At 38.8% G+C, this 68,158-nt stretch overlaps 3 protein-coding genes across 3 annotated transcripts; 1 reads left to right on the top strand and 2 right to left on the bottom strand.

Annotated features, from left to right (window-relative positions):
* Window positions 1–13,530: 13,530 nt before the first annotated feature.
* Window positions 13,531–15,789, top strand: LOC121754616. The gene is made up of 2 exons (XM_042149944.1): window positions 13,531–14,812; window positions 15,164–15,789. Exons 1-2 carry the CDS (start codon window positions 13,531–13,533, stop codon window positions 15,787–15,789), a joined length of 1,908 nt encoding a protein of 635 aa, XP_042005878.1.
* An 8,810-nt stretch (window positions 15,790–24,599) lies between these two features.
* On the bottom strand, window positions 24,600–29,373 carry LOC121755576 (carbamoyl-phosphate synthase large chain, chloroplastic-like). Its single transcript, XM_042150894.1, has 4 exons — window positions 29,255–29,373; window positions 27,793–29,146; window positions 26,998–27,690; window positions 24,600–26,308 (listed from the first exon to the last, which is right to left on the bottom strand). The coding sequence occupies exons 2-4, from the start codon at window positions 29,119–29,121 to the stop codon at window positions 24,770–24,772; spliced, it is 3,561 nt and encodes a 1,186-aa protein (XP_042006828.1). The 5' UTR covers window positions 29,122–29,146; window positions 29,255–29,373; the 3' UTR covers window positions 24,600–24,769.
* A 14,894-nt stretch (window positions 29,374–44,267) lies between these two features.
* On the bottom strand, window positions 44,268–46,724 carry LOC121753745. Its single transcript, XM_042148993.1, has 2 exons — window positions 46,468–46,724; window positions 44,268–46,028 (listed from the first exon to the last, which is right to left on the bottom strand). Exon 2 carries the CDS (start codon window positions 45,976–45,978, stop codon window positions 44,641–44,643), a length of 1,338 nt encoding a protein of 445 aa, XP_042004927.1. The 5' UTR covers window positions 45,979–46,028; window positions 46,468–46,724; the 3' UTR covers window positions 44,268–44,640.
* Between the last annotated feature and the right edge of the window lie 21,434 nt (window positions 46,725–68,158).

The following is a 68,158-nucleotide window of genomic DNA, read 5'->3' as shown; positions in this document are numbered from 1 at the left end:
ACTTTTCACTTACGGTCAAGTGGAATGTCGCAGAGACTGGAGAGCATTCCCATTATATGATGTCAATCTCAAAAAACCTCATCTGAAACATGGCCATAATATTAGTTAAACAAACACACAAGTTATATCCCCAGATATTTCCTTTATCTTGTAGATGCAGACAGTTAAATAGTTGAGAAATACTACCATATAAGCGGCAAGAAAAGCCACTCTGACTTTTAGTGACATTCACTATCTTTCCAGATATGCTATGCTCCAATTAATGCCAAGTAACATGACAAAATTAGTCCCAAACTTTAGCTTGAACAAGCCATTTAGCCAAAAATAATGAAGTTTTAATCATTAATCCCTTAAAGTATTGGAAGGGGAGGACTGGTGACTGGAAGAACATCAACCCGAATCAGAAAAGTTTACCAAATTATGCAATATATGCAGAAAATGGATGAAATTGAAGGCAAACAGATAAATCCCCAACCAAATACTCTTTTAATTCCAAATCTGGCTCAAAGTTCACAACTTTTCAGCTACACCTTCACAAACACCTAAGGCCACCCGCAACGCGTTACGCGGGTGGTTCGAAGCCCGTTCCTTAGTGACGAGACGCGCGGGACGCGTTGCAGCATCTCGTCGCGTCCCCAGCCCGCCAGACACCCGTCTCTCCGAGACATCTCGCCACGCGCACGACGTGGCGCGCTCCGGCGCCATGCGTGACTCCCACTCGCCGCCCCGCGAGTGGGTTTCGTCACGCTGACGCAATAAATCATTTAAAAAAAACGAATTTAATAAAAAAACAATTCGAAAAACGGTAATATTACCGTTTTTCGACCGTTTTCCTATTTTTTTAAAAATTTTTGTTTTTATTTTTTTACTCTATAAATAATCATATTTCATCCTCATTTCACACACAAGCACATATCTATTCTTCTCAAATCATCTCTCTTTCAACTCCAATTTTCATCTCAAATCAATTCTTTTATTCTTCCCCCAAAGTTAATCGATCTAATGGATCCATATGAGCAAATGCATCGAATAATGGAAGAATCACTTGAAGAAGATCGACGCCGGGAGGCGGAGGAAGCCGTGCCGCTCCAAAGAGCTCCCGGACTTACATCCATCGTTACCGGGAGGAAGCCGCCGCAAGGTTAGTCCGCGACTACTTCAGCGATAACCCGGTTTGGGGAGATACCTACTTTCGTCGACGTTTCCGCATGCGAAAACCGCTATTTCTCCACATCGCAAATACATTGGCAGCCCGGGAAGAGTTTTTCCAAGAAAGATTCGACGCCGTTGGCCGTCCCAACCACACGACGCTGCAGAAATGTACTGCAGCAATCCGTCAACTTGCGACTAGACAAACGGCGGATGTGTTCGACGAATACCTCCACATTGGAGAAAGCCCTGGGAGAATATGCTTGATCCAATTCTGCAAAGGCGTCCGGGCAGCCTTCACCGATGAATTTTTCCGGAGGCCAAGCACAACAGATTGTCAGTTTCTGCTCCACCTTCACGAAGAAGTGCACGGATTCCTCGGGATGCTTGGCAGCGTCGATTGCATGCACTGACAATGGAAGAATTGCCCTAAGGCGTGGAGGGTGCCGTACACTAGCGGCCACAAAGGCACTCACCCCATCGTTATACTCGAGGCCGTTGCCGACTACCGGCTATGGATCTGGCATGCGTACTTCGGGGTCCCCGGATCGAACAACGACATAAACGTGATCCACCAATCCGACCTCTTCGCCGAAGTTTTGGATGGTAAAGCGCCGGCCATCAACTTCATCGCTAACAACCGGCGGTATAAAATGGGGGTACTATCTTGCCGACGACATCTACTCGAAGTGGCCAACCTTCGTGAAGACGTGCAACAGGCATGTGAACGCAAAGCATGCTCTTTTTGCGCAGAAGCAGGAGGCTGCTCGCAAGGATGTGGAGAGGGTGCTCGGGGTTCTCCAAGCGCGCTTCAACATAATCAAAGCCCTGGCTCGTACGTGGTTCATGGAGAGTATGGTCGACATCATGTATACGTGCATAATCTTGCACAACATGATTGTCCAAGACGAAGGACCTGAGGCGGGAAATTGGTTCCACCCTGAAGCCCCGGAAGCTCTACCGCAAGTAGTCCGCCTCGTAGTGGAGTGCATCCGTCTATACAAGAACGGTTGTCTATTCGGCAAGGACACGTGACTCTACCGCCCACACCCAACTCCAAGATGATCTAATGGAGCACATTTGGGCAAAATTGGCGGAGGAAATTATTAAATTATGTATTTTTAATTTTTTTTAGGATTTTACGAATTTTATGTTGTAATTTTATTTTATTTAATGAAGTGTGTTTTTATTAATTGAATTTGTTGGAAATAAAAATAAAAAATGAAATTGAATGAATAGTAATTTAAGAGACGGTTAAGGGATGGATAAGAGATGGAGGGTTGCAGGTTTTGTCCCATAGTTAAGAGGTGAAGTAAAAAAGTACAGTGGGACCCATGAATAGTAATTTAAGAGACGGTTAAGGGACAGATAAGAGACAACGTTGCAGATGGCCAAACACTCGTTAGCTCAATTTGGAGGGAACCACAGAAAAGTGGTTCACGGTCAACACAGAAATCGAATAACCAAAAACTAATTAAGAAAAGCATAAAAAAAAGAAAATAAAGGAAAGCAAGGACGATGGTATTTTAACCTTTTGAATCAAATAATCAAACCCTCGCGAGCGAGCTATAGAGAGAATGGGTGAAGCTATAGAGAGAATGGGTGAGGGTCTCGTATTTACAGAGACAATTGACTCAGTGAAAGTCAATTGGCTCGCAGGTTTTATGCGAACGTAGAAAAAATCTAATCTTGAAATTGAACCCAACAACTAAGAGCATCCACACTAGCACTAGGACTTCCCCACGGACTAGTACTAGGACTTCCCAAAAACATCTTCTGTCACGTCATAAGGACTTCTCACACCACTGCCATATCACTAGGACTTCCATTGCACAATAGTGGACTAGCACTAGGACAAGCACTAGGACATCCCAACAACACAATTTCACATTTTATATACGAAATTTAAATACGGAATTAAAATTTCGACACAAATACGGAGAAAATGCGAACATTTTATATAAATATAAAAAATATACATAATTTAAAAAAATACATAGTGAAATAAAAAAATTACATAGTTCAAAGAGAAAATAAAAAAACCATCCCCAAGCTTCGACACACGCGGCCCCCCTCTCACTCCTCGTCGTCCCCTAAGCCAGTCGCGGCGGGGTCGGAGTCCCCAGATGCTCCCCCACCGCTGATGGGTGGGAGCCCAACATCACGCCTCATCAAGTCGATGACCCCCTGCAGCATCTCCTTGTGTATGGGGTCATCGGTCGCTCTCCACTCGTTGATGGTTTCTATCATGTTCGTATGATGTTGGATATGGGCAATACGGGAGAAGTCGGGGGTCGGCTGGAATGTTGTAGGGGCTGCCGATTGGACTTCCTAGGACCCGCTGCTGGCGCCTCCCCTAGACGCCCGCATCGCCGTCTTTTGCCCAATCGGGCGGCAACAACGGCGGTTAAACGAGGGAGGACTCGGGATATCTTCGGCATCGTCGGGGAGGTCGGTGGAGCCGGCGCCGCTGGAGTTGATCTTCTGCCGCTTTGGCCAGCCAGCGGCGACACCCGCCTGAAACTTTGCCAACTCCATCAGCACCACATAGGAGTCCCAGTGGTTAAACGAGTCGTGCTTGCCGCGCTTGGGGAACTCCGCCATCGCCATCCGCTTCGCATCCTCCATGGTCTGGCCGCTTGTAAGTAAAAAGAAACAGATTGAGACATGAAGAAGAAAGTGAAAGGCATAACAAGCTCAAAATAGCAAGGTTGATTTTTGTCACTTGTTCATTGACATCATTGTGTTGAAGATAAGAACAATACAAGCTTATATAGCTAGACTAGGAAGGATCTAGAACTACTTCCTAATCTTTGTACTACACATTAAGTTCTTGCTATTAGAAACTAATCACAACAGAATTGCTAATCTTTCTTCTTCATGACTCCTTGTAATGCCACGTCTCTCCATGACCTTTTGTGGCCCTTCAAAGTACTTGCTTCTTTATCAACAACCTCATCAGAGTTGGCACGTGTGGACAGCTTGCATTGAAACAAATCTCGTGCTCCACACTTAGCAACACAGTCATCTTTGACTTCTGCATTGCACGCAGCTTTAACTTCAAACTTGCTGTCACAAGACTCTCTACACGCCCCCACAATCCTAGTGAGGCTAGTGACACCACACCGAGTCTGTCTCTTAGTTTCACATAGGATTGGCGACTCAAGGGTTTAGTAAATATGTCAGCTATTTGATCCATCGTGGGCACATGCCTCAATTCTATCTCCTTTGCAAGAACCTTGTCTCTAACAAAGTGAATATCTAACTCAATGTGTTTAGTTCTAGCATGTAGAACTGGATTCGATGCTAAGGCCATAACACTCATGTTGTCTACCCAAATAACTGGACTTGATCCTTTTGGAATTTTTAGTTCTCCAAGCAAAGAGTTGAGCCATGTTAACTTCTGAAGCAGCTTGAGCCAGACTCCTATATTCTGCTTCAGTGCTTGATCTAGCCACAACACTTTGTTTTTTCACACACCAAGAAATGAGATTACTTCCAAAGTATGTACAAAACCCACTTGTCAACCTTCTATCATCAATGTCAGCAGCCCAGTCAGCGTCAGAAAATGCAGAGATGACACCATTTGATCTATGAATTTGAATTCCATAGTCTAAAGTTCCAAATAGATACCTTAATTTTCTCTTCACTGCCATCCAGTGTGTATCAAGTGGTGCAGCCATGTATATACACATGGTGCAGCCATGTATTGACTGACCTTGTTTACAGCAAAATTTATGTCTGGCATGGTGATAGCAGCATATTGAAGTGCCCCGACAATGCTTCTATACAGCTTTGAGTCCGAGATAGGTTCACCAACATGTTTGCTCAGTTCACAGCTAGACACCATAGGAGTTGGACTTCCTTTAGCTCCTGTCATATTTGTTTTCTTTAAGAGATCCTTGATATAGGCAGACTGATATAGATGTAATCCATTCTGAGCAGTCTTGATAATTTCAACTCCGAGAAATAAGCTCATCTCCCCAAGATCTTTTAAAGAAAAATGAGAATCCAGCTGAGATATGACCGTCTTGATGGATGATGGAGAGTTACATGTGATCAACATATCATCTACATAGATGAGTAAATAGATTACTTCATCACCTCTTTGTCTGAAAAACATTGAAGCATCAGCCTTGGACTGAGAATACCCAAGAGACATCAAAACAGAGTGGACAATGAAGAACCAAGCCCTTGAAGCTTGTTTGAGGCCATAGATTGCCTTATTGAGTTTGCACACCAAATGTGGACCACTTTGTTCAAAACCAACAGGTTGTTTCATATATATATCACCATCCAATTTACCATTCAAGAATGCATTGTTAACATCTGGTGAGGTCGAGATCGACGGATTGGAATTGGATCAAGTTATATGGAAGATAACCAATCCGGTCGGATCAGTTAGCAAATTGTCGTTGCCACTTAATCAAATCAATCCTCAAACCGACTCACGCAAGAAAATATTTATAACTCCCAATTTTGCACAACTTTAACAGTAAAACGGCAAGTTCGGGGTCGATCCCACAGAGAAGTTGGTGTGTCGAGTGTGTGAGTAGTGAACAGAGGGGGTTGGCTGCTGCCACGCTTTAACTTGGGAGTTTTTAACTACTGTTTTTAATCTAGGCAGAATTAAACTAGCTAGCTTGATCAATGGAACTTTAACTACTGGGTCAAGTGAATTGCAGGAAACAGCGGAAATGTAAATGCGATGATGTAAACGAAAAATAACTTCGATTAAACTAAAAACTGAGTACAACGTGAAATTAAACTAAGCTAACACTTCGGAAACTAAGAAAGCGGTAAAAACTGAGAAGAATCTCAGCGGGAAACTTAAGATAACGCTAACAGAAATGAGTATTCTACAGCACTCCCTTCGGTCGCCCTTTTAACTAAGCTATCTAAACTAAACTAGAGAACTGATCTAAACTAAGCTAGGGAGCAGAACTACACTAAGCTAAGCAAAACTAGACGGAAAGTAAAGTGTCGGATTCTCTCTTTGTGATGGCACACCCTCTATTTATAAGCTCGATTCAGCCTCCAACTGGATAACGATCTTGACAGGGAATATTCGCTAATGCTAAGAATGAGCAACTCATTGATTGATACGTGCCCTTTCTTCTAGAATGACGACACTTTTGAGTAACAGATTCCTGACTCAGCTCCGTCCTTGCATCTCATAAGCTAGCACGTGTCCCCTTCTAGAACGTCGTCCTTGATAACAGAATGGTGCGCCATATCCAGCTCATTTCCTCACGCGTTCTTCTTCTAGAAGCCAGCGGTCCCCGCCTAACTGCTTGATCACTTCCCCTTGATCAACTCCCCCGATTCTTGGCCTTTTATCGCCTTTTGTACTTGCTTGATCAGTTCGGCCTTGCTGCCTTGGTCAAGTGACATTTCTGCACATTTAACACTTGTTTTGCACGATAAACCGATCAAGTAGCATACATTTTACCCTTAAACCGATGCATGAAATAAGCCTTATCAAACTGCTCACACTTAAAACATACTTGTCCTCAAGTATAAAGAAAAAGAAAAGAAAAAGATAAGGCAAATTTCAGGCATGGTTTACTTATTTCACAAGTAAAAGAAAAAACAAAAAGAGAAACAAGACCTTAAGATAAAAACATGTATTCACATGCATGCATTAGACCGGATAATTTTCTGACAATCATACCCGAGGTCGAGGTCACTCCATTTGCCAGTAGCTTGTGTTTTTTCTCTTTCGCTTTTGCTTGATCAAGGTGTCAACTTGTCATGATTGCTCAATTTAAAAACCACTGTTGGATTCACTCAATCAATCATTTCTCACCAGAGATGTTAGGACTGTTCACTCGGTGTTGCCATAAATTTAATACTTTGAATCGGACTGCACAAGATAGTTCCTTAAGGTTTTTGTTTTGGGTTGTAACGAGGCTCAAGGGTAGTAACGTATTAGGGTAGGGTCCTAGGGGTTCTAAGTTCAAAAATAAAATTTAAAAAGAAAAATCACATGAGCCAAAAACCAAATATTTGACTAAACTCGCTGGACCAGATTTGGGATATTTATTCTTCCTCTTCTTGATGCTCTTTCTCGGTCAAATTTCGACCTTTAGCCTTTTAACTTTCGGCTTAATTTTTTTTTACTTTTGATTTTCTGGGTCAGGTTACAGCTATTTCCTGCCCCTTTCTTTTTCTCAAACCTTTTCTTCATTCCTAATTTTTTTATATGATCAACCCGACTACCCTTTATTTTGAACATTCTATCGTCATCCCCTTTTGTTATATTTCATTTCTTCATTTCAGGCATGGTTTACTTATTTCACAAGTAAAAGAAAAACGAAAAGAGAAACAAGACCTTAAGATAAAAACACGTATTCACATGCATGCATTAGACCGGATAATTTTCTGACAATCATACCCGAGGTTGAGGTCACTACATTTGCCAGTAGCTTGTGTTTCTTCTCTTTCGCTTTTGCTTGATCAAGGTGTCAACTTGTCATGATTGCTCAATTTAAAAACCACTGTTGGATTCACTCAATCAATCATTTCTCACCAGAGATGTTAGGACTGTTCACTCGGTGTTGCCATAAATTTAATACTTTGAATCGGACTGCACAAGATAGTTCCTTAAGGTTTTTGTTTTGGGTTGTAACGGGGCTCAAGGGTAGTAACGTATTAGGGTAGGGTCCTAGGGGTTCTAAGTTCAAAAACTAAAATTTAAAAAGAAAAATCACACGAGTCAAAAACCAAATATTTGACTAAACTCGCTGGACCAGATTTGGGATATTTATTCTTCCTCTTCTTGATGCTCTTTCTCGGTCAAATTTCGACCTTTAGCCTTTTAACTTTCGGCTTAATTTTTTTTTACTTTTGATTTTCTGGGTCAGGTTACAGCTATTTTCTGCCCCTTTCTTTTTCTCAAACCTTTTCTTCATTCCTAATTTTTTTTATATGATCAACCCGACTACCCTTTATTTTGAACATTCTATCGTCATCCCCTTTTGTTATATTTCATTTCTTTAACCCTTTTTCTCACGTGATGTAAAACGTAAAATTTGGTTTTAAGGCTTCAAAGAATGGGTAAAAGTGTATGGGCTCAACGTGGTTAACTAAGGGGTGCCTTGATTAGTGAGGCGGGTTTGTGGAACGAAGGAAAAAACGGCTCAAGTGGTTAAGTCCTAATGCCTTTAGTCCTTACTACTTGTGCAATTTTCATCTCAATATTAAAAGTCAGCCTCTCGTTAAAATATCTTTTGTAAAAATAGTAGAAAGTGTTCTACTTTTAGCTTATAACTCACATATAGAGAGGCTTCATAGTTGGTTTAGAAATTGAGCATTTCCATCATACTTGCGTCGTTCAAATTGATCAAGTTTTTGCATGCGAGCATACTGAATCCTTTTTCTAACTCTTCCAAAAGGTAATCAAGTCTTCCATTTATCCAATTTCATGCATATTGCCTATTTATCTTGAATAGAAATGAGAGTAGAGAGATAAAAACTAATTAATACAAGTGGTGCAATTGAAAATAAATCGAAACGAGCCGTATATATACAGTTTTTAAAAAAATAAAAAATTACTCTTATCCGTCGGGCGCCCACAATAGCGGACGAGACGACGGACACCGCGACGGACGAGGGGTCGTCCATCTGGCTCGTCCGTGAGTGGGACGCCGGTCTCAATAGTGGACAAGCGCGACGGACGAGCGGCTTGCCGGTTGCTCGTCCGCCGGCTCGTCCACTATCGTGGATGCTCTAAATGCTACATCTGGTAATATCTAATTTTCTAAATTTATTAAAACAAATTTATTTATGTATGGTTTGCCACTATTTATTATTGATAATTGCCTAAATTCATACTCCCTCCGTCTCACTCAAAATTTCCACATTCTTGAGTAGCACGGGATTTTAGGGGAAAATGTAAGTAGAGAAGAAAAAGTGTTTGAATATTTTAATGAGGGGGAGATGAGAGAAAGATTCATTTCTAAATATAGAAAGAGGACATCTTGTGTGGGACAAATTAATAAGGAAAGGTTGACATTTTGAATGGCACGGAGGGAGTATAAAATAAACTGGAATAAATAATCTTCTTTGATATAATATAATTTAAGTCAATTTAACATACTACATACATTAATTAGACATTGTTGTGTGATGCACTTTTTATTAGTACTGAATAAACTTACAAGTATACAAAGTATATATAGTATAGCTAAAGGTCAGTACCAGATATTGAACACAGGGAAAACGATCACAGACTGTCTACCTTCTATTCCCTTTGTCCCATTGAAGATGACCCACTTTCATTTTTGGTTTATCCCAATCAAGATGACCCATTACTAAAAATGGAAACACCTTTCTCTTTACTTTATTCATTCTCTCTTACTCCCTCCGTCCACCATTTAAAGAACTCTTTTGCCATTTTGGTTTGCCCACGATTTATTGAACCATTTACTTTATTCCACTTTTAGTATGTGGATCCCACATCCCACCAACTTTTTACAGTCACAATCTAATATAAAACTAATACTTTAAATGGGTCTCACATTCCACTCACTTTCTCCTTTTACTTTTCTTCATAAAGTAACATTTCTTAAAACTCATGCCGAGTCAAAATAACTCTTTAAATGGTGGACAGAGGGAGTACTTTACTCTCTCCTCTTCACACACAAAATAAAATCGCATAAATTCCCATGCCGCCAAAGGAATGGATCATCTTCCTTGGGATGGAGGGAGTACTAGGCTTCTTCTACTATTTGGAGAAAACAAAGATTTTTGGTTTTTGAAAGTAAAATTTGTAAAAACAACGAAAGCAAATAACAGATGCAAATAAAAACACAAAGAATAACCAGATGAGATAAGGGAATTTCCGGGATGTGCTTTCACAGTTATGGTTTATACAAGTTCCAACTACAACACCCTAGCATAGTTCATACCTTACTAGAATGAGTCACACATTTATTGTCCATGCGGCACAAAGTAGATTATGGACATTAGGGGCGTCAATCCTAGATTAGTAACTCCTAAAAGCTCCTAAGACTCTTAATGTTCTCGCTCTCAATTAACAGTGTCGTTTTAAGTGAAGCTAATTGTACAACCAAGCTCTTCTAACTTGCAAACCTTCTCTCACGATTATGTTGCAAGTCATTCATCATAGAATGTGTCACTCAAACATGAAGCAATTATCCAACACTTAGAATAGAAGCAGAGTAATGAACAAAATGGATATTAAATAAATAGGAACTGTATAAACCAAAGTCGTTACTAGCACATCCCTAGAATTCTTAAGTTTAGTTACACATGATGGAATAAACTAAACACATAGTTTGTAGGGAAAGCAAAGAAAACATTAAAACTAAAGCAATAGAACCCAAATGTTGAATCTTGTAGTCTTGATCTTCTCTTGATTCCACACTTCAAACACCTTGGATCTTGATAAACAGTGGAAGGAACACTCAAATATTATACTCCGGAAATTCTGCAGCAAAAGGTCCCTTTGATGAAGCTTGGAGTGTATTTATAGAAGTCGAATCTCATAATATGGCAAATCTTCAACACAGTATGTTAGTCTTGGAGAGAAAATAGGGAAATTTCTGTGCACCGCGTTTTCCCAGAGGGCTGTTGCACATGGTTCAACGGTCGCTGGCAATTCATCCCGTAGCTTCTGTCTCTTGATCAGCGGTCGCTGCACTTGTTTCAGCAGTCGCTGGCAATCATTCCGTAGCTACTGGATCTAACTCAGTGGTCGATGGCGTGTTCTTCTTTTCAACTTTAATTTTCCAAAGCGGACCGCTACAGGAACAACGGTCGATGGCTGCCAGCGATTGCTAGCTGAGATTCAGCGGACCGTTGATGTAAATCAAATAATGCTAATTCTACTCAAAGATTTCTCCTGATTTTTATATGAAAATCATCCATTAATTAATTATTGAAGCTTAATTATTATATATTAATTGGTATATTTTCATGTAGAGTGATTTACGTGTGGTTACATGACAAATTTTGGATTACTAATTTAATTCTTATTTGTTTTGGTAGCAAAGTTTACAAGTGGGCCTATCAACTAATTAAAAAAAATAGAAGAGGCCCAATTCACATGTAGTAGGTAGGGATGTCAATGTAGCCCGCAACCCGTGGGCTGACCCGAATAACCCGCCAAATTTATAGGGTTAGGGTTGAAAATTTCTAGCCCGATAAAATTACAACCCGATTAGCCCGCACCCGATTAACCCGCAACCCGTTAGGGTCAAACCCGAAAACCCGATGGGCTAGCCCGAAAACCCGATAAAATTTCTATTGTTCTATTTGTTTGACTCCGAATTGGACAATTTCATTGATTATTTTTATAATATAGATAACTAAAAAATAACATTCAATTTTATATTAAACATATAAATTATATATTAAATTTTTATTAATATAATAATAAATAAATAAATAAATTAGAAACTTCTAATTCATTAATAAATATTTAAATTTATAAACATGTTTTAAAACATGCTTTAAAATATTTAAATTTATGTTTTATTTTACACAAATCTCAAATATTAGTATTTGATCATGTTTGTGTTTGATTTTAAGTATAAATCTCAAATTTATCATAACTAAATATTTACATTTTATAAATATAACTAATTTTTGTCATTATTTATTGGATTAATCGCATGTTAATTTTATAGGTAGCAACCCGTTTAACCCGCTGGGCCAGCCCGAAACCCGAGCGTTTAGGGTTAGGGTTGAACTTTTATAACCCGAAAAAATCTCAACCCGATTAGCCCGCACCCGATTGACCCACAACCCGAGTAGGGTCGGCCCGAAACCCGGTGGGCCGGCCCGATTGACATCCCTAGTAGTAGGCGTGACCTACTTGGAAAAGGGAGAAAAATAAACATATAAAAAAGAAAGAAGGCAGCAGCAGACGCGAATTTTTCTGAGGGGAGCAGACGCCACTTTTTCTTAGGGGACTTTTGGAGACGCCACTTTTAGAGAAAGGAGAAAACGGAGAAGCTCTCGACGAATTCAGCGTGAGGAAATTAAGATAGAAGAGAAAGGAGAAAATTCCAGCCATCATCTACTCTAAATTTACTCCATGGTTTCTAGGGTTTTATCTCCATTTATCATTGTTCTTGGTTTAATTATGTTAGGTTAAGAATCTTGTGTTACTCCAAACACGTAGTATGACATTGATTTCGTGATTTATTCTATGCTCGTTTTTATCTCATGTTCGTTATTACTTATTTAATTGAATGGATTTATTACTTTAGGTGCATCTTTAGTGATAATTCTATAGTCTTGATTTAATGCCTCTTTAGCTTGAATTGAGATGGATTGTGGTGGTAATGAATTATCAATTGGAATTGTGTTTAGATGACAACTTGATAATGGATTTTGATCTTAATTGCAATTGTACCTTGAATCTCGCACTTCCGTAGGGTTCTTAGGATTATTGAATTTGGTTTAAAGAGTAAGTGTTCAGCTATTCTTTGACTAGTTGATGCTTAGCATGTTTAGTGCTTGCACGGTGAATAATTTTAAATTGTCCCGAACGTATGAGATAGAATTGAATGCATAGGATTAATCTGTGTCTTGTCAGCAAGTGTTTGGAATAACAATTGTCTCACTTGTGTTAATTTGAATTCAACTTTATTTTTCATTATTTTCAGAAAACAAACTTCAAACAAAAATATTCATCTTTACTGTTATTTTTATTTATTTTGAGTTAAACGAACTTACCTTCCCTGTGGATCGACACCTTAAATTACTACACCCGAAGCTGTACTCTTGTAGTGAAGTGGTAAAATTAGGGATAATTTTGTGAACTTGAGTGCATGTCTATTCTGATTTAAAAAGACCTAAAATTACACATCAAGTTTTGGCGCCGTTGCCGGGGAAGTCAATAGGTTGTTTAACTTTCTGTTTTATTTTTATTTTTATTTAATCTTTTTAATTTTATTTTATAGGTACTTAATTCGTGTTCTTACGCGTGATAGCCATCTACCACGTCTGGACTCGAAGACGAAGGAGTGTTTTATTTGTGGTAGTATCTTTCTAATTCCTTGTGTTTTATTTTAAGTTTGCTAGTACACATTCAAGCACACACTTTTTCTAAGACTAACCCCGAAGTTGTCGAGAGTCTTGCTTTCGGTAGAATTGGTATATTTGAGTTGTGCTTGGTTTCTTTTCTGTTGTGTAGGTGTTCTAGAAAATTGAAAATAGAAAAATAAAAAAACAGTGGATGCGAACCAGATCTAAGGGTAACCGCAATTTGGGTTATTGATACATCATTGAAGAGGACAGAATTCAGCTGTGATTGATACACATCAGGACTATCAGAGTCCAGTGAGAGAAAATCCAATTGTTGAAACAAATCTTGAGAGTAGTAGCAGTGATTCAGAAGCTGAGTCGATGGCCGAGAACAATGACAATGTTCCTCCTGTGGAAAAGTTCGGCGATACTGCCAGATCGGGAGTTGATGACCCGGGAAATTTTGCCTATGCTACGGATAACATAAGCATCCCACATCACTACATCAGCTTGGTGAATGGTGGCACCTTGTTCCATGGTCGTGAAGACGAAGAGCCCATTAGCCACCTCAATGCATTCTATGAGTTGACCATGAACCATAGACCTGCGAATGTGCCACATGATAATATCAAGAGAGCTCGCTTTCCTTTTTCGTTGAAATCCAAGTTTCTCCTGGAATATAATTCACCAATAAAGATCGAGAATGCCATCACATCTTTTCGGCAGCAAGATGATGAATCTTTTGCTGAAGCATGGAAAAGGTTTACTGAGATGTTGAGAAAGTGTCCCAGCCATGGTCTTGCTCCTGGCCGCGATCTTGTCAAATTTTACCAAGGCTTAAACAATGAAAGCATGGGACTTATAAATGCAAGTACTGGTGGAGATCTTGATAATAAGACACACAAGGAAGTGAGGACCTTGTTTCAAAAACTAGCAGATAATCAAAGAAACTGGTACAATACAAGGAGAGGGGCTGAGAAGAAAGGAAATACCTTCGGAGCTTCAGTAGAATCTGAAAGAATGACAGCGGTTGAGGCACAACTAGCTAATATTAGCACTCAAATGTCATCGGTGTTTAAAGCAGTATCTTCCATGCAGCTGAACCCACACCCTCAAGTTGTTGCAATGGTTAAATGTGGACTGTGCCAAGGTGGGCATCACACAGATCAATGTCAAATGATCCAATCCCAAGAAACAGTTGAAGATGTGAATTACATAGGCAATAACCGCCAAGGTTTTAGCCAAGGGGGTCAATTCAATAATAATCATCAGAACTGGAAGCCTCAACAACAAGGGAATTGGAACCAAGCTGGGTCAAGTAACAATGGTGGGAACCAATGGCGAAACAACTCCCAACCCCCTGGTTTTGATAAGAAACCTTCACTAGAAGATCAGATGGGACAGATATTCGTTTTCATGTCAAAGAGTAAAAAAGAGAATGATTTCTTCAAAGAGAAAACAGTTGAGAAGTTTGGACAGCTCGAGGCTTCTATGAGGAATATGGAAACACAAATAGGGCAGCTTGCTACAGCTTCTCATACAAGAACTCCCGGCACCATTCCAAGTGATACAGTGCCCAACCCCAAGGGAAATGAATATTGCAAAGCAGTCACCCTAAGAAGCGGAAGAAATTTGGATTCAATGCCTTTAATGGACGACCAAGGTACTTCCGGCATCTCGCACACAGGGGCGGATGAGATGTTAGGCTTGCATTCCTCGCACGCAGGGGCGGACGAGGCATGTAAGGGAAGTCCCGCGTTGGTGCAGGATGCCCAACATGGTCAAGAACAGGCTGCATCCGGCAGCAAGGAACAAGGCGATGGATCTAAGTTAAATGGAAGACTTACAGCAGGAGAGAAAGACAAAAAGGTCAATGTGTCAGAACCTAAGAAGAGCAAGTCCAGTATTCCTAATGACATTCCACCGCCTCCATATCCATTCACGAGAAAAAAGTGAGTGCGGCAAGAAAAGAGTTTTGAGTGGATGATGAATGTGATTAGAAATGAGAATGTAGACATCTCATTGGTGGATCTTTTCACCAATTTCCCGAGATTCTCCAAGTTCTTCAAAGACGTGATAGCAAACAAGGAGAAACTTCAGGATGAGGGGATTGTGGCATTGAGCACGAATTGCTCACAGCTGATATCTGGAATCGTGCCGACGAAGAGAAGAGATCTAGGAGGTTGCGTCATACGATGCGAAATTGGTAACACGATTTTCACAAAGTGTTTATTGGACCAAGGTTCAGGGATCTCACTGATAGCATTGAAAACTGCTCGTGCTATTGGTTTGGAGGAAAGAATGGAGCCTATCGACATCGCTCTACAATTGGCTGATCACTCCATAGTGAAGCCCACTGGAATTGTTGAGGATGTCTTGGTTAAAATCGATAAGTTCATCATTCCCGTTGATTTTATTGTGCTCGACATGCCAGAAGATAAAAAAGTGCCAATTTTATTTGGTAGACCATTTCTAGCAACGGGAGATGTATTGCTTGGAGCAAAGGATAACTCTGTTACATTCAGAGTTAATGGTGAGCAACTGATTATCAATGTTGAGAAGGTGATGAAACATCCTATTGATGCAAATGCATGTTTTCGAGTTGATGTCTTAGACAGATGCATCTTTGATAAGTCGTGATATTCTGCTAGAATTGAAGGAAGTGTGTTTGAAAAGGGAAGTCTAGAAAGAGACTTTGGCTCCACAATGAGTATCGATGGCATGGATGGAGAACAAGTTGATCAATCGAGCTCAGAGAAACAAGTTGTGATTGACACATGTGTTGCAGATTTGAGACCATCAATTGAAGTGCCTCCCAAGCTTGAGTTGAAACCACTCCCAAACAATGCCAAGTACTCATTCTTGGAGAAAGATGAGACCTCACCTGTTGTAGTTTCAGCAGAACTTAGTGTTGATGAAGAGGAAAAATTGATAGAACTATTGAGGAAGCATAAACGAGCTCTAGGATGGTCTATAGCCGACATTAAAGGGATAAGCCCAGCAATATGCATGCACAAAATTCTGCTAGAAGAATGAGCTAAACCAGTTAGAGATAGGCAAAGGAGGCTGAACCCACTCATGCAAGAAGTGGTTGAGAAAGAAGTTAAAAAGCTATTGGTTTTTGGGATGATTTACCCCATATCAGATAGTGAGTGGGTAAGCCCGGTGCAATGTGTAACAAAGAAAGGGGGAATAACCGTCACAGTTAATGAGAAGAATGAAGTCATCGCAACAAGATTGGTTAATTCATGGAGAGTGTGCATGGATTATAGGAGATTGAATAAGGAAACAAGGAAAGATCACTTCCCTTTGCCATTCATGGACCAGTTGCTTGACAGAATTGCGGGATATTCCCATTATTTTTTTTGGATGGATACTCAGGGTACAAGCAGATCACGATTGCCCCAGAAGATCAAGAAAAGACGACATTCACTTGCCCAATTGGTACTTATGCTTACCGTCGTATGCCATTTGGCCTATGCAATGCACCGGCAACATTTCAACGGTGTATGATGGCGATATTCAGTGACATGAATGAAGATATCATGGAAATATTCATGGACGACTTCTCCGTCTTTGGGTCATCCTTCGACCAATGTTTAGACAATTTGAGACGAATTCTGCAAAGATGCGAAGAATCCAATCTCGTTCTCAATTGGAAGAAATGTCAATTCATGGCTAGAGAGGGCATAGTGTTAGGACACAAAGTGTCAGAGTTGGGGTTGGAAATGGATAAGGCCAAGATAGATGTGATATCAAAGTTGCCACCCCCAACGAACGTGAAAAGCATCCGTAATTTCCTAGGCCATGCGGGATTCTACAGAAGATTTATTAAAGACTTTTCAAAGATTGCAAAGCCATTGTGCAACTTACTTGAGATGGATTCCAAGTTCGTCTTTGATGATGCATGCCTTAAGGCATTTGAATTGTTGAAAAAGAAGCTGGTCGAAGCACCCATAATAGTCGCACCAGACTGGTCGAAGCCATTTGAGTTGATGTGTGACGCTTCTGACTATGCAGTGGGGGCCGTGTTAGGCCAGAGAAAGGATAAGATCCTTCATGCTATGTACTACGCCAGCAAAGTACTCAATGATGCGCAGTTGAATTACACAGTGACGGAGAAGGAAATGCTAGCAGTAATATTAGCTTTTGAGAAGTTCCGTGCTTACTTATTAGGCACGAGGGTGGTGGTCTTCACAGACCATTCGGCTATTAAGTATTTGATGAACAAGAGGGACGCCAAACCTCGTTTGGTGAGATGGATCTTACTATTGCAAGAGTTTGATGTTGAGATTAAAGACAAGAAATGATCTGAAAATGTGGTAGCCGACCATCTTTCAAGATTGGAAGGATTGCAAGAGACGCAAGAGGAAAAAGAAAAAGTCATCAATGAGAAATTTCCTGACGAGCAAGTGTTGCAAGTGACAACTCGGGAAACATACATGTCGTGGTTTGCTAGCTTGGCAAATTACCTTGTCACGGGTATCACACCAGAAGGGCTCTCTTCAAACCAAAAGAAAAAGTTTTTGAGTGACACCCGCATGTATGTATGGAAAGATCCTTTCCTCTTTCGTATTGGCAGCGATGGAGTAATTCGGAGATGTGTGGGAGAGCATGAACACAATCAGATTTTGTCCGCTTGCCATGATTCTGCGTATGGCGGCCACTTTGGAGCACGTCGCACTGCTTTTAAAGTGCTCCAATCCAGATACTTTTGGCCATCGATCTTCAAGGATGCAAAGGCCTATGTTGAGAGATGTGATAGTTGCCAAAGAACAGGCAATATCTCGTGGAGGAATGAAATGTCAATGAACAACATCCACGATGTAGAACTCTTTGATGTGTGGAAAATAGACTTTATGGGACCATTTCCCAAGTCTAATGGGCAACAGTACATTCTTGTAGCTGTTGATTATGTATCTAAGTGGGTAGAGGCAGTTTCCTCAGCAACCAATGATGCCAAAGTTGTCTTGAAGTTCATCAAGAAACATATCTTTAACCACTTCGGGACACCACGAGCTATCATCAGTGACAGAGGAACACATTTTTGTAATAAGCTTTTTGCAAACCTCCTTAGCAAATACGGTGTTCATCATAAAGTTGATACCCCGTACCATCCCCAAACTAGTGGCCAAGTGGAAGTTTCGAATCGTGAGATCAAGAGGGTGTTGGAGAAAGTAGTTAAGTCGTCTCGCAAAGATTGGGCGGAAAAGTTAGATGATGCATTGTGGGCATATCGAACGGCTTACAAGACTCCAATTGGAACTTCGCCATACAAGATGGTTTTTGGAAAAGCCTGTCACTTGCCGGTTGAACTTGAGCATAAAGCTTATTGGGCTTTGCAAAAGCTCAACTTAGACTATGAGGCTGCAGCCGAGAAGAGAATGTTCGATATGAATGAGATTGATGAGTTTAGGCTACAAGCTTATGAGAGTGTTGATCTCTACAAGGAACGTGCCAAGAAGATACATGATGCAGCTATTAACTCTCGTCAATTTCATGAAGGACAGCTGGTTCTTTTGTACAACTCTAGGCTAAAGCTCTTCCCGAAAAAACTCAAGTCAAGATGGTGGGGTCCCTATGTGGTGCACAAGGTTTACCCCTATGGTGCTGTTGACATTCAAGATCCGAAAAATGACAATTTGTGGAAGGTTAATGGCCAACGATTGAAGGCCTATGTTGGTGGTGAAAGTGGTAAGGAAGCAAGAGAGGTGGTCACACTAGAGAGTCCGAAAGTGTAGACCGAGGATGAAGAAGGTCGAGCCAACGACTATAAAAAAAGGCGTTGATTGGGAGGCAACCCAAGTCTTTTATTGTTCTTTTGTTTTTGCTTTCATATATTGGGGGTTTTGTTTGCTCAATTCTTTCCCTCAATATTTATTTTGAATTGAGCATTTTTTATTTTTTTTTATTTTTGTTTTTTTTGTGTAGGAGTGAAGATGGAGGTCGTATCTCTGCTGTTGGAAAAAAGAGTCGTCCAACCCACCCACGCATGAGCTTCACAATGACAGGGGAGTATCTTTATACCTACCTTATATTTGTCTTCTACCTTGGGGACAATGTAGAATTTAAGTTTGGGGGAGGGTTGAAATTCTGAATTCTGTGTGTACATGTTAGAATGATTTCCTATGGATTGTTACTTGTTGGGAGTCACTAAGTGGACTTAGCTTTTCCTGTGAACTTGTGCTATGAACTTAGTTGTCACTTACTTGCTTCTGGAGAACAAAGAGTCTTACTTGTTAATTTAGGAAAGAGTATTGTTCTTTGGTGTCCGATTTCTTGAGCTAAGGAGAGAGAACTATTTCGGTTTTGAAAAATGAGTTAAAAAATTTATATGGTTAATTTGCATAATTTGAGTAGGACTTGAATATTTTTTGTTGGTGTCGATGCACAAAAATGATCTAGGCATTAGGACTAAAAGCCTCATTGCCAAAATATCACATGTCTGACCCTACATAAGCCCCTAGCAAGCCAGTTTGAGCCTTATAGCCTAATTTCTTTGTTAAATTTTGAAGTCACTATACTAGCCTACATGATATATCCTTTTGTTAGCCCTTCTTTTCGGTCCTTGTCACTAAAATTGAGGTGCTAGCACATCTTTGGGTAGTTGCTGTTGGTGGCAAGAAAAAGGTCATAAGTTTAGATGCTTGTTATGTAATATCCAATTTATGCTTGAGAAATAAAGTGCATAGTTGCTAAGTGAAAAAAAAAGAAGACAGCCTGTTCATAGAGGAAAAGCCAAGGCAAAAAAAAAGAGAAAAAAAAAACTCAAAGTGCTCGAAAGAAAGAAAAAAAAGTAGCTTGATTTGTTATGTTGAAAAACCTTAAGTTTGGGGGTAGTGAGCTGTGGAAATTTCATGCTTAATTATTATGAAGCTTTGGGAGATGTTGTCCTATGGGATGTGCTAGTATTTTTTATTTTGGTGGAATGAGCTACTAACCAAATTCGATATCCCACCTTAACCAAAAGCCCCATTACAACCACAAATAAAGACCTTTTGATTTGTGCAAAGATATTCACATTTTATTGATGAGTTATGCTTTGAGTTTTGTGAAAAGACCACATAGATTTAAAATTGAGAATAGCCGAATGAACTTCTTTTGACGATTTAGCAACGATGGTTTGAGACACTAGAGTCATTGCTTGGACTTGGATTGCTTGTTGGATAACTAGATCTTAGGGAGCTGGTTTGTGTTCATACTTTCATTCAAAGTCATGTTCAAAGTAGAATGTGGAGTTAGCTTAGGTAATCTCTTGACTTGTGACCGTTTTTATGATATGAATTTGGGGATTTCATGAGTCTCGTCATGATTTGAAAACCTTTGTGCTTGATTGCTTATCTTGCTCGAGGACGAGCAAAAACTTAAGTTTGGGGGTATTTGATGTAAATCAAATAATGCTAATTCTGCTCAAAGATTTCTCCTGATTTTTATATGAAAATCATCCATTAATTAATTATTGAAGTTTAATTATTATATATTAATTGGTATATTTTCATGTAGAGTGATTTACGTGTGGGTACATGGCAAATTTTGGATGACTAACTTGATTCTTATTTGTTTTGGTAGCAAAGTTTACAAGTGGGCCTATCAACTAATTAAAAAAAATAGAAGAGGCCCAATTCACATGTAGTAGGCGTGACCTACTTGGAAAAGGGAGAAAAATAAACATATAAAAAGGAAAGAAGGCAGCAGCAGATGCGAATTTTTCTGAGGGGAGCAGACGCCACTTTTTCTTAGGGGACTTTTGGAGACACCACTTTTGGAGAAAGGAGAAAACGGAGAAGCTCTCGACGAATTCAGCGTGAGGAAATTAAGATAGAAGAGAAAGGAGAAAATTCCAGCCATCATCTACTTTAAATTTACTCCATGGTTTCTAGGGTTTTATCTCCATTTATCATTATTCTTGGTTTAATTATGTTAGGCTAAGAATCTTGTGTTACTCCAAACACGTAATATGACATTGATTTCATGATTTATTATATGCTCGTTTTTATCTCATGTTCGTTATTACTACTTATTTAATTGAATGGATTTATCTTTTTAGGCTATAATTTACACATTTCTCACAAAACACTTCAAAATACCAAAATAGATAACATATACAAATAATGGGCATGTAATGCAATTTTGATACCAAATAATGGCCTTAAAACAGTGCAAAATCCTAGCGTATCATCATGTCAGGAAGTACTGCAAGCATCTCGATGATCACGGGTATATTAATTAGACCTTGTATTATTATATTACAAGTAAAAAAAATAGGTATATTTTTATTGAATCAGTCGTGTCGAGATGCACCGCCAGCATCCCGAAGATCACGGCCCATCTGCATACTTATATTCAAAACAAATCCCAAAGATCGCGGGCACAAACTAAAAATGGAATAAACAATTCCAAACTCATATATATGCATGGAAAATTTAAATTTCCGTTGCTTATTACTTAGGATTGATTTTTTTAAATAATTAAATTAGTATTTGAAGTGTAATGATAGATCACTTAATAGAGGAACACCTAACTAACTCTAATATATTAACTAAATACCTTAACTCTTACTTAAATAAAAATAGTGTACGTAGTTTGGGATGAGCCAAAACATAAAAGTGCGAGTAACATAGGACGAATGGAGTACATGATATCAATGCACATACCAAATATGATATTTTAACATGATACATTTGTTCAATAAAATAAGTCTATCAGGAAGCACCGCAAGCATCCCGAAGAACACGGGCACATGTGTACACTTTTGCTAGAATAATATATGTCTTTAAACATTACCAAAAACTCTATCATTTTATATGCAAACTAAACCATTAAGAAAATTTAAAACATCTTAATTTTATATATTTAGTTTAAAAATCTGATGGAACGGAGCATAATATAATCTAAACATCGTTATATAAATTACCCCTTAATAAAAGCTCAAATGTTGGGATATAAATTGGTACTTAATTTCCTTATAATCTCTTGGTATCCATGATATCAATACACATCATATCCACATATTGATATTTTAATAGATCCATAAAATAAAATAAAACAAAAGATCCAAACTGAAACAATTCCAACCCATATTAATGCATTGGATTATTTGAATTTTTAAATAAAAAAAACGGTGAAATATTTGGAAGACCTAATAATCTTCCACTGCTTCCATGTGATAATTGCGGTGGCAGCCGCAGGTGACGCAGGTCAGCGCTGCCTCCGGCCTTTCTTGGCTTGGCGCGGAGGTCATGAACTCCCTGCAGCCATCGACCGTGTAGCGTCCTATATGAGCTACATGGTTTTTCATGCACTCAAGATTGACGATTCCACTCTTATTCCTCTGGGAAACTTCCTGTTTGAGCACAACTATTTTTCTCGCCATTGGTTTCTTCATACAAAATTAAAATTACAAAGTATAAAAATGGTATAATAGTTTCAATCGTGAAGACGGATTGAACATACATGCTCATGATGCATTTGTATTTATATACATAATTATCGACTAAAGTCAAAAGCTGGTCCAGCACATTTGCTCAAAACATACTTTGGTTTGATACATTAAATGTGTAATTAGCTTTTCATTATAAACAATACGGGTATATTTTAGCTTATATTTAAAAGTTTCGTAAAAAACATTAACGGTCAACCACTTATAAAATGGTCCAGTACATATTTGATCCTACACATTTTAAGTGTGTTAGCTTTTGGTCATAAATAATACTTCATCCGTCAATAAAAATAGACAAAGTTGTAAATGACACGAGTTTTAATGCATAATTGGTAAAGTAAGAGAGAGAAGGAAAATATGGTGGAAGTAGTGTTACTTGATCGTGGGGTGAACATTTAGAATGATGAGCATGAATAGTATTTGTTTAAAACTTTCCATTTCTAGAATTAGTCTAATTTTGATGGACAACCCAAAATGGTAAACCTTGACTATTTTTTGTGGATAGAGGAAGTATGTTTTGGTCCATATTTAACTCATTAATAAGATTAAATCACGAATGACCATTACTTTTTACGTTAAATATAGCACTTTTTGTAAGAGAAAATGAGACTAATTTTTCACTTTAGTAATATTATATAAAAGTAAATGCAATAGATAAGGTCAAACTATTTGTTTTATGTCAGAGATATGTGCTAAGAATATAATTTAGTAGAAAATAGTCAACTTTTTTAATTGTAATAATATAATTTGATTTTCTTTTAAGTTAAAATCAGAAATCTTTGAATTTATCAATTTTTATATTATATGTGGAATGATATACACAAGTTTTTTGTGTTTTTCGATTTTAATTGTCGATACTTGACTTCCAAAACTCTTCAACGACAAATTAGTTAATTAATAATTCATCCTTTTCATTAAATGTTAAGTATTTGTTTTTCGGTGTAAGATTTTATATAGTTTTGTGAGTTGAGTGAAGAGAGAATTAAGTAGAGACGGTGTTGTTTTTATTATAGGAAATATACACTTTATGTGAGACAATCCGAAAAGTGAAACGTTTCATATTTAGTTGTATGGAGTATAAATTTTTCGGAAAGATTCCAAAATCATATAAGTTGATGGGATCTTAGTGGGGATTTATTCGATTCATAAAACCTCAAGCAACTTTTTTTCCACTTGTAATTGTGGCAAATAGATTTCAAGAGAAACATTTATAATTGAGGAAAATAGATTTGAAGAAGCGTTTATAATTTAAAGATCACACATATATACATCAAACACATAATATAAATTAATAGATTACCGATTGATGTAAGTACATGTATACCTAGGTAAAGGTTATTCGAATGCTTGGGAGATTAATTTATTTAAGGCAAATCGATGGTAAAATCACAAAGTATGGTCACTTTATTTAGGAGTATTAAATACTAACATTTAAATAACGAATATGTTTCTATTCTGGTTAATCATTGTTGCAAAAGAACAAAAGTAGTTAGGATTAATTAGTCACAATATAAAATGAAATTATAGCACAAAAAATATAAAAATATCATGGCTTAAAGGCATTATGTTTCAAAATCACTCCCCTTTGAATATTATGCATCAGTTTACATAAGTTTCACTATATGTTCCTTCATAGAGATATGTTATTATGTGACTTGGATCATTAATATGGTTAGTTGGTTGGTAGGTCAATTTAAATAGACTTTATCGTAAATATTTTATATTTGTATTGTCTCGTGTACTAATATAAAACAAAACTTATGCATAAATTTATTTATTCATTTAATTTTGTAATATATTTATCATGAAGAGAAAAGTCAAAAATATCATTTGTTCCTATCAGTCCCCTCTCCACTTAGCTAATAAAAAGGTAGCAATATGTAAATTACTAATTAACTCCTCCACAAAAGAACTCCTGCTTGGTCAAAAATGAATTTATAAAAAAAATTTATCATGTTCTGATTTTAGCCATACCATCACTGCATCATTCCATCTAAAAACAATTAAAGCAAAACAAAATAAAATCATAATTATATTCGTTCAAAATTCCACAAAATGAACCTATCACAAAATGTGAATACAGTCGTACACAATAGCAACATAGTTCGTGTTCATTAAAAACACACAAACTAAATTAGCAGCAGAAAATGCAGCAATAACAGTCCGTCAACTTGAGGTGGTTTATGCCGACTGCAAAGTTCTTCTGTTATCTGTTTCTCTCACCTCAACGAAGTAATCCTGAAGAGCTGTCATTTCAATCTTGTTTGATCTCAGGCTCTTGATCGCCGCAGCAGTAGCCAAGGCACCGGCCACCGTGGTTATCACCGGAATCTTGTATGCGAGCGCCATCCTCCGAAGCTTCCGGCCGTCGATCTGGTCGATTTGGTCGCCCGAGTTTGTCACAACCATCATCTGAATCAGCCCGCTGGCCATCATGTCAGCAGCATGAGGCCGCCCTTCGTGCATCTTCAACACACGCTCGACGGGGATGCCTCCTAGTTCGAGGACTTGAGCGGTCCCAGATGTAGCTACAATTTTGAAACCGAGGCTAGTAAAGGCCGAGGCGATGGGGCCAAGATAGGGCTTGGTCAGGTCGCTCACGCTAAGGAATAGAGTTCCCGACAGTGGTAGCTTTTGCCCTGCAGCTATCTGGGCCTTTGCGAACGCGATGGAGGATTCATAGTGGATGCCCATGACCTCACCCGTGCTCCGCATCTCCGGGCCGAGGATGACATCGGCACCCTGGAATTTCTCAAATGGGAGAACTGCTTCTTTTACAGATACATGCCTTGGGATGATCTCACTTGTGAACCCCAGGTCTTGAAGAGACATGCCCGACATAACCAGTGCCGCGTACTTAGCTAGCGGATGACCAATCGCCTTCGACACGAACGGGACGGTCCGTGATGCCCGAGGGTTTGCCTCGAGCAAGAAGACATCTCCAGATGCTGTGATTGCGTATTGACAGTTCATCAGTCCACACACATTCAAGCCTTTAGCTAACTTTGTAGTCCAAGACCTAATTGTCTCCAAGCAAGAAGACGACACCGTTTGCGTGGGAAGCATGCATGCTGAATCACCCGAATGGACACCGGCTTGCTCAATGTGCTCCATTATCCCACCAATCACAACATTACCATATGAGTCAGCAAGCGCATCAATATCTATCTCAATAGCATCGGATAAGTACTTGTCAACCAAAACAGGACGGTCAGGATCCACCTTAACTGCAGTTTCGAGATAAGTAATGAGCTTCTCATCACTGTAAACAATTTCCATTGCACGGCCACCCAGAACATACGACGGTCTAACTACAACAGGGTAACCGATCTTCGCTGCAATAGCAAGAGCATCTTCCTCACTCCTTGCAATTCCTCCTTCAGGCTGCTCAATCTTTAGTTCTGTCAGGATTGCATTAAATCTCTTCCTATCCTCCGCAGCATCAATAGAATCAGGAGATGTGCCCCAGATGCGAACAATTTCAGAACCACTTCTGCATTTGGGTTTGTGCTCATCTATATATTGTTGAATCGGAAGAGACAGTTTCAGCGGAGTTTGCCCACCAAACTGCACAATAATGCCATCAGGCCTCTCCAAGTCAATGATATTGATAACATCTTCCACCGTGAGAGGTTCAAAGTAAAGCCGATCACTGGTGTCATAATCTGTTGACACTGTTTCAGGGTTGGAATTCATCATTATTGTTTCAAAGCCTGCGTCCTGAAAGATAAAGAAAAGAACTCAAAAACCATACAGAAACATTGAGAAGATAGAAGCATGAACAATTAAATTGATGAAACTGAAAACACAAATAATACTCCATCTAACTGATGAAACTGAAAAATCATACAAAGCAGGCATCCTGGAAGATGAAGAAAGAACTCAAAAATCATACAGAAATATAGAGACGATAGAGGCATGAACAATCATATCGATGAAACGGAAAATAAAAATAATACAGTATCTAAGTTTCGCTTTCCTCCCAATGGCTGTGCAGTTCTTTTTATAATCCTATCATTTCTTCCAAACAAAACCCATTCATTCTTGCATTTGATCCCCTTTAGAACTTCAACAAATTCCTCTCTCCAAACCGGGTTTATCTGGTCCGAGAATATTGGCATTCTTCAATTACAAAGCTCTTGTATACTTTATTAACAACACAATTTTGATATCATCTTAAATGACACAAGCTATAGTCAGATACCCAGTGGACCATTCCACAATGGATAACATCCAAAACTGGACCACGAAGGATCAAATAGCAAATATCACATTGCTAAATAATAACAGACCACATTAGTTGCTGAAGGATTGTTGGAAGATTTCTAAGTTGTTGCAATATATTTGGGAAAATAAAATTTAAAAGAGGACTGGCTTCAAGCACAATAGAAGATAAAATAATCACAAACCTGAAGGGCAAATGAAGTATGACAGCAGCAGTAGTCAAATTCAATTCCCTGCCCAATTCGATTCGGTCCTCCACCAAGGATCAAAACTTTTTTCCTGTTGGTAGGAGCTGATTCACACTCAGTTTCATATGAAGAATACATGTAAGGGGTATTTGCCTCAAATTCTGCTGCACATGTATCAACTCTTTTATAAGCTGGTTTAACACCTAAAGACAACCTCTTTGATCTAACATCCTTCTCAGTAGACTTTGTAGCAAAAGCTATCTGAACATCACTGAAACCTCTCCTCTTCACTTCCCAGAAATCATCCTTAGTCAATTCTGACAGAGTCCGTGCCGAGAGATATTGCTCCACATCTACTAGTTCTTTTAGCTGAGTGAGGAACCATGTGTCTATAAGACTCAATTCATGGATGTCGTCCACTGTCATTCCTCGCTTCATGGCAGCATATATGGAATAAATACGATCAGGACTGGGTACCCTCAGGCTGTATTTTAGTTGTTCCCAGTCCCAGTCAAGTTCCTTGACCTTTCCACAACCCCATCCAGGGTAGCCACATTCTAGTGAGCGCACTGCTTTTTGAAAAGATTCCTGAAATGTCCGACCTACGGCCATAGATTCACCAACAGACTTCATTTGGGTAGTCAGAATAGGCTCAGAGCCAGGGAACTTCTCAAAAGCAAACCTGGGAATCTGCATTCAAAGATATAGAGTATATGAACATGTTAATTTGACACAACACATCAAACTAAGGGTAACAATATAGAGATATAAAAAAGGAAAAGTGAATATTACCTTGGTTACAACATAATCTATAGAAGGCTCAAAACTTGCCGGTGTCTTCCTGGTGATGTCATTAGGAATCTGATCCAATGAATACCCAACCGACAATTTGGCAGCCATCTTAGCAATCGGAAAACCAGTAGCTTTAGAGGCCAATGCAGATGATCTTGAAACTCTAGGGTTCATCTCAATTATCATCACTTCTCCATCTTCAGGATTAACAGCAAACTGAACATTTGAACCGCCGCATTCAACTCCGATTTCCCTGATAATTGCAACAGAGTAATCCCTAAGACGTTGGTACTCCCTATCTGTTAAGGTCTGTGCAGGGGCAACAGTGATGGAATCCCCTGTGTGGACTCCCATAGGGTCAATATTCTCAATTGAGCAAATAATCACCACATTGTCTGCCAAGTCTCTCATAACCTCAAGCTCATACTCTTTCCATCCCAACAGAGACTTCTCCACCAAAACTTGAGTTGTCACGCTAGCCGCCAGGCCCGACTTGCAAATGGCTTCAAACTCCTCCCTGTTATACGCAATTCCGCCTCCTGTCCCACCCAATGTGAATGCAGGACGGATAATCAAAGGGAACTCCCCAATCCAATAGGCAATCTCAAAACACTCCTCCAATGTTGTCCCAATCCCCGACGGAGGTGTCTTGAGCCCAATATTCTTCATCGCCTGCTTGAACAACTCCCTATCCTCCGCCTTCTTGATTGCATCAAGCTTCGCCCCAATCAGCTCCACTCCATATTTCTCAAGAGCACCACTCTCTGCCAAGGCAACAGCTAAATTAAGCGCAGTTTGGCCACCCATCGTGGGCAACAGAGCATCCGGCCTCTCCTTCTCAAGCACTTGCTCCACCAACTCAGGCGTCATAGGCTCAATGTAAGTCCTATCCGCCAAGTCCGGATCAGTCATTATAGTAGCAGGATTGGAATTAATCAAAATCACTTCATACCCCTCCTCTTTCAGAGCCTTGCAAGCCTGCGTCCCTGAATAATCAAACTCACAAGCCTGCCCTATAACAATCGGCCCTGCACCAAGGATCAAAATCTTCTTAATGTCGGTTCTTTTACCGACTTTCTCAGCACTAAACCCCCCTCCATTCGCTAAATCACCGCTACTCTGACCACCACCACGACGCTCACTTTCAGACTTGACGCAATTCAAGCTCAACGACCGAGTAGGCAAGTATAAATTACCCAAATTCTTCTCCGATGTTAGTCTCGATTGCCGCGAAATGCGCGGAAAAGGCCTTTTTCCGGCAGGTGAGTAACGATTGGTTTGAATGAAGTTACAAAACACATTATTGCAGCTATGCAGGGACTGAGTCATCTACTCACAAAATCAAAGGTGCCGCCTACACATAAATCCAATTAGGAAAGAGAAAACTGGAGAGCAGCAACCATACGGATTTTTTAACAGTAGAAAAAAAATCAAAAGCTGAGCTGCGGCGGAGTGGAAATACCTGGAACACCGCGGCGGAGAGGGGTTAATGATTGGAGTTAAGTTGTCGGTGGCAGAGAGGGAGTGTGCTACTGAGAGAGTTGTGTTTCGTGACTAGGGTTTCAGAATATTTTATTGAAGATGGAGACAAAATAAAATTTCTAGCTTTAGTCAACATCATTCAAATTAAATAATTACAACTATCAATAGAATACCACCTCCGTCCTCCCACATTGAAGACATCCACAATGGGACGCCCTAAGGAGCGCAGCGCGCCCTATATGTTTTAATATTGTTCTGTTAATTAATTTAAATGTTTTCAAATATATAATGCAAACTAATTTAAAAACACAACGAGTAACCAAAAACCGGCGAATATTGCATTAATAATTACACAAAAGTTACACGATTCAAGTTGGCTAATCTACGCAATTTTCAATTTCCGGTGCAACTCATCGATCAACCCCCGGAGAATTTCGGCTTCGGCAGGGTCCGTACACTTCTTGAGGGCCTTGTGCGTCTGCAACAACGTCTTCGCCATCGAGGTTGCTGCCAGCGACTCATACGCGGCGGCCGTCTCGCTCGAGGTCGGGATCGGGACCGGGATCGGCGATGGCGCGGCGGCGGTCGAGGATGATGTCGCCGCCGCCTTCCCTTGGCCTTCGCAGCCTTGACGCCTATGGGACGCAGGGAGGACATCGGTGTGACGGAACTCTCAATGTCCTCGTACATCCGGTTGAGGTCCACCGAACGAGTTCCGCTTTCGCTGCACGTGTAACCACCAGCTTCGGTGGTCTTCGTCCTTTTTGTCACCCCGGGGTGCAGAATCCCGCCTTGGAACTTCTGTTTGTCCCTCAAGAGCACCCAGATGGCCTCGTGCTTGAATTCGCAGTACAGGGACTGGTACGACAACAACGCTTTAGCGCGCACGTCACACAAACTCTCGCCTCTCCCCTGCGCCCTCGCGCACTTCTCGTACTCCGACGAGAACATGTTGATTTGCCTCTTCACCTGGCCCAGTGTTTGCGGAGCTGCTCCCGTTGTCGCTTGTACGCGCTCGGCGGCTTTGCTGCATTGTAGCGCTCGGCGATGCGCTCCCAGTACGCCTGCTGCCTCTGGTTGTTCGCGAATATCGGGTCCTCCGATATATCCACCCAACACCTCACCAATACGAGGGTTTCATTCGGCTGGTAGTTCGTACGGCCGGGGGCGTACTCTTCACAAGTTCCCGGAGGTGGCAAGTTGTACGCGCATTGCCGGTTCCGCTTCTTTTTGGTGGGGGCGGAAGCCGCGGCGTCGGCGCGGCGGGAGGGGGCGACAGGTCGGTTTGGAGACGGCTCCATGTCATCCAAACCGTACGATTCCGTATTAAATTTGGGATCGTATTGTGTGTTGGCGTCGAACGGTCGATATTCGTCGGGTTCTGTACCCGGCCAACGCTCCTCTCCAAACATCGGACTGTTAGGACTTGCATCCATTTCGTCGAAATAATAAAAATGTGAGTTTCGAGAGTGAAATTGTGAAAATTAAAAGTTACAAATGAAAGTGGGTGATAAGTCGTATTCTAGGCCTAGGTTACTGGTCAGTATGATGTGCGTAATTGAATTATATCTGCAAAAACTAGTTGCTTAAGCGTGCAGGGTAAGCATTCTAGCCAGTAGGCAGAGTTTCAGACACTTCAAGTGAAAAGGGCGTCAGGACGATTACGTACTGACCAGTATACATGCAAATATGGCTCGAGATGGAGAAGGAGGATAGCTGGGACTGCTCAATCACAATTAAGGGCAAAGAAGTCATCTCACCGCAAGGTCTTACCCTAAAAATCAAGGGTAAGCCTCCCTATAAAAGGAAGCCACTTGGAGAGAGAAAGGAAGGGAATCGAATCATCATCATCACTCTTAGGTAGAATTCTCTGGGAGTTCAGTCCTTCAGCCCAGTCCAGAATCTCGTTTCTCGCCACTGCCATGGTCACTTGAAGATCTAGATGTTCCCGGAGTTCCAAATCGTCCGTTCCAGCCAGCAAGACCGTAGCTTAGAGATTTCATCGCCCGGAGTGGCGAAACACTTTTATTCGCTTTCGTAGTTTAATTTACTTGCTTTCTTTACGTTGGATCTTTGTTGCTTTTGGATATTTTCTGCTTTTGAAGTACTTGTTGAAGATCTGAACGTGTTTATGCTATGAAGTTGATTTCCGTTTCGGTTATTGTGTTGATTTATTTTCCTTCCTATTTCGCCTAGTTAGCTTAGATCTAAGGTTCCTTGGTGTTTTAAGTGCTGAATCTTTTCTTTCCTTGTTTCCGTCGCAATTTCCTTAGTTAAACGTGGAACTGTTCGATCGTGAGTGAATCGCTGCATGTGAAGTTTAGTTTGAGTGCGTTTCGCTTCCTGACCAGTACGCGGAGTTGCAGTTTCTGTGTTTTTTTTTATTTATTTAAGATTTGGTGTTCGTATTTGTGGATCTGTGTTCGCGAATTGATAAACTGTGTTTCCGTGTTGAATCTGGAATTGTTTTCTGATTTCAGTTTGTGTTGCTGAAGAAGATGATGTCCTGTCAAATGTTGGGGACCACTTGCTTTTTAGATGCTTTTTGCTTTTTTTTTACTTTTTGTCCTTTGCTTTTCGTTATAACCTGCAGATCTGTCAGCCCAGTCACCTTGACTACCACTACCCTCTGAATATTCTGTCTAGCCCAAAATAGAATCCCGTACCTTCCAAATATTTCCTGTTACTAAAATGTCTCCCTATTTCCACGTACACAGCTGCACCCCTACACTCCTTTCCCCATTCTAGTCAGTAGGAAATTACCTTTAAGTTCTTGCCTAGGTAGAGACTCAACCCGAGCGTGGTAGCTAACCAAACCATCCAGAATATCACCACAATAGTTTTAACGCACCATCTCTGTGGGATTCGACCCTTACCACCACTATACTGATCAGTAGAAGTGGGTTGAGGAATTTTTGAAACCAGGGTCTAGGCTTAGTTAGGATCTCTATCCTGACCAGTAGGATATATCCTTGCTTGAACGACACCTAAGCACCCTGAGAAGAATCATCGTTTCAGTGGGGTAAGGGTATTTATACAAAAATTAAAAAACGCGAGGCATCGTCCGCGACCATCGTCCGCCGATCCCGCAATGGGGCGCCCGATGGCGCGGACGATAGCCCATCGTCCGCGCTTCAACCGCGGACGATGCATCGGGCGTGGGCGTAGGGCGCGGACGATGGCGGGCACACCCACAATGGGGCGGACGATGGCGCCCGCGGACGATGGCACGCATCGGGCGTCCCATTGTGGATGCTCTAAGTGTCACATTTTGTCATTTCGGTTCGTCCCACCATAAGAATCACATTTTACTTTTACCTTAAATGATAAATAGATCTCACATTCCATCAACCAATTCTACTCACATTTTATTATAAAATTAATATATATAAATGGGACTCATAGTCTACTAACTTATTCAATTCACTTTTCTTCACATTTCTTAAAAATTCGCGCTCATCCTAAATGTAACACTTGACGTGGGACGGGGGTAGTATCTTTTAATCAATAACATGAGATGCAGCAATTATTATTTATTTTAAACTTAATGAGTTTATTCACAAATTAATAAGTTAAATTAACACCATTAAGCTCAAGTGTGCGTTAAAATTAATAAATACAGTAGTATAGAAATAAGAAAAAATATTAACTTAATGGGTTATTCATAAATTAAAAAGTTAGTCACCATCAAGCTCAGTGTGTGGGCTAACAAATTAAGGATTATAAAAAGATTATTCATAAATTAATAACTTAGTCACCATCAAGCCCACTGTGTGGGCTAACAAATTAAGAATTATAAAAAGAGTAAACGTCAATTTTGGTCCTAAACATATGGCTGAAATACAAATCTGGTCTAAAACAAATGAAATTTGTGTCGATTAGGTCCATTTTTACGGTTCCATCAAATTTTGACGGTCAACCGTCGATTAGCGAAATTGTGATCGGATTAGGCAATTTTGATTACTGTAGCTAATTTTATTTTTATTTAAAAAAGTTTTGAAAATGCAAATTAAAAATATAAAATTAAAAATGCAAAAAATTAAAAAAAAAGTCTATGAAATATTTGAAAATGCAAACTTTAAATGTATTTACGCGTATCACTTGACATTTTTCATTTCTCCTTCTCTCTCTTCTCTTCTTCTCTTCCTTTCCCAAGAACCTTAATTTTATATTTATCTACAACACCAATATCTAGATGGATTTTGAATCCGAATTTGATTTTGAATCTATCTGCTACATACCATTATGGGATGAATTTTTAAATTTCGATTAGCAAATCTGGATGGAAATCTGAATGTGAATCTGAATCAGAAAGCATACAACTTAATAAACGTCAAAGTAGTCCATGATAATCAACATAAAATAGGTCCCAAACATTTTACAACTGAATTCAAGTCCAGTGCCAAATGATGTCAGAAAATAAGTTTCTGTGTCACTAGCACAATCAAAACCACCGTCAAAGTCAAATATCCACCATAAAAAAAACAAGTACCTTCCATAAAAAAACCAATAGACACCATTAACATAATAAAGTCAAACTAGCCCATGATATTCATAATCGTGATCAAATAGGTCCTGAAAATTGAAGCGGACGGTTGTGTCGGAGCTTAGTCCTCCTCTCAAAATCCTCATCGATTTATGGAATATTGAATGGAGGACCTCCATGGTCGAAAGAACTAGGGTTCGTCATCGTCCTCTATGCGTCATCTTCTTCCTCAGGGACTTCGTCGCCGGGCTCGACTTCTGGAATTGGAGAAAGCTCGACTTCGGCGTCGGCACTAGGGTTAGCCGACGGACCTTGTTCCATTTCCTTCAGAGGGTACGACTGTTGGGGTTTTTATATGTTGCTTTGACATTAGTAAGTCCGTCGGTGGAGCGGAACTGAGGGTACGACTGTTGGGGTTTTTATACTAAACGATGCTTCGAGCATACATGTTTTTGTACAGTCAGCTTATACATGTATACGAGAAACGCCACGTCCACTTGTTTACCAAATTATGAGAATAATTAATATAATATAATGGTTTATTTATTGAAATATAATAAACAAGTCTAAGGCTTCTTACTAAGAAAGTCAAAGTAGGGAATCTGATGATTCCTCATAGGTTTTCCAGTAGGGGACTTGACCAGATCTAGTAAGAAGAAAAACGTGTTCACAACCTAGATAGGTCTTGGCTGCCTATTGGTATGGTTGCAGTGTTTGTGATAATTCTCTCTTACCTAAGAAGATATTAGTAACACTGATGTGGTAAAGCATTGAAAAGATCTATTCTTTATTGCTATCTACTGAAAGAATATATTTCAGAAATTTTAATATTTTCTAGTTTATGAAATTAATATTATTATTGTGTATTTAATCAGACGCCACTTTGACTTATCAATGTGGGAGAGTTTTTCGTAACTCAAACATGATATCTTGGGTGGTAGTAATTGAATAACATGAAGGTATTGGAATATTATTTCATAGAATTCGCGTGCCCAGTGTGGTATGATTAAATCCCCAAGAGGTGTTTGAAAAAGTAATTTATTATTAAAAAATCTGCGCAGTTGGAATTTTATTCCATGAATAATAAATAAAGTTTCAAACTATATAACTCTTTGAAGAATTAATTTAATTCAAGTCACATAACAGACAAAAGAATTAGATTGATGGATTAAGATAATCTTAAACGCGGGAAATATTATAAAATTAAATGGAACCCAAGTTATTCGTAATTTGGTGATTTAGATGGGAGTCCAATAATATTCTTTAGTGGAACAAGATATTATTCCATTGATAATATATTAAATCATGGGTTAATTGATTTAATTAGATATTTATCTAATGGGTGAGCCCAACATCTAATTCACTCCATGGATCCCCACTCTAGCCCAAACCTAGTCCAAGCTTATAAATAGTGATGATATGTGGAAACCCTAGCACACAAGACATAACACAATTCTCCTACTCTAAACCCTAGCTGCCACTCATGTGGTTTCTCTCTCTTACCTCGATTTTCGTGCATTTGCAAAGAGAGAGCTAGAGTTTTGATTCTTGTCTTATCTTGTTCATTCTAATCCATAGAATTGAATTGAGATAGATTGTTTTGTGTAGTGTTCTTCCTAGATCTTATCAAACTATTATTGATTCTTCGAGATCCGCCCATACAGATGAATAATCAAGGACTTGGGAATAAAGTGGAAGATGCGTGGTCGATAAATCAAGTATCATCGGGAGGTGCAACTAGTAACGTCAATCCTTCAATGGATCAAAAGGTAACAAAATTCGTGCCAAAATAAGACCGTTTGGTCGGTCAAACACACGTCGGAATCTACTGTTCGAACACCACAGTTTTCATGCTTTACAAATTCGAATTAGGGTTTATCTATCATTCATCCAAACACATATATTCATTCTTCCAACACATAATCATGCTTCAAAAAGATTTCACAACCAAGTTCTCATATATTCACATATCATTCACCAACGAATCATCCACAACCTCACACATACACATACATAAACGCATATCCACATACTTTCTCATGCAAAACATCAATCCCAACCGATTAATTTTTAGATCTATGATTTCTACACTCACTATATGCATGAGGGAATCAAGAAACATGGGTTCAATGGAAAGGATGAGAAAGAGAATTCAAATATACCTTTCTTGTTCAAAAACAATCTGTAGGAAAGATAATTGACGCGATTCTTCGATGAATCTTGAATTTCCAACTCCAAATTGATGCAAGAACAAAGGATTGGTGAAGAATTGGTGAGAAGGAGAGGGGGAGAAAAAAATCGTGTGGGGGAGAGGAGATGAAGAGAGCGGCGTGAATAATAGGGCTAGGGTTAGGGTTTGGCTTATTTATTCTCTAGGTTTAATCCCACACTTAAATAAAATAATTAAATTGTGGGGAAATAAAATAAAATCTCACAATTAAAAATGAAAGTAGGCATGTGGAATGGAATAGATCAAGGAAAAAAAATACTTAAATCCTCAAATCAAATAGGAATAGGAATTAAATTTGGTAAGATATGGTAAGATTTAATTGGATTTTAATTTAAGGAAGGAGACAAACAAGATACCAATTAAATCCACAAAATAATTCCTTCTCCTAATTACTAGGAGAAGTCAAAAATTTCAAGGGATGGACAAAGGGTCGAAAATCATGTAGAATAACATAGGGATAATATGGTTTGGATTTAATTTGGACAAATATCCCAAAGCAATTAATTAAATCCAAGAAGATAATATTGTTTCCAATAAATAGGAAGGCCGAAAATTTCAAATAAAATGGCTATAATGATTAAGCATTATCCCATTTAAGTTAATTCACACATTGGAAGTTTAATCACATTAACTCACATAACTCACAACAACTAATTTCACATAATTAACTCAGACACATAGAGACTCAATTTCCACCAAAGAAATTCTTATTCAACATCCACATTAATTAAAATAAAATAAGCCATCAAATAAAAATAATTTAAAAAAAGTCACAATTTCCGGGGTGCTATGTAGCACTCCGAAATATTGCGACCTCTATTTCTATTAATGTGGATGTTGAATAAGAATTTCTTTGTGGAAATTGAGTCTCTATGTGTTTGAGTTAATTATGTGAAATTAGTTGTTGTGGGTTATGTGAGTTAATGTGATCAAGCTTCCAATGTGTGAATTAAATTAAGTGGGATCATGCATAATCATTCTAGCCATTTTATTTGAAATTTTCGGCCCTCCTATTTATTGGAAATAATACTTTCTTTCTTGGATTTAATTAATTGCTTTGGGATATTTATCCAAATTAAATCCAAACCAAATTATGTCATCCCTTGAGATTTTCGAAATCTCCTAATAATTAGGAGAATGATTTATTTTGTGGATTTAATTGGTATCTTGTTTGTCTCCTTCCTTGATTTAAAATCCAATTAAATCTTACCATATCTTACCAAATTTAAATCCTATTCTTATTTGATTTGAGGATTTAAGTATTTTTTTTCCTTGATCTCTCCCATTCCACACGCCTACTTTTATTTTTAATTGTGGGATTTTATTTTATTCCCCCACAATTTAATTATTTTATTTAAGTGTGGGATTAAACCTAGAGAATAAATAAGCCAAACCCTAACCCTAGCCACATTATTAACGCCGCTCTCTTCCTCTCCTCTCTCCCACACGATTTTTTTCTCCCCCTCTCCTTCTCCACCAATTCTTCACCAATCATTTGTTCTTGCATCAATTTGGAGTTGGAAATTCAAGATTTATCGAAGAATCGCATCAATTATCTTTCCTACCGATTGTTTTTGAACAAGAAAGGTATATTTGAATTCACTTTCTCATCCTTTCCATTGAACCCATGTTTCTTGATTCTCTCATGCATATAGTGAGTGTAGAGATCATAGATCTCAAAGTTAATCGGTGGGGATTGAGGGTTACATGAGAAAGTATGTGGATATGCGTTTATGTATGTGTATGTGTGAGGTTGTGGATGATTCGTTGGTGAATGAGATGTGAATATATGAGAACTTGGTTGTGAGATATTTTTGAAGCAGGATTATGTGTTGGAAGCATGAATATATGTGTTTGGATGAATGATAGATAAACCCTAATTCGAATTTGTGAAGCATAAAAACTGTGGTGTTCAGACAGTAGATTCCGATGTGTGTTTGACCGAACAAACGATCTTATTTTGGCACGAATTTTTAACTGAGTAAAATTTGCGATGTCTTCTGTGTTGTGTGTAAATTTCAGCCTCTTTTGACGAAAGATGAATTTTAAATAAATTTTTAAAGTTAATTATGCAGTTCTGTCAGAATTTGTATTCTCATCCAGTGAGTTTCGTTTTTTATTTTACCGACCTAAAGATGTGATTTTGATGTGAAATTTTAACTGGATGATCTTTGATGTGGCTACTGTGTTGTGGTAAAATTTCAACCTAAACGGAGGTCGGATGGATTTTTAATGATTTCTACAAAACGACTGCGCAGTTCTACCAGATGTCTATCATGTTAAAATAATACTTGTTGTCAAGTTTTGAGTGAATAAATGATACATGTGTGAATAAGAAATGTATCCTATAATATGGCTATGTGTTACACGTTGATGTATGCTTGAGTGTTCGTTTCGTTTTCGTTGATGAACGTATGGGGATGAGCAATCTAAGAAAACGATGAAAGGAACGATAGGGCATGCATGAGTAATGTGTTGATAGAAAACTGATTGTGTTGTATTATGTGGTTATGATGTTGATAAGGGTTGTTGTGCGTACGTGGGTACGAAGAGCAAGGATTTCAATAAAGTTGTGAACCGTGTTTATAAGCAATCGAGGTGAGCTTTCTTTACTAAACTCTTTTACGTTTCAAAAGTATGATTGTGTAGCTATAAGGGTGGTTTCAAGTGTTATGTCATGCCATGTTTGTTTTGATGTTGAGATTGTTGCATGATGCCTAGTTCGTTCGAGCTTGCTCCGTTAGGCTATATGGCTATGTTGAGATTGTGCTTGATGCCTAGTTTGTGAGTTCGCTCCATTAGGCTATAGGGCTATGATAAACGAATTCGGGTTTGAGTAGAGGCGCAAACCCTATCAGGCTGTGTACACAGAGGGGATCGTGAGCCGTCCTTGCTAGTCGGCCGGTCTCGTGGGCGAATAGTGTGGCCACACTTTCGTCGCACTATGGTTATAGGATGTGAATGATTGATTGTTGAGAAAGTGGGGAGATTGTTTTGCCTGGCCAGGCTATGAAATGTTTTTGTGTTCTCGATGATATTTCTTAACTACATGTAAAACTCGAGTTCACTATGGTATGAATGACATAACTTTTATCAAAGGAGATAACCACACCAAAGAAGATAACCACAATATGATTCAAGAGAAGATCAAACAAGGACATGAAGGAGCTAAGGCTTTCTTCCATGCTGTTGAAGCTTACCTCCAAGCAAACCCCAACGAATACAACTAAATTGGAAAAATTATAGCTAGCCTCTGTTAATTTTACCGGTTTTAAATAAATTATGGCTTGTTTTGGAGCTTTGAGATGTCATTTTTTCAATAAAATTTTGAGGAAGAATGTATTGCTTGAAGTTTATTAAACTTGATTTGTCTTGGTATATGAATACCTAATGTTTCTTGGTTATATTATCTAATGTTCCAATATCTTAAAATCTTATTTTACTAAAATAACTTTACTTCATATTGAGCACATTTGTTTTTTGGTTGTCCACAAAAATAGAGCACATTTAGAAAATGAAAGGTTTCAACAACTACCCCATACTTTTTTCCGTTTTCTCTTACTAATAATATGGACTCCACATTCCACTAACACTACTTCTCTCTTAAAGCATCCACAATGGCGGCGAGCGGACCGGCTAGCCGATTCCCGGCGCTGGCCGGTCTGCTCGCCGAACCATTGCAGCCGGCCAGCGCCAAATCGGCGAGCGCACGCCGATTCCCGAGCGCTGGCCGATGCGCTCACCGATCGGCTGACCGCCATTGCAGGCTCCAGATCGGCGAGCGATCGGCCAGCCGATTTTTTATTTTATTTTTATTTAATTTTCGAAACACTATATATACGCGATTTGCACGACATGTGGGACGAGTACCTCCACATCGGTGAGACGACTGCCCTTGAATGTATGAAGTATTTCTGTCAGGGCGTGGTTGAAATATTCCGTGATCAGTATCTTCGAAGCTCTACCCCCCGAAGACTGCCAGGAGCTGATGCAGATGCACGGGGAGAAGCATGGGTTCCCGGGTATGTTAGGCAGCATAGATTGTATGCATTGGGAGTGGAAGAACTGCCCCGCTGCCTGGAAAGGGTTCTACACGACCGGCTACAAGGGAAAGAATCCCACGATGATCCTTGAGGCCGTAGCTGATTACCGGCTGTGTATTTGGCATGCATATTTTGGGGTAGCCGGGTCGAACAACGACCTCAACATCCTCAACTCGTCGCCCCTTTTAAACTAGCAGTGCCACGGCGTCGGTCTGGCCATCAGTTTTATCGCCAACGGGAACCAGCATGATATGGGCTACTACTTGGCGGATGGGATATACCCTAGGTGGCCTGTCTTTGTGAAGACGATCAGGTGCGCATCAGATGAGAGGAAGGCCTACTTTGCGGAACGGCAAGAGTCGGCGCGCAAGGACGTGGAGCGCGCATTTGGTGTGCTCCAGTCTCGATGGGCGGCAATTAGGGGTCCAACGCGTTTGTGGCATGTCGACTGCATTGCTGATATAATGTACGCCTGTATTATCATGCACAACATGATTGTCGAAGATGAAGGTGTACAACTGACTAGTTGAGCCAACGACGATAATGAAGCCGGTCCAAGCCACGGCGTGGCCGCCCCCAACTTACGAAGTGGGGTACCTCACGATGAAGTCAGCCGCCTCCAAGCACATGTCGACATGCGCCAAGTGGAAGCTCATATTCGACTCCAAAAGGATTTAATTGAAGAGTTGTGGGCGCGGAGGACTGCACAACGTTAGTTTTTTTTTAAATTATGTAATTTTTTTTAATGTACCTTTTTTTATTTAAATAAAATTAATGCATTTTCTCGTATCTGTGTTGTAAGTTGAATTCCGTATTTTGTGTGATTGTTATTTTTATAATTTTGTTTATTGTGGCTAGCCTATGACCTGTCCAGTTGCTTGTCCAGTTGCTTGTCCTGATGATGTGGCATGCGGAGTTTGTGGCTAGGCTATGGCTGGACTATTGCCATTGTGGATGCTCTTACTTTTTCCTCTTATCTCTTACTTTACCAATTTCACGTTAAAACTCATGTCATATACAATGTGTCTTATTTTTCGTGGATGGAGGGAGTATTGTATTGCATGAAATATTATTGTGTTGGATTTGAATCAAATTAAAGATCAATGTAATTATCAATTTTGAAATGCATCAGGGCATCTTTAGAACTGCTGCTCCACAATTATTCTTTTGATTTGTTTTTTAGTAACTTCTGAATATAGTTATTTATGTTAAAGCAAATAATAAATATATTATCATGCATATGTACATTACCAAATACACAATTTATCCATACAAAATCAATTAAGATAACTTCAATACTCCTGCTTTATACGGAGTACTTTGGAGATTGGGATGCCAATCTATTGGGATATCGTTTTGAAGATTCACTTGAACAAATAAGTGACCCAATCAGAGACTCTCAAATTGTTCCACGTTTAACGTTTTGATATAAAAATATGTGACCAGTTCACTTAAGCCACCTTATTTTCACTCTAATTTGGCAGTAATATTATAGAGCCTAACAAATTAATTAAGCTCATTTAGCCTACTAGTATCTTTTTTTCATCCGCGTTTAATTATATTTCTTAAAACTTATGCCTAACTTAAATAAAGCCTAACGGCGAACAAATAGAGTATTATTTTTTTTAAATATGAAATTAATTAAAATTTAGTATAAAATTATCTCATGTTCTCAAATATTACCATTTCCCCCCTTTTTTTAAAATTTTCTATCCCTCAATTCATTCCAAGCCAAGGGGATCCCAAGCTCCCCCGGTATTTAAATGTGATATTTGGTGCATGCAACAATAGCCGACACTACACGTATGACGCCAGTACAAAATTGGCACAGGACCATGTTGTTGAGCTTCTCCGGCATCAATTGGCCCTTCCCCTTTCGCTACTGCATCAATAGGTTTTTTTAATGTATTTCAGTTTTTTTAATTATATTTTTAAATTGAAAGATATGAGATGGTTAGAGTTATGACTAAGGATGCCTCATGGACGGTAGATACAACATAAAAAAAAATTTAAAATAGTTGTCATTCCATACACTTATAACCTTATCTTCACATATCATATTTGAAATTAAAATTTGTCCCTACCAAGTTTCATTAATCAAAATTCTATATAGTAAATAAAAAAAATTCAAGAATCATCAAGTATAGAAAGAGTAAATCTATTCATTTGTCCCGATTTTTTTACAGCACGAGACATTTATTTAAGATACAAGAGTTTTTCGGTTGGTATCATACACATACTATATTATACTGTAAAACATATACTCCATCCGTTGTGTCCTACAAAATTTGTCATATTTCACTTTTATCATTTTTAGGAGTGGACTTCATATTCCACTAATTTATTACAACTCACATTTTTATTATATAATTAATATATAAAAGTAGTACTCAATCTTTATTAACTTTTTCAACCCACTTTTCATTATTTCTTAAAACTCGTGGCCGATCAAAGTGTGACAAAATTTTAGGAACGGAGGGAGTATATAGAAGAGGGTCATACTAATCATAACCCACCTTCACTGAGCTATCTCAATGAGATTATCAAATTGAAAATGATGTTGATAATGTATGAAATATGAAGGATCCAGATTTTAATCTCAATTCATATCATTGAATGATGTGAATTTATAATTAATACTGGAGAGGAATATTTACTGCAATAACGATATAATATTGCTATGAAAGACGGACATCATTTTCGATACGATACAAATCATTGACAAAACAACACCATTTTACATTTTTCAAATTAAAGAAAAGTACTAAAAGAATCTCTGCCATCAAAGTTACTGTATATTTTGGCAGAAAATGAAGGGCATTAGTTAGGCATCTACAATGACTTTCGCCCGGCCATAGCCTAGCCACAAATTCCTCCTGCCACATCATCAACACTAAAAATCCTCCTACCACATCATCAGAACAAGCAAATAGCCCAGCAATAGCCTAGCCACATCACTCCTAATTATATAAAATAAATAATAATTGACAATCACACAAAATACAGAATTAAATTTACGACACAGATACGGGAAAACTCAATAATAATATTAAAATTTAAAAAAGTACATTAATTAAAAAAACACAACTAAGAATGAGTTTGTCCCACATCGAAAGTGGAACATAAAACCTTTAAGGAAGTCTCTATAAATGAGAAACAACCAAGAATGAGTTTGTCCCACATCGAAAGTGGAACATAAAACATTCAAAGATGTCTCTATAAAAGAGAAACAACCAAGAATGAGTTTGTCCCACATCGAAAGTGGAACATAAAACCTTCAAGGATATCTCTATAAAAGAGAAACAACCAAGAATGAGTTTGTCTCACATCGAAAGTGGAACTTAAAACCTTCAAGAATGTCTGTATAAAAGAGAAACAACCAAGAATGAGTTTGTCCCACATCGAAAGTGGAACATAAAACCTTCAAGGATGTCTCTATAAAGGAGAAACAACCAAGAATGAGTTTGTCCCACATCGAAAGTGGAACATAAAACCTTCAAAGATGTCTCTATAAAAGAGAAACAACCAAGAATGAGTTTGTCTCACATCGAAAGTGGAACACATAAAACATTCAAGGATGTCTCTATAAAAGAGAAACAACCAAGAATGAGTTTGTCCCACAAAAAAAGACATTAAATAAAAAAAAATTTAAAATCGGCTGGCTGATTGCTCGCCGATCGGGAGCCTACAATGGTGGCCAGCCGATCGGCGAGCGCATCGGCCAGCGCCCGAGAATCGGCGTGGGCACGCCGATTTTTTCGCCGATTTGGCGCTCGTCGGTTCCAATGGTTCGGCGAGCGGACCGGCGAGCGCCGGAAATCGGCTAGCCGGCCCGCTCGCCGCCGTTGGAGATGCTCTTAACCACTTCATCTATACTACTACTGTGTTTCTTATGATACCATAACACACAGAACAATAATCATGTAAGAAAACTAACAATCCCCAAATATTTATCAAACAAAAACCACTCCAAACTAAAAATGACCTCACACTTACAGCCCAACTATTTATGTTTCCTGCAACAGTTAGAGAAAGACAATGTTCTAAAAGCCCTTCCAGTTATAATTTGCTCACAAGCCATCTCGATACGAGTAATGAGTACACAAGTTTAGCCATGTTTCAATACTGAGATCAACATACGGGATATAGCAGATTGATGTGAAGATGAGACGTAAACGAAACATCAAAAGGGCTTCATCTCCATCTGAGAGAGATGAGCTATGAAGAGAAAGAGTGTTCGGAAGCTTCAGATATTCATTAATGGAACCGGCCAAACTCTTAGCATTCGACGTCTACAAAATATGGAAAATTTATCATCATAAGAATGTTCAAATTCTAGTTTAGACTCTCAATCCACAACAACTAGTCATGACCTAAACCAAAACTATCGACTAAATGGAATAACGAAAAGGTACAAATGAAACCATTGCAAACACTAGAGGCTCGTCTTATATAGTTACAAGCAGAAATGTACCAACCCTCAATAGCAGGAGTGTTCTAAATCCAGACGAAGGCAACAACATCAACGACAAAGCAGTTAATCAATAAGATATAAGAGAATTTGGCGTACTGCGTTTTAGAATCAGGAAATGCAAGCAAAGAGAGCATTAATTGCTGTCAATACCCAATTCCTTTCGTCTTAAATCCAAGGCCATACGTTCATTCTCAAGTTTCATCCTCTCGATTTCCATCCTCATCATCTCCAATTCACGGTCCTTTTTCCTGCAAAATCTCTGCCATTTGAACTTCTCTTTCTCCAATTCCAACATCTGCATTTCTATATTTAACCTTTGCTCCTCTATTTGGATATTCCAGTGGCTCAACGACTGCTTCGGTGCGATGGCATTCATTTTAGAGCCTTCAGCAGGAGCTTTGTTTACATCAGAGTCGGCGTTTTCCACCTGAAAACTGAATGTCTTGTTGCAATCTAAAGAACTCAAAGAATTTCTGAAACTAAATTCGTCATGAGTCTGGCATTGTTTCACCCTCTTTGCCGGATTCCCTAGCAAATACGCCCTGCGATCTCCTGCTAACGCCTGATTTTCTTCAAATTCACCATGATCCTCATATTCGGCTTCGTGATCATCCTCATCGTTATCATCATTTAAATGCCTTTTTGCATCACTTTCGTCATGATCGTCTCTACTCCTAAGAGCCAAGCGCAACGAGCGCTGCAACTCGGGATCAGCTGGGAGATGCAACCTGTTCCCGTTGTGATAAGAGCACATTTCTTCATAGTGCAAATGCTTCGAGCTCAGAATCTTCCGTACCTCCTCCTTTGCCTTCTCCGGGATGTGATCCATCACATCCAAAAGTGCAGGCTTTTCGACCACCTCACACGAAGTTCCCCTTCCTAGAATCTCATTCAGCCTCTTGTACCGTTTGTTAAGGTCGTTAAATTTATCCTCACACTGCTGTGGTGAAACAAAATGACCCCTCTCAGCCATGACTTTGGAAACAGATTTCCATTTCCCCTTCTTCTGTAAATTCGCATATTTCCTTCGGGCACCACCGCCTCCATACTCAGCAGCCGCTTCCTCACTAATGTACGAAACGGCCGTGATCAACAGCCTCACCATGCCGTCAGTCCATTTCACACGCTGCCATGGAGATGCCTTCTTGCCTTTGCTCGGATCACCCCTATTGTCAGCAGCATCCTCCGTGAAGCTCGGGTCATCCTCATCACTCGCGGACTTACCCCTATCCATCTTGTTGTAGTCCGTCAGCGAGAAAGACGGCTCCTCTTGACTGCTCCCCATCGTTAGGGGGAAATTCTCATGGATCGTGTGATGAACCATGGATGATCCTTGTCGAACATGATGATGAGGCACATGCGCCTGTTGCTGCTGCTGGTGATGATGAGCCCTCATCGGCCCTTGCAAATCGAAACCCCCAAATGAAGTGTTGCCTTGCATTCCACTTCTACTAGATAAATTTCCTTCCATAGTTTCACTTCAACAACAGCTTCACATCTACATTCACTCTCACCAAAACTCTGCAATCACAACAACATCAATTTCTTTGCTGTGAATAAATCATTTTCACCCAACATCCCTAAAGCCCTAAATCCCTAAATGGTTCTCACAACTAGTCAAAGGGAAACCCCAACCCCTCTATCAGCCTCCAAAATTCAAAATCATAAACTAAAATAAACCCTAAAAACCAAGTCTTTACAACAAAAAAGCACATTCTCCCAATCAATCCAACCATATGACTCAGAATCTTCTCAACCTTCCAAAGGAAAATTCCATCAAATATTCAAACAAACAGTTTTTTGCAAACCAGTCAACAAAATTAACATATTTACAGCTCATGGAAAATAATCCATAAATAATCATCACAAATCACAAATATGCAAAAAAGAACAGTTCAATCTCTACCCTAAAATAAAAAAAGCAATCTTGACACCAAAACACAATGAATCAAGAACTTACAGTGAAACTGGCAGAAAGCCCACAACTAGGATTTGACCTTGCAGAAATCGAACCTGAAATGAACAGTGCCAATTGGGAGATTGGGATTAGTACAGCACGAAATCTAAATGAATCGGATTAAAATATGGAGAATCACAGAGAATAAGGTTGTGGGAGATGCAATGTATGGGAGAATTTAAGGGTCCACAAGCATATTTTTGGGCAACAGCGACACACTAAAAACACACGCATTTCCTATAAATAAGGCTAATAAAAGGCGATGTAAGAATTGGATTTGGACAAGTTGTGTGTAAAATATTTCGACTTTTTGTAAGTTTTTGAGGAACATGATTGGACTTTGAATCCGCACCTTAAAATTATTTTTATTGGCGAGAGAGAGATACACAAAATGAATCTCACAAATATTTTGTTCTTCTTTTGTCAACAACAATATGTTTCTTCCTTTTGGAGATTGAATTAGCTCGACCAGAATTGCTATGACTGTTGAATTATCTCCTACTCCATTTATTAACTTTATTTCACTATTCATGTATATAAGTATAACCTCTTTTTTTTAATCATTTCTCAATTTTTGTTTCTTATTATTTTTAATTATTAATCATATACTACTATTAATAAAAATAAAAATATGAAATTCATTACAAAAATTACATAATTAAAGAAAAGTAAAAAATTACAGAAATCAAATCCTAAAATTACATAATAAAATAAACTACAACTAATTTAAATCATGCTTAACTTTCCCTAAATCTTTTTGACAAAATTCTAGTTGGATCAATTGTTATGTGATCATAGTAGGAGTGTTTTTATTGTAGATTTTGAATAACACATTAAACATGCCTTCGTTCAATGTCTCAAGTGCTGACCTAGCATTGGAAGATCTATGTAGAGGCATATGAGGGTTTCAAGATGTAGAGACATGTGAAATAGTATTACTATATACATACGACATAACCAAATTATTATATACCACAGTTGGTAAGAATTTGCGTCCAGTGACCTTAGGATCCTGGTTTGAATCCTCCCAGCTCTTGAGTTTTGCTAGCTAATATTTGAGTGGATTTTCACATTTCTAGTACCAATAATTACAACCCTCTAGTTTCTAGTAGTTTGGATTTTCTCATTTTTCTAGTAATTAATTTATTGATGCACAAAATTAATTCAATGGCTAGTAACTTCAGTTATATTTTTGTCTTAGAGTATAATTTTGTAATATTTGTTTTGTTTACACTGTTATTTATATAAATAATGTTATTTTAAAATCATAATATAATGCTTTTTATAATTGAAAAATATAAAATAATTCTTTAACCTTATAAATATGTATATGTATTACATAATAGGGGAGCATTAAGGTCCTATTGCCCCCTTAGTGTTAAGTTCCAACTTAATATCAACCATTGGATTAAGATGTTGGACGAATTTGATTAGTAGGAGATGTGATAGTCCGTATAACATTATTAGGTTGATTTGGTACATTATGGGGGTAGAATAGGAAACATAAGATTTTATACATGCGTTTCAAAACTGCAAAATCCAAGATTTCAGCAAAATGATATCATTCCAATTTTGAGAGACCATTGACCTTCCACTCTCTCACCATCACTTCGTCTCCCTCTTCTCCCTCAATTCCCCTCTCTTCCAAAACCCTAACCGCCTCTGAAATCACCCCCTAACCTCCGCTCAGAAGTCGAAAAAACTCCAATCAACGCCGATTCAATCCCCGATGATGACTTTCAGTAGTTCGTATACTGATTTCCTTCATCTCAACGTGTGTTGATGATCGACCATACATCATCTCCCAGTCGCTTACTCCTTGGTCAGTAATAAGGTAATTTTCGGTCAACCCTTAGCCAAAATGCAGGGATTTTTTTTATTTTGGTTGATTTGAGATGTGTTTAGGTTTTAGTAATTCTTTGATAAATCTACTTAGTTCTGATTTTAATTGAATGGGTTGTTATTGGGATCCAATTTTTGCCAAATTTGAATCTTGATATAGTTAATGTGGTCATTTGTTGTGCATAATTGTGTGTTTCTATGAAATGTTTTGTTACTACATTATTTTGATTTTAATTTGAATGGGTTGTTATTGGGATGCAATTTTTAAATTTTTTGAGTTACAGTTTCTCCTCTATATGGTCTTTTGTATCTTCTTTCAAAAGGCATATGCACATTATTTAACCTAATATTTACATTACTCATACTGATGTACTACATTATTTTGTGATAGTATGAATGTATGATATGTTACATTTTTTCATTTTTTCAGTACATTATTTACTCAAAATTTTACATTATTCGATACGGATGTGCTACATTATTGTGTTACAGTTTCTGCTCTACATGGTCCTCTGTATCTTCTTTCAAAAGTCATATGCACATTATTTAACCCAATATTTACATTACTTCATACTAATGTGCTACATTATTTTGTGTTATAGCATGATGTGTTACATTTTTTCTGTACATTATTTACTCAAAATTATACACACTACTAGAAAAATTGCTTCTCACTACATTTTTTATATCACACTTTATAAAAAATGCCATAATAGATATACTATCTACACACTAGGTTTTCACTACACGTATATAATATATTGTTACTGCACTTAAACATAAATGTCGTATTGAAACTCATTTCCTGAAACTTCTATTAGTATAAAATTTTACAATAAAAAAAATCTACATTGTAAATAATATAAATAATAAAAGAAATAAAACACAGAAACCACACACAAACCGCCATTCACATACACACCGTGACACACGCACACACACAACCCTCCGCCGGCGACGCCGCGCCTCCGCCGACCACCGCCCTCCACCGAACGTGGAGGCCCTTCCTTGTCTCCCTATGTGTCTCAACACTTCTCTCCCCCTACACACGCACACATACATTCGTCTCTGTATAGCGCTGTCCCGCCGATTCTGCCGCCGCCGTCGCCGCTGGACTTCGGATCTCTTGGATAGTCTTGTCTATTCTCTACGTAAGTAACCTTCCCACACCTCTTATTCATCCAATTTCAGATTCAAATTGAAGTTAGGGTTTGTATTCAAATTCTTCCCCAATTCGAATTTAAGTAAAATTAGGTGGAAATCCCACACATGTTCCTTATTTGCTATGAGTGAAGCAGCAGTTGTGAAGAAATGTTTTGTGCTTATGCTGTCGTGCTTAAGTCTGTTGCATGCATGATCATTCATGCGTAAAATGCATGCAACACAAGATGGCGAGCTACAAATAAAGCCGTGGGAAGTTACCGTTGGAAGTTGGGAGTTAGTTAGGAGTTAGTTGCTGCGTAACTAACTCAAGCCAGCTGGCAATCATCACGTGACATACACATGCTTACGCTGAGGTGGAGATGACGTGGAGTTAAGGGATATAGGAAGCTTAGCGCGGGAGAAACAAGTATAAATAAGAGTGAAGCTAGCTCATTTTGTTATGTTGATAATTGTGTGTGCTGTTGTTCTTATCTGCTGTAGATCGTGGATCTACAGCTCCTCTTGATTCCTTCCTATTTTCTGTGATTCATTCGTGTTGTACGTGACAATCCTCATCAATATACTTCTTACTTGTTCATCTCAATTCGATTAGTTAGCTCGATCGGTTAGTTGGTGCAATTGACCGTTCAGTTAATTGAGTATTGCGAAGCTAGGATCACCTCGGGAAACCACGAGTTCGGCTTGTAACAATTGCCGAGGATGGGTTAAGATAGTGCCGGGAACGAGTTGCCGAGAACGGAATAAGATCGTGCCGAGAACGAACTAAGATCGTGCCGAGAACGAGCTAAGATAGGTCGAGCGCGACGAAAGTTCGTAACAAGTGGTATCAGAGCCTTCGATCTTCGGAAAGCGGAATTGTAACTCGAAGCGCTGAAATGGAGAAAAAGCTGTTGGAAATGATAGATCAGAAGCTGAGTGAGCGAGATCAGATCATACAAGAGCAGGCAACCAAAATTTCGCAACTGACGCAATCAATTGCTACGCTCAATTTACAAAATCAGAGAACGCAAGCCGCATGGGAGAGCGGTGAGGGAAGCAGTGAAGTACGAACAGATTGGAGATCTACTCGATATGATTTTCCTAAATTTGATGGTGATGGATTCGAAGGATGGACGATGAGAGCGGATTATTTTTTTCAAGTAGCGAAAGTTCCAGAGGAGGAGAGAGTGCGTGTAGCAGCAATTCACTTAGAAGGCAAGGCTCTCCAATGGCATAGAGGATTTTTGAGTTTACATGGTGAAGAAGCATACGTAGATTGGGGATATTACCTCTCATGCTTGGCAGCTCGCTTTGGAGCTCAAGCCTATGAAGATCCACTTGCGGATCTGAGAAATCTCAAACAAAGAGGTACGCTCCAATCTTATATGGATACTTTTGATGAGTTGTATCCGAGAGCTGGTATTCGAGAGGATCAAGCACTTAGTTTTTTCTTATCGGGACTCATTGATGAACTACAAATGCCAGTGAGAATGTTTAGACCTAAGAGCTTGGCTGAGGCTTATTCTTTAGCTAAATTGCAAGACCTAACTGTGAAGGCTTTAGGAATTAAGCCTAAGGTGCTGCAGAGTAATGTGTCTAATAATAGCAGTTATTACTCGAATAATAAGCCTATGACAGTAACCTCCACTAATAAACCTGTGGTGAATACTAACAATTGGAGTGGAGGAACCAAAGAGCCTAATCGCTTTGGAGGTGTTAGAGTTAGTACAAATCTATCACCTAAAGAGTTAGATGAGAAGAGAGCTAAGAAGGAGTGTTTTTGGTGCACTGAAAAATACACTCCAAATCATCACTGCTCCAAGAGGAAGTCTTATGCGATACAATTGATAGAGTGTGATGAGCAAGAAGATAATGAAGAAGAGGCAGATGAGGAGGAAAAGCCAGACCTCCAGTTATCTCTCCATGCTGTGTGGGGTAAGGATGGTCCTCAGGTTATGAGAATTAGAGGATTATGCCAAAAGAAACCTCTGAAAGTTCTGATTGATACGGGTAGTACTCACAATTTCTTGAGTATCACAATGGCTAAGAAAATCAGATGTCATCTTACTGCAGTGAGCTCTAAGGCTGTGGAAGTTGCAAATGGCCAATTGCTCCAGTGTAATCAGAAGTGTACTGATCTGGAGTGGGAAATGCAAGGAGCTAGGTTCCATGCTGAGGTTTATCTTATTCCCTTGGAAACATATGATTTGATATTAGGTGGTGCTTGGCTGTCTACATTGGGCGAAATTACATGGAACTTTCACCAGCTGAGTATGGTGTTTAACCTTTCTGGTGTTCAAGTGAAGTTACAAGGGGAATTATGGTCACCAAAGGCTGATCAACTTAACTACCTCCATGTGTGTAATCAACAAGAGATAGATGTAGAGGAAAGGAAGATAAATCAGATAATGCCGGCGGTGGAAGGTGATATTTTTGGCTACTATGCTGTTAGTGTGGAAGAAATTTGGCCTACTCTCAGTTCTATTTTGACAGCACATGAGGGAGTTTTTGAAGAGCCTAATTCCCTACCACCTCAAAGGGAACACGATCATAAGATAAATTTGAAAGAGGGGGCTGATGCTGTGAACATACGGCCTTATAAATATGCAGCAAAACAAAAAGATGTGATTGAAAACATGATTTCAGAGATGCTCAAATCTGGGGTGATAAGGCAGAGTGAGAGCCCTTTGCTAGTCCTATTGTCTTGGTTAAAAAAAAAGACTCTACATGGCGCATGTGTGTTGACTATAGAGCTTTGAATGCCATCACGGTTAAGGATAAATATCCTATACCAATCATAGAGGAACTTTTGGATGAGCTAGGTGGAGCTTCTTGGTTCTCTAAGTTAGATCTGAGATCCGGTTACTGGCAAGTGAGAATGAGACAAGAAGATATCCACAAAACGGCTTTCAAGACACATTCGGGTCATTATGAATTCTTGGTGATGCCAATTGGCTTGACAAATGCTCCAGCAACCTTCCAAAATCTGATGAATACTGTGTTTAGAGAGTATTTGAGGAAATTTATCTTGGTTTTCTTTGATGACATTTTGATCTACAGCCGAAGCAGAGAAGAACATGAGTTGCATCTGTCCACAGTGATGGCTTTGATGAAAGAGCACAGTTTATTGGCTAAACGATCCAAATGCAACTTTGGCTGTAGAAGAGTTGAATACTTGGGCCATGTAATTTCTGAGGAAGGGGTAGCTACTGATGATGGGAAAATTGAAGTTGTCAAGAATTGGCCAAAACCAAGAACTATTAAGCATGTCCGAAGCTTCCTTGGTTTAACCGGGTATTATAGGCGATTTGTTCATAACTATGGAGCAATTGCCAGGCCCTTGATAGAGGTAACTAAGGGCATTACCTTCAAATGGACTGAACAAGCACAGGAAGCTTTTGATAAGTTGAAGGCTGCTATGATAACTGCACCTGTTTTGGCTTTGCCAGATTTTTCTAAAGACTTCATTATTGAAACTGATGCCTCTGGCTTTGGAATAGGAGCTGTACTTATGCAAGATAAACATCCTCTAGCCTTCATCAGTAAGGCATTATCTCCAAGACATCAGACACTATCTGTGTACGAGAAGGAATTACTAGCAATTCTTTTGGCAGTCAAGAAATGGCAGCATTATTTGCAATGTAGGAGATTTATCATCTTAACTGATCATCAAAGCCTCAAATATTTGCTGGAGCAGAAGTTAACCACACCTACTCAGCAAGCTTGGATGACTAAATTGATGCAATTCGATTATGAGATCAGATACAAAAAGGGTAGTGAAAACACAGTGGCAGATGCTCTGTCTCGGGTGCCTGATGCTACGGTATGTGCTCTAACTTCTTTTGTCATTCCTCTTGAGCTTATCACAAAAATCAAGGACTCTTGGAAGAATGATCAACAAATTCAGTTAATATTGACTGCAATACAACAAGATGCTACTACTCATCCTAAGTTCAGTTGGAATAAGGGAGAATTGAGGAGAAATGGGAAGTTGGTGGTTGGCAATGATTTGCTATTAAAGGCTCAGATTCTTTCTTTATTTCATGAATCGGCTATGGCTGGACATTCTGGGGTATTGGGGACTTATAAGAGAGTTTCAGCTCTGTGTTATTGGCCAAAAATGAGGAAAGATGTTAAAGAATTTGTTCGAGTTTGTGTGACTTGTCAACGTTTTAAACCAGGGAATACTTCTCCTGCTGGATTGTTGCAACCATTACCCTTACCAGCTGCTATATTCTCTGACATTACCATGGATTTCATTGAGGCATTACCTCCATCACAAGGAAAGGATACCATCTTTGTTGTGGTTGATCGGCTGAGCAAATATGCTCACTTCATGGCTCTTTCTCATCCTTTTACTGCCAAGAAAGTGGCAGAGATCTTTCTGGATTCTGTTTTTAAGTTGCATGGTATGCCTGCCAAGATTATCAGTGATCGAGGAGCAATTTTTGTGGGCACTTTTTGGAAGGAATTTATGACCTTGTTAGGAGTGGAATTGCTCTTTTCTACAGCTTACCACCCTGAAACAGACGGCCAATCTGAAGTTGTCAATCGTTGCTTACAGTGCTATTTGAGGTGCTCTATGGGTGACAAACCGCACTCATGGTATCAGTGGCTTGGATTAGCGGAGTATTGGTATAATACTACTTATCACTCCAGCATTCAAATGACTCCATTTGAGGCTTTATATGGATTTCCACCTCCCTTACATGTGCCATACTTACCAGGAGATTCTGAGGTAGAAGCTGTTGATTTAGCATTGAGAGATAGAGAGGAGATGATTTCTGTCCTTAAACGAAACATTCAAAAGGCAGCTGATAGAATGAAGAGGCAAGCTGATCAACATAGGAGTGATAAGGAGTTTCAAATTGGTGATTGGGTATGGCTGAAGCTGCAAGATTATAGGCAGCGATCTTTACGGGGTAAACACCATAAATTTGAAGCTAAATTTTTCGGTCCATATCAGATCACGGACAAGATAGGGAAGGTTGCTTATAAGCTGAATCTTCCTTCATCTGCCTCCCTCCATGATGTGTTCCATGTTTCCCTCTTGAAGCCGGCAGCTCCACCAACTGGACCAGCTACGGACTTACCTACTGTCTCTCACATCAATGATGCGGTACCTCAGGCTATTTTGGATAGGAAGATGGTTAAAAGGCACAATCAAGCTTCGACAAAGTGGCTAATTCACTGGAAAGGCCGTTCCCCAGCTGATGCTTCATGGGAATTTGCGGAAGTGATTAAGGAACGCTTTCCTTGGTTCCTTGAGGACAAGGAACCCTAAGTGGGGGGTATTGTTGCATGCATGATCATTCATGCGTAAAATGCATGCAACACAAGATGGCGAGCTACAAATAAAGCCGTGGGAAGTTACCGTTGGAAGTTGGGAGTTAGTTAGGAGTTAGTTGCTGCGTAACTAACTCAAGCCAGCTGGCAATCATCACGTGACATACACATGCTTACGCTGAGGTGGAGATGACGTGGAGTTAAGGGATATAGGAAGCTTAGCGCGGGAGAAACAAGTATAAATAAGAGTGAAGCTAGCTCATTTTGTTATGTTGATAATTGTGTGTGCTGTTGTTCTTATCTGCTGTAGATCGTGGATCTACAGCTCCTCTTGATTCCTTCCTATTTTCTGTGATTCATTCGTGTTGTACGTGACAATCCTCATCAATATACTTCTTACTTGTTCATCTCAATTCGATTAGTTAGCTCGATCGGTTAGTTGGTGCAATTGACCGTTCAGTTAATTGAGTATTGCGAAGCTAGGATCACCTCGGGAAACCACGAGTTCGGCTTGTAACAATTGCCGAGGATGGGTTAAGATAGTGCCGGGAACGAGTTGCCGAGAACGGAATAAGATCGTGCCGAGAACGAACTAAGATCGTGCCGAGAACGAGCTAAGATAGGTCGAGCGCGACGAAAATTCGTAACAAAGTCCTTGATGCTACTGCTTTTTGATTTTTTAAAAATTGTAGTTTGTCACTGTTATTGTGGAATCATGTAGTACGTGTTTGGAGCCAAGTAGGCTATATTTGTTGTGTTTTTTTACGGACAGAGGTGGGGTCGCGCGGGTCGGCTGACCCCACCGTCAGTCCACAAATACTTAAATATTCTACTGTATTCAAAGTTCCGAGCTGTCGTCAACCCCACGCGAAGTGTCGCCCTGCGCGATTCCAACTCCGTTCGTCTACTTTAAAGTAGACTGGCGAAGACAACTGCTACTAGCTTTGAAACTAAAGTTGCAAAATCCAAAACCCAAATAAATTTGTAATCTTGTAATAACAACTCATTAATCTCACATAGTAGAGATACTAATGCACATATGAGATTTCATCCTTTCTCTGTTTCTCCTTGAAGACTGAACTTCCATTTCCCCCTTTTTTACATACATTTTCCATCCTTTAACTCATCTTGTGCTTATCTAATACACAAGGCAAGACAAGAAGTTAATATGAAATCAAGTTAATTGTATTGTTAGTCTCTGCACTGCTTGCATAACTATTAGTATTTGTACTGTTTGACAGTTGCTTTGCACTCTTCTTCTTTAATTATATTTATAACTTGAAACAAGTTAGGATAGTGGAATCTATTATTTGATGGTCTATGATATTAAGGTGAATTGTTGTTTCGTTAGTAAATTGTTAATTTTTTTAATTTATTGATTTTTATTGTCTTTATGGATGGTATATTAGTTCATTTTTTGTTAATTTGTTCGACCCCACTATAAATATTTTTTGGATCCGTCATTGCTTATGTTTGTTTGCTTGTTAGTTCACATTGTTTTTTTTTATCGAAATAGTTGAATCTTTTAATAGGTAGTGTGGTTTATCTTGCTCAGATTATCTTGCTTGGTATCATTTATTTGGTTTGGAGTTCTCAAAGATAAATTTTCTTATGTTTGTTTGCTAGTTAGTTCACATTCTTTTAAACACTCATGGATGCATTTGAAGTTGATGATTATCATAATAGATTCTTCATGCTGCCAATAAATTTGTTGCAGGAAACTACTACTAAAAGATTGTACAAGGCCTTTTTCTATTTTTTCAATGCAGAATATGCAGGCAGTCACCCTTCCCTAATAATGTTGGCTCAAAAATTTCTACTTAATTTTAAGCTCATGTTGGTTATCCTTTTAAATATGCAGAAGCTCATGGATGAAATAATGGAGCATATCTGCAAAGTTGTGGGCAATGTCATGAAAATTTGAGGTAGTACTATTGCATTATTCTTATTTTAACTTAGTGCTAAAACGGTTACATATTCTCAACTTTGTCGAGTGACAATCTGCCACAGTCATGAATCCTGTATGAGATTAAAAAGAATCAACGCCTTCACAACTACTTATCAATTTACGGTGGTTTCCTTCATATTTACCATTTTGCTCGTGATAATAAAATTTATGTTTTGTTTGATACTGTTTAAATTTTGGAAATGTTGTATACACACTATTTACATCTACAAAATTCGCGAATTAGTGTTCATGAGCAGATTTAGTTGAAGGATTAGTCGATAAAGAGATGGCAGGTCGTTACGATCAGAATCCATTTGCTGTAAGTGTTTTCTCTTCATCCGGCAACAATTGTTCAATGTTTGGTGGGATTAGCATTTTTTGCTTTTAATTATTTGTGAATGTAGTTTTGTGTACTCTTGAGATGAAGAATTTGAATTTAAGATGGGGTTTTTTAGGATGATCAGACTTAGGCTGACTATGTGGCCTGATCTAGTAATTCAAGAGCTCTTTCTCAAAAAATATACGAATTCGAGAGCTACATTTGAGAGGTTTCTAATAGTACCTTCAGATTGTAGTTTGAGAAAAAAAAAATGAATGATAAACATACTCTATTTGCATTTGGAGTAATTCTTGTTATGAATGATTGCGGATTTGGGAATTTTTGTATCTTTTGTGACTCCATTTATGAATAATTTTCTTTATATGCTTCAATTTGAGAACCAAGTAGTCTATTGTGGTCATTTTAGATGATATTGTCTATGGAAGAGAGTCTTGTTTTTTACTTTGTAGCAAATAGCAAAATTTACTTTATAATCAAAGGTTTATTGGTGGTTTCCTTTTCTCTTAATTTGCCTCTCTTTGGATGAACTAGCAGAATCTTTTCTTTGGGGATCTATATCATTTGTGAGATATGAAAGTGAAGATATATGTTGGGAGAACATGCAGAATCTGAGTAATGAAAGGTATGCATTTAAAAGTTATTCGCATATACCCAATTACATATACAAATTGCTATGAGTACTTACTTGGAAACTGTTGCCACTCTCAAGGAAATAAATATTAGATCGATTGGTATTGTGTTTGAATCGACTGCTATTGTTGAAGAGGTTTGTTACTGCTAGCATAATTTACTTGGTGTTGTATTTAAATTGTTTTGCTATTGCTATATGGGGCATGTTCTTGCAAAGGTGCTAACAGGAAAAGAGAAGACCAACGGAGGAAACACGGTGATAAAGCTGCAAGGGATGGTATAGTTGGAAAAGAGAATGCGAGGGATGGTATAGCTGGAAAAGAGAAGGCCGACGAAGGAAACACAGTGAATAGGATTAATAATTTGTAGTACTAGTATTGTTTTTATAGAAGTAAAAGATGACCAACACTTGTGTTTAGCTTGTGTGTTTAAACACATTAGATTTGGTGTAATGTGATTTGATACTTTGGATATTATCAAAATTGTCCATATTATTTGAATGAGTTAGTTTATTAAATTTTGTTGAATAATAAAAAATAATTTAAATTTTTTTTGTAGATTGAAAGTTAAAATGTAAATAATTAGTATTTGAATGATTGAAACATAATTTATAAATATTTGAAGGATAAAAATATAAATTATAGAGATTTGTACGAGAAAAAAGTAAATACAATAAAATTAGGGTGAAATTGTAATAATAAATATTTATTGGGGTATTTTGTAAATTTTCGTTCAGAAGTTGGTGTAGTTTAAGAATATATATTGTGGCATTTTCAAGTGACATTACACGCCATGTTTCATGGCACATGACACTCTTCCAGTGCAGTAATACACAATCTATTCTTACAACTAACCTCTTACTACATGTACCCACTGCTGCATTTGCATCAAGTGCCATTATAGATGAAGTGTCAGCACAGTAATTTTCTAGTGACAATTTTAAGTGCCATTACAAGCCAATTTTCTAGTAGTGACATTATTTGATACTGATGTGCTACATTATTGTGTGTTATATTAATACACTTTTTTACTTGCATTACCGACTTCATAATGTTACAGTAAATATGCATACATTAGGCCTTTAGACATTGTTTGATCAAATATTTACATTATTTCGCACTGATGTGTTACATTATTATTATTTGTTATTTGTAGTAATGTAAATCCTTATTAACCAATAATGTAACATTTTGACTAATCAATGTATCTGTTTATGAATAGGTACAAAGAGGTCTCGAGTCGAATTCGATGACAGTGAGGAGTCCGCTTGTATTAGATTTTTGAGTGAACTGCACAAAAGGGCCCTAGCTTTTCACTGTGTAACAGCAGAGGCCCCTAACATTTAAAAATCTCATCACAGGTATCTAACAAAATATATAATCACAAATCATGTTTTTTCGGACCATAACACCCTCAGGGCTTGGAAGGGCAAAATCGCCCTTTTGTTTGGCCGCCACTGCATTGGCTGTTGCATGTACTGTTGACGTGATGGCGAAAAGCAATTGATGTGACAGAAAAGCATGTCTTTTGTCCCCTATTATCTTCCCACGCTTCAGACCTGCATTGCAATTTCTAAAATTTTGCCAATTCGCCAAAACACTTAGGCGGTTGTTTCTCTTTCTTATTTCCCTCCAATCCACTTTCACTTCATCATTTTCATTTGGCATAACCCTATCTCACCACAATTTTCTACTCATTCTCGGAAAACGCCGCTGCCTTTCACGCCATTTTCATCAATGCCTCCAAAACGGAGACGAAGTTCCGCTGGAGCGTCCTCCGGCCGTAGTTCTTCAAGGTGCAAAAAGAAGCTGCCAACGCCATCGTCTTCGTCACCATCACCTCCGGCATCACCTAGATACGGTAGAAGGGGTCGAGGACCGGAGATAATCGACGTAGACCCAGAAACATGGAGCATTCGCGATCCTCGGTTGGATTTCTTTGTTCCGGAAGAAGAATATTGTAAGTTCAAATTTAAAATTCCAAGTAAGCGATTTTGACTGTGATTTAGGGCTCCGAAAATTGGGAGGTTTTGTGAAATTGTTTTGATGTCGTCGCGTTTGAGAAATTGTTTTGACTGTGATTTAGGACTTGATATGTGAAATTTGTTGGTTTAAATTTGGAATTTTTCTTAACTATATACAAACCCTAACAGGGGACCGTGCCGGGATGTTTTCTCTCGCTTTTTATCACGGAGGGTCAATCTACGAAATCAATGGACAGAAGAAGTATGTTGGGTGGCAATTGACATTCTCTGACTATTGCTGGATTCGCCAATTCGAGCTCTTAGATCTTTCCAGCATGGTGTTGCGGTTGGGGTACAATAGGAAAATCATCTGTGAGTTCTATTACGTTCATCCAAGGTACAATTATGGCTGTATGGGTGTGGAAATAGGAGGTCCATTGCTGCCCATTACTGACGATCCACATCTGGCCCCTTTTCTCGAAGTCGCGGCTACTAGCACAAAGCTAGTTCACATTTATCTCGTGGAGATGACAGAGGCGGCCGCCTTGCTCAAGAAGCGAAAGGAAGAAGCGGAGGAGTTTCTAAATTTGTGAACGCTTGTAAAAAAAACCCACTGTGGTCATTGAAGAGCTTGACGAATCGGAACCAATTGTGACGAAGAGTAAACCAAAAAGTAAGAAAAATCAGCACGAGGAGCAGAGGAAACCATCGGCACCATTATTGATGCATGAGTGGTACCCTAGGGATGTCGAGTTTGAAGAGTATTTTTTTCTCCACACACTTGTTGTGATGTGATCCTCAACAACATTTGTGAGACATTCAATTCGAAGATTGCATTGGCTCAAGAGAAAGCAATTATCAGCATGTTGGAGGATATTCGAACAAGTCAAATGGAAAGAATTCAGATCAGAGGCCAGTTGATCAAAAGCTACGATCACGCAGTCCCACTTGTTATCAAGGAGCTTGTTGATAAGTGGTACGCGCGGGCTTCATCGTGGAGGGCTACATGGAATGGACAGTCTTCGTACCAAGTAACTGGGCTGTTTGACCAATATGTTGTCAACATGAGCGATTTTACATGCTTCTGCAGATTGTGGCAGCTAACCGGAATCCCGTGCACTCATGCTATCGCAACAATCAACAAGAAGAGCGACGACGTGACGCGATTCATTTCCCGCTATTATTTGAAGTCAACAATGATCATGTTGTACGATAATGTCCTTTACCCCATCAATGGGGTGGACAATTGGCCCAAGACTACTTCTGATTGTGCGGTGGAACTGGCGCCCCCGAGGTCAAAGCTACAGCATGGTAGGCCGAAGAAACTGAGACGTGAGGAGCCCCAGATTCGTTTTCATGCGGACGGAGGTGAGTCATTGCGTCGCACCTTCGTGATGAAATGCCGTCGGTGCGGTCAAGAAGGTCATAATAGGAGGACGTGCAACAATGATCCTCGGACAGAAGCCCGTTCTCAAGTTGGGGAGAATTCGCAGCACAATGGGTCGTGTGAACGTGGCGAGAGTACTTTGCCTGAGTCGTCAAACAATCGCCGACGCCAAGAGGTACTATGCAATAAGCATCTGCACCTACATCCTCTACTTGTACACAGTGTTTTCTCATATATACTTACTATACTATTAATTGTTGCAGCCTAATGTTTCGGATCCGGTACCAAGGACTCGGACCCAGACTCAGCCTCAGCGATGCGGCCGCCGCGGTGATCAAGATTGACGGGACTTACTTAATCTTAAAACTTTGTGTTTGTTTGGGATGGGTGAACAATATTTTCTAGCAGTGTTGATATATTTTGGTGGCAGTGATGATATGATATGTATGTTATGTATGTGACAGACTAGTTTGTAACAAATTACTCTAGTATTTTGGTGGAAATGATATCATGACATATTTTGGTGGCATTTGATAGAGTACTTCTTCGGTTTGTATCCATTTGTGTACATAGTATGTGATTTCAGTCATAGTTGAGAAACTTCATTTGTGATTTCAGGCATAGATGAAAACAAAAAGTAATCAATCAACATCAGGCATTTGAAAGAGACTTCGTCGGTTTGTATCCATTTTTGTACATAGTATGTGATTTTAGTTATAGTTGAGAAACATCATTCGTGATTTCAGGCATAGATGAAAACAAAAAGTAATCAATCAACATCAGGCATTTGAAAGTCAAAGAGGACTTCGTCAGTTTGTATTAATTGGTGTACATAGTTTGTGATTTCAGTCATAGTCGAGTAACCTCATTCGTGATTTCAGGCATAGATGAAAACAAAGCGTAATCAATCAACATCAGAAGATAACGAAGGAGTGAACATGACATAGCTTTGTTATAACAGTAGAAAAATTACAATACATAAGAACAAGATTGTGATTTTTAACTGTCGGAGAGTTGTTGCCGTTTTACCAATTGTTAGCGCCAATGCGTCACACTCTTCAGTTTTATGCCCAGTTGTAACTTCAAGGCTTCAAACTCCACAGTTTTCATGCGCAATTTCTCTTGTAGAACACCTTCAAGTAGAGATTTGACTCAAAGTTCAGATTCAAATTGGTCTCGCTCAAGTTTCACTCTCTGAAAGTAACTGTCTTGGCTTGGGGATAGACTCGCATCAACCCATCGAAAAAACTTGCAATCATCTTCCTGCATAATACTTTCTCATTAATATTTCTGCCAATAAAATTAATGGAAAAATGAACAAAATTCATGATTTTAACCTTCCACACTGGGCATCGATAGTAACGTCTACCCGGGTTAGCAACCGTCCTAGATGTCACAAGCTCAGCCTCAAGATCGTGACTACAATTCACAGTTTTGGGACGAGGCCAATTCCAATTGAAGCTTGAACCGAAAGACTGAGAAGAAGAAGACATTGCAACACGACCTGAATTCAATTCGACAGTACAAAATTCAAATCAGCAATGCAATTTCGCCGAAAGATAGCACATGGCACATAGCACAAAAACTGAAATCATAATTCCGCCCAACTGTAAACTTCAACCAAGAATTGCAAAATTTTACAGATGCCCCGACTGTAACCCTACAACCATTACATTCGACCAAGAATTGCAAAATAGTTTTTCAGATACCCGACAGTAACCCTACAATAAAAAAAATCAACCAACAATTGCAAAATAAAATTCCATATGAAATCGTCTAAACCCTTGTGGATACCCTAAATTCAGCGAAATCCAGATGAAATCCCCTAAATTCCAGATGCCGGAGAAATGAAATCCCCTAAATTCCAGATGCCGAACTTTCTGCCAACAAATGCAATCCCCTAAATTCCCAGATGTCGAACAACATAAAATCGGCTATTATGTTCAGATATGGAAATATGAAAGCCAACGAAAATGAAAGATGAAAGAAACAGAGTGTTTATAAGGCAGTGTCGAATGCAAATCATTTAGAGGGGGAGGAAAAGATGAAAGAAAATAGGAGAATGAAAATATGATTACTATTCTATTTGACAAGACATGACTTACACATGCAGGCTATGTGCAGCATAGGGTGCAGGTTTAGTGGGTAAATTGTCTAAACTGTCCTTCAGCCCATTGGGAAATTTCGTCCGGAAAATGGCAAAATATACACGATTTATGATTATATATTTTGTTAGATACCTGTGATGGGATTTTAAATGTTAGGGGTCTCTGCTGTTACACGGCGAAAAGTTAGGGCCCTTTTGTGCAGTTCACTCTAGATTTTTTTTGGTTTGTTATAATATGATGGAAACAGAAAACAATGAATGTTTTTGAAACTGTTAAACTTAGATTTTGGAGATGTAAAAGAGTTGTGATGTACATTCACATCTAAATAGTGTAACATTTATCTATCAAATAATGTATAGTTACGATCTAATGATGTGGACAGAGAGGATCCCAACATTACATTACTTGATGTAAAACATATACATTATTATTGAACATACATATGTTGGTGCCCCAATATTTTGATAATGTAAATATACTTCAAAGTAATGTAAACCTTTAGTAATCAGTTAAGTAGAATCATAACAATATCATGTGTTAATATTATAATGCAGACAACACATGAAATAATGTAAGTGAGTACTACAACCTAGCCCCATGGATTGCTAAATCCAAAGGACATGGATTCAATTTCCTTTCAACATTATTCTCTTCAATCTGTACATTATTCATTGATCCGTGCACATTATTAGATACTATCGGTACATTATTTACTGTACCAAATCTTAAACGCATTGAAAAATAAAATTTAATTCATGTGGTGGTGCTATAACCTAGCCCCATGAGTTGCTAAACCAAAGGGGGAAGATTCAAACTCTCTGTCCTTTGTGATGGTTCCGTTTGTGAGTGGGTACTACAACCTATCCCCATGGATTGCTAAACCCAAAGGGTATGGATTCAACTCTCGCCAAACATTAAATACTTACACAGGTACATCATTTAGTATTACACATGTACATTAAAGGCCACTTGGCGTACATTATTTAGTTCTACTTAGCCTAAACATTATTCCCTGAAACACGTACATAATTTGAATTTTTATGTATAGGTTAGTAATATGCCCTAGCCCTATGGCTTGCTAAACCTTAATGGCTCTAACTCCCTTCCTGTAGTCAAGGTTTTGTTAGTGAGTCGGTACTATACCCTAGCCCCATGGATTGCTAAACCCTTTGGGGAATGAATTTAACTTGTGTCACACATTAAACCCATTGTAATGTACATTATTCAAAAACGACATATACATTATACAACTATAATCGTACATTAATACAATCTACATTATATACTTAATATAGTACATTACTTGTCGAAAATTTACAAGCTGTAACTTACGAAAAGAAAACACGAAAATCTGTAAGCAATGGATGATTTCATGAAAATAAAACGACAATTGATTCAAAATAAAACTAAATACAAGAACGAACTAATCACAAACAAATACAGAAAACCATAGATGTCAGTTACACGACTAATACAATAACTTTCTACCAAAATTTATCAATAAAAAAAAACAGACGTCTTCAATTGAAAAAAGACGACAACAATTTCTTGAGAAGGTCTTCAATGGAGAAAACGATGAGGGAGAGAAGAAAAAACGATGAGGGAGAGAAGAAAGATTGTTCAATTCCCCCAATCTTAACGTCTCCATATCCGATCTCAACCGCTGCGCGAAGAGATCGGAAATGCAATTGTGGAGGAATTGGAAATCGACGTCGTGATTGAAATAAGTTTTAATTAAATACATGTGAAGTAGGAGCTGAGCCAGATTCGAGATCTCTTGTTACAAAGAATTCGAATTACAAAGTAGAATACCGAACGTCTACAATGGAGAGAGAGATGAGAGAAAATCTAGTTTAATTTAGGGAAAAAATTAGAATCAATCTTCATAATCATGTGTTGATATTAGAGCGAGAAATTTATGAAATGAAATAACCGATGCCTAATGGCTTCCCAAAATGTCATTTTTGAATTTTTTAAATATTTTAATTAAATACATGTGGCACTATTGTTGACCATTAAATCTTCAAATTGTGGGGCTGAGATTTAGTTGGAAGAATGAACAATAATTAGAAAAAGGATATGAATACATCCCTTACATAATATTAGTAAGTTTAACTATAAAGTTATGCTCTTTATTTTAAAAAATATATTTTCAAGTTATTTAGACATTACTTAGATGATGACACTGTTAAAGTATATACCTTTAATTTATATTGCTACTTCACAAATTATTATCTTTTTATTTCATTCTCTCGCAGTTTCGTACTATTAATATCAGAATTATTTCTGACATTGTTAATACTAAAAATATGCAACAATTGCTAACATTAATTTGGACTCTCAGTATCAAAATCCTGCGTCCGCCACTAGACCTAGGGCTACCCATTTTATCCCGTGTCGATGCACCGCGTCATCGCTCATAATAGTGGAGCCAACCCGGAGCCCATCTCCCTACCGTTTGTGCAGTATTGGCCTCCAATAGTTGTGTTTTATGCGCTTCGACTGAGCCTTCTTTAACGTAAGTCTTTCGAATAACTATGGATTAGCGCCGTCAATCGGGTACCCGCGGATACCCGATCCGAAATTTTCAGGTACCCGATACCCGATCCAAATTTGATTTCGGGTACACGGATAACCGACTCGGGTACCCAGTCCCGATTGTAATTTTGATTTAAATTTTTTTAGAAAATTAAATACGAATTTTTAGAATTTATTTAATATTATTTAGTTCTAATGATCAAGACACCATTTTTCTTTAGTGTTTCAGAATCAAGACGCCATTTTTCTTCTGTTTTAGAATCAAGATCCCATTTTCTTGTGTTTTTAGAATCAAGACACCATTTTTCTTTTGTGTTTTAGAATCGAGGCTTAGATCTATTAACTCATTGTAATTCTCAAGGCATAAAATTTTCCCTTCAAACAAAATCTAAGAAACATAACTCAAATAAGGTGGAGGTGGCAACAACTTTAATTTGATATGGGGATTTAATACCTTGCCAATAATTGAGGCAGTGACAGAACTACTATTCCGGTGTCTTCGGAGGCTTTGGCAGTTGCAGATGCATGGCGGAAGAAAGGGAGGTGGCGACCGAGAGGAGATGGAGAGACTGCCGAGAGGAGAGCACGCGATGCTGGGAGAGATTGAACACGTTTGAAAATTTCAAATTTGTTATAATAAATATTTTGAATTTATCAAACGTCATGCTTATTCTATATCATATTTTTTACACTATTATATTTAATTAAGATTGAATTTAAAGATACATCCCAAAATTCTCATAATTAGATATTTCACCTTCTATAAATATGACTGGTTTTTATCATTAGCCCGAGATCTCAAACGTTTAGGACTCGTTCAAGTTGATAGAAATACCAACGAAGAGCCTATGTACTCTAAACTAGCTTGTTTATTCGAGATGGAGGACTTAAAGTGGAGGGGGAACCCGAAGTGGTGGTCATCTCAGACACCAAGGGCGGAGCTAGCTTTTGTCTAGATGGGGCAATTGCCCCTCCGCACCCCCATAAATCATTCTATATTTTGGTACAAATTTTCAAATATATATCAACTTCTTCACTAAATGCCCACTTATTAAATTTCATAAAATTATCCTTGATGTAATTTTGCCCCCTTTGGAATGATTTTCTGGCTACGCCCTGCCAGACACAACTGAACAACTACATGAAGAGGATATAGTTCAACATGACCTCGTGAACAAGATGATGAAGTGACATCTCCGATGGGGTTTCCCCGTCCAAATGTACATCGCAAGCTATTCAATGTGGACATGGAGGCTGAAGATAGAGAGTCTACGATGAAGTTGGGAATTTTCTTCATCGAACTTGCACCCGATGGCCAGCTAAGAACTAGGGTCGAAAATGACGAAGCTTTGCCAAAACAACCATCGCCGAGGTCGCCGCATGCTAGTTCTTGTGGCTCAAACTCTCCTGTAGGGTGGTGGCTCACCTACACAAGTAAGTCAGCCATGCGATGGTCGTGGACGGGGAAGTCCTAAGATCCTAAGCACCATCAAGGGATGTGGTGATGTATAAAATGCTAAAAGGACTGTTGGAAATATTGTAGCCTTTTACACGGGCAAACTTTTGCTATTACAAAAGAACCAAAAACTAGAAGGTAAATAAAACAAAGTAAATACAATAAAAGGAACAATATGCAAACTATAGTCTTCTTTAAGTCGAGTCGAGGTATCCCTCTCTCCGTAAGACGAGATACGCCCCGGCTAGTGCTCACGGATTGGCGCAACGTCCCTAAAGATGAAACGACTTTCCTCCTACCAAGTTGAAGCACCTCAAACTCGTAGGCACCGGCAAACTTGAATTGGAGGCGAGAACCGAGCAATGTAATGCTCCTAATGTGCACACTAGAATGCTTGAGCTAGAGAGAAGAGATAATGATTTGTTGGTGTGTACTTCCACTATAAGATCAAGCCTATTTATAGGCTAGAGAAAGCACTTGAAAAGCCTTGCAATCAAGTTATCTATTTATGTATTTGAGGGTTACCTAAGATAAAAGACCATAGGTCTTGGCCACATTAAAGGTCTCCCACATTTTCCACATGCTTCCAACATGGACTTCATTTTGTTTTGGTGGGTTTATAGTTGTTAAGATAGTCCGTGTATAGTACGGTAGTAATGCTCTTTTGTTAAGCATGGGTCCCCCGTAAGTATTATCTGAATTGCTGTATGTAGTCTAGTTTTCGTAGAATGTGACGGCTCAATGCAGCCATTACATAGGGCTACTTAATTGCATATATGACTATTTCAATGATGTGAACAAATCAATAAAGTATTTGTGTCATTAATGTACTTCAAACTTTGCAAGTTTAGTGATGTTGTATGATGGGGTACGGACTAAACAAGCCCAACAGCACCAACGGCCCATCAGCCCAAAGCCCAAGGAAGAGTATGAGTTCGGCATTACCAAAGAGTTCGGCCTCAGCCTACAGCTCGGTAAAAGCCAACCAATCAAGCTCTGCTCTCAAGTCGGCATCAAGCTCCCAGATCGGCAACCAAAGCAGTTCGGTCTCAG

Source organism: Salvia splendens, chromosome 11 (genome assembly GCF_004379255.2).
Source record: "Salvia splendens isolate huo1 chromosome 11, SspV2, whole genome shotgun sequence".
NCBI lineage: Eukaryota > Viridiplantae > Streptophyta > Magnoliopsida > Lamiales > Lamiaceae > Salvia > Salvia splendens.
Note: the sequence above shows the minus strand (reverse complement) of the source record. Positions and strands in the feature narration are given on the sequence as shown.

Excerpts from the sequence above, each read along its gene's own strand:
- LOC121754616 (XM_042149944.1), top strand. The coding sequence starts at position 13,531 with ATGGCCGAGAACAATGACAATGTTCCTCCTGTGGAAAAGTTCGGCGAT. Across the intron at positions 14,813-15,163 it reads GCCTTTAATGGACGACCAAG|ACATCTCATTGGTGGATCTT; the intron begins GTACTTCCGGCA and ends ATGAGAATGTAG.
- LOC121755576 (XM_042150894.1), bottom strand. The coding sequence starts at position 29,121 with ATGACTCAGTCCCTGCATAGCTGCAATAATGTGTTTTGTAACTTCATT. Across the intron at positions 27,691-27,792 it reads TAGATTATGTTGTAACCAAG|ATTCCCAGGTTTGCTTTTGA; the intron begins GTAATATTCACT and ends CTTTGAATGCAG. Across the intron at positions 26,309-26,997 it reads ATACTTCATTTGCCCTTCAG|GACGCAGGCTTTGAAACAAT; the intron begins GTTTGTGATTAT and ends TTTATCTTTCAG.
- LOC121753745 (XM_042148993.1), bottom strand. The coding sequence starts at position 45,978 with ATGGAAGGAAATTTATCTAGTAGAAGTGGAATGCAAGGCAACACTTCA.